At 38.6% G+C, this 72,089-nt stretch overlaps 1 pseudogene; it reads left to right on the top strand.

Moving 5' to 3' along the window:
- Positions 1–35,435: 35,435 nt before the first annotated feature.
- LOC105717749 (FAST kinase domain-containing protein 1, mitochondrial-like) lies at positions 35,436–41,669 on the top strand (annotated as a pseudogene).
- Positions 41,670–72,089: the final 30,420 nt, after the last annotated feature.

The raw sequence follows: 72,089 nt of genomic DNA, 5'->3' as shown, positions 1-72,089 counted from the left end.
TGACTAATTTATCATTTCCTACCCCAAATTAAGTGGCACAATTCAGTCTCCAGTTCTGCTGGTTTTAAATGTTCTATTTTGAGATTTGGTGAAAGCCAGGATTATGATGCTCTTTAAGTGTTTTATATTGCACCTAGCACATATTTTAATACTTAATAAACATTTAATAATCCATACAGAACCACATTTACTTCTCTGCATTTTGACACACAAGACACAGATACAGCCCCAGGGATTTTCAAGCAGTCAGTGGTTTTCATGAAAGTGTAAGAGTGAAAGGGAAGTTTTCCTTTCTAGGCAGTGAATCATTTAACTTCTGAGTTCAGGAAAATTTAAAGTTTAAGAAGGCTAGTCTAGAAATCCCTTCTTTGCATATCCAAGCTGTTCATCTCTCAAAAGTCAAAGTGGATGCCAGAATTCCATAGATTTCATTTTTCAAGATGAACAGTCATATTTGAACATATTTCAAGCCAGATGGTTTACAGTTCATGTATTTGTTGGCGTTTTCCTGCCACAACAACTAAATATTGAAGACACATATTTGTGATGAGGAGTGCACTTCCAACCATCTTTTTCTGTTGCTCTTTCAGGCTGCGTGCTCACCCCTCCCCCAGTGCCCCACCACTGCCTGCCACAGGGGAAGGCTCCCAGCACTCGGGATGAATTACATCCATTTGATTTAATAGACAGGGGATAGGCGAAATCACATAAAACAAGCCTTCTCCAAATACATATTTCTTGTAACAGCCATGAATTTTCCGGTGGCAAATAAGAAAGCAAATGAACAGCTATCGAAATATTCCATTTTCACTATCCATTTAGACAAGCTGGAAAGTTTACTTTTTATCCTCCTAGCGCTTGTAAGCCAGTTTGCCAAACTTTGGACTATTTGATGAGTTTCAGAAAAGAACAGGAACATCCAACAAAGGTTTAGTATTTTTCGTAAAAAAAGAATGCCATCAGATATGAATATATCAGCTGGAGAAAGCACTGCACATTTGTTCTGAAGGCTGCCAATGTCACTCAGCAGGTTCGGTGAGATCTCTCTTCCAGGATGATATGACTTGAGGTTCATTTGTCATCTTAGGCACAATTTGTTATTATTCTACTCAGTTGTCAATGTTCGCATTATTATAGTCTTAAAGATTCATTTTATTCACAAAGGGCCATTGGGAAGTTGGACCAAAGCAATACAGAAATTTAAAACATGGAAAATAGAAGAAAGAATGTAAGCACATAAAAGAGTTATGTTTGCTTAGTACCATAACAAGATTTCTATGAACATTCCAGAAGCACTTCACAAGAAACTGGCAAAATGGAATAAAGTAAACCTGTCCACTGCTGTCATTGTAACCATCACCCAATGATCCAAAACACATACACACAAAAAGACTCACTCAGTAATTTTTTTTGAGACAGAGTCTTACTCTGTTGCCCAGGCTGGAGTGCTATATTGTGACCTCTGCTCACTGCAACCTTCACCTCCCATGTCCAAGTGATTCTCCTGCCTCAGTCTCCCAAGTGAGGGATTACAGGCATGTGCCACTATGCCCGTCTAATTTTTTTTGTACTTTTAGTAAAAACTGGATTTTACCATCTTGGCCAGGCTGGTCTTGAACTCCTAACCTCAAATGATCAAGCTGCCTCGGCCTCCCAAAGTGCTGGGATTACAGGCATGAGCCACCATGCCCAGCCATCAGTAATATTTTTTTAGAGATGGTTGGCAGAGTCCCATATTTTAAATGAAAATTGCCCCTAGAATCATGATTCTCAAGAACAGGAGATTGCAGGGATCCTGCAATGATCACATGTTACAAAGGAGAAAATAGAGACCAAGAAGATAAGGGACTAGGTTTAGGTCCCATTGCTGGTCAGTGAAGAAATGAGACTAGAGCTGGTGTTCAGATCCACTGGCTATTTCATTTCATCACTCTCTCCATTTCTGTTTTCACGACTTTGCAGACTACGGTGGACAGGGATGAAAGAATTAACAAAAAGCATCTCCTGAGAGCTCACTCTGGGAGTCCGAGTCCTGGACAATGGAGCCTGGGAAGTGCTAATTGGAAAAATGTAACCACTCAAAAGCCTGGAGTCTGGCTGTTTCTAGAAGGCCACCCAGGTGCCAGGCACTTCATATGTTATAATACTTAATTCTTGCAGACCTATTAGGATGGTACAATACAACCTATTTCATAGATGAGAAGGATGTGGAGATGCAAAGAGGCTAAGCCCCTCTTCTAAGATCACCTAATTAGTGAAGGCCACTCTGAGTCACAAGCCCATTGTGTGTGATGCCCCTGTCCTGCGATCTTCCTGCTTGACCATTTTACTTTTAGACAGATGCACAGATATATGATGACAACTACAGATGGGAACTTCCTTTACCTGCATGACTGCTTCTGGTTGGATTGGCGTCCAGAGCTAGAGGTGTTTTATTGTGGCCTGGCTGATTAACTTGAACCAATAAAGAAAAAGTGTTATACAGAATGACTGGGGCCATGAAGCCGTGTTAAAGTTCCACATTAAGAGAGGATCGGTCATCTGGTACTGCTCTGCCTGCCTTCACTGATGACGTAACTCTTGACAGAGTGTAGGTTTTATGTCAAACATTTAAAATTTTTACTTAAAGTGTGAATTTTCCCAATGGAAGAATATAATTTAATAGGACAATTGTCCTGAAGAAATGCCTTATTACTGGTAGATAATTTAAAATTGAGATTAATTTTTCCCATTGCCCTATTTTTAGCAATTCTTTTGGCCGATGGGAGGAAGCAAATTAATTGCTCAGAACCCACATTAGAGTGCTTTTTATTTTTGTTTTTTAAATTTAGGTTTATTTTTAATGAATGGCTCATCATTAATTGTTTTTATTCAAAACATAGAAGAGTTTAACAAAATAAAGAGTTTGTTAGCACACACTGAGAAGGTGTTAATGGAAGAAATTTCTTTCTGCCACACACGCCTGTAGAGAAATCAAATCCTAAAAGTAAATAGAACTTAACTTAACATTAAGTCACTATTCTCTTTCAGTGAATGGAAGAATTGGACACAAAAAGGAATTTTTAAGCCTATATTGAGGAAAATGTATTGGAAGAAGATTCCTTTTTTCTACAACTTTTATTTTAGTTTTGGGGGTACATGTGCATGTTTGTTATGTGGGTAAATTGCATGTCGTGGAGGTTTATTGTGTGAATTATTTGGTCACCCAGATAATAAGCTTAGTAATGGATAGGTAGTTTTTTGATCCTCATCCTCTTCCACCTTCCATCCTCAAGTAGGCCTGGGTGTCTACTGCTCCCTTCTTTGTGTCTATGTGTACTCAATGTTTACTCCCACTTATAAGTGAGAACATGTGGTATTTGATTTTCTGTTCCTGCCTTAATTTGCTTAGAATAATGGCCTCCAGTGCCATCCATGTTGCTTCAAAGTGCTTGATTTGATTCTTTTTCATGGCTTTGTAGTAATCCATGGTGTAATATGTACCATTATCCAGTCCACTGTCGATGGGCATTTAGGTTGATTCCATGTCTTTATTATTGCGAATAGCACAGCAATGAACATATGAGTGCATGTGTTTTTTTTGGTAGAACGATTTATATTCTTTTGGGTACATACCCAGTAATAGGATTGCTGGATTGAATAGTAGCTCTGTTTTAAGTTCTTTGAGAAATCTTCAAAATGCTTTCCACAGTGGCTGATCTAATTTATATTCCCACCAACAGCATATAAACATTCCCTCCAACAGCATATTAATGTTCCCTTTTCTCTGCAACCTTGCCGCCTTATTTTTGACTTTTTAATAATAGCCATTCTGACTGGTGTGAGATGGTATCTCATTGTGCTTTAATTTGGAGGTCCCCAAGTATTTTGGCACCAAAAACTGGTATTGTAAAAGACAAGTTTTCCATGCACTGGGCTTAGGGGATGGTTTTGGGATGAAGCTCTTCCACTTCAGATCATCAGGCATTAGATTCTCATAAGGAACACACAACCTAGACCTCTCACACTCACAGTTCAAAATAGGGTTTATGCTCCTATGAGGATCTAATGCTGCCATTCAGCTGATAGGAGGTGGAGTTCAGATGGTAATGCTTGCTCACCTCCTGCTGCATGGCCTGCTTCCTTACAGGCTATGGATGGGTACTGGCCTGTGGCCTGAAGGGCAGGACCTCTGGTTTAATTTATATTTCTCTAATGATTAGTGATGTTTAGCTTTTTTTCAAATGCTTGTTGGTGATGTGTATGCCTCCCTTTTAGAAGTGTCTGTTCATTGGCTTTGCCCATTTTTAGTGGGGTTGTTTGTTTTTTGCTTGTAAATTTGTTTAAGTTCCTTATATATGCCATATATTAGAACTTTGTCAGATGCATAGTTTGCAAATATTTTGTCCCATTCTATTTTGTCTGTTTATACAGTGCTTTTTAGAAGATAGATCTTCAACAAGAGCAATGAAGTGCTGTGTGTAAAATCATGTTGATTTTACATACATGTAAAATCATCATCTAGTTGCTTTTGATGTTGTTGAAAAGCAACTAGATGTTGCTTTTGATGTTGTTTTGATGATGTTGAAAATCATCATCTAGTTGCTTTTGATGTCTAGTTCTACATTCCTCTCTATGTGGTCTCAACCTGTCTAACCAATTCGTGTTATTTGAAGCTCCAGGTGTTACAGTCTTTAACTGTATCTCTTACATATTTTAGTTCAAACTCTCTTCAAGGAGGGAAGGCCAGTGGACCCAATAGGTGAGGCATCATGGCTACACATCATTTGATTAATTGGTACTGGTTGTGAATTAACCAATCTATACTTGGCATTTCAGCATTTTATACTTAACTTTAATTTTACCTCCTTATGTAGTACTGTATTAGTGGTATGACATTCTGTCAGATACCTTCCTGCATGTTTCCCTGGGTGGAGCTAGCTTGACCATAAACTACTATACTACTCTGCCTATAATTAGTACTTAATTTGCAAGGGCTTTTTGTCTTGGTAAGGTATTATTGTCAAAAGTGAGAAGATTTCTTTTCAAGGTGATTGAGGTGGTGCAATGTACAATCTGGCTTTTGGCAAAACCATTTGGTCACACTATGGCTTGGTTCTTGCAATCATGTGATTTCAAAATACCCAAACAGTGCTCTTGCTATCTTTTTGTTTTCTGCCTCTCCACACTGTATAGGTAGGTCTTGCCTAAGAGGTGGAAAAAACTTGATCTCCTTGCTGTTGCTGAGGCAACCTGTCCTTGATTCATTGATCACATCTCATACATTCCTGGCTCAAAATGATACAAAGGAGAAGTGGAGGAAAGAATAAAGGAAGAGATCAGATGCACTATAAAATTGGAAGTTAGGCCAAGGGAGAATAAGTTTTCTGGGCAGCTAAACTCACATGGTTCCAGATTCTTTCTAGACTATCCAGATTTATGGATGGGCAAGGAGATATAGAACTTTAAAAAGCTACAGAAAGGAAGAAATGGCCATTCTGATGTAGAAGCATCAAGGTTGTGTTTTATCCTTTCTCTTTCTCCTCCTGTGTAGTCTTCCACTTATTCCTTCATTTAACAAACATCACTGAGTGCCATGTCCCAGGCATGCTAGGCCTTTGGGTGCCAGATGCATGAGACATAGGCTGACTTCAGCAGTGCAGCAAGCCAGCCATCATATCATGTTGCTTGATTCTGCCCTGTATCTCAACAGTTCCCCTCCCATCCATTCCAGGTGCCTCATTACATGCCCTTACTACATTTCACATGTATTTTTCTCAACTACCCCTAATTGACATATCTGCTCACAGTTATTTCAGTTTTACCCCAACTCTGCCACTGGAATAGTTACTCCAAAGCACAGAATGAATTATGCTGTAACTCTGCTTATATGTCCAAAAGGACTCCCATGAGAGGCTGGTTCTGAGCTCCCGCTCCAGCTTTGCTTTTTCATGTCCCAGTACATCCTGCAAGCCAGCTACTTCAGAGCCCACCAGAAGGTCTGTATTTTGTTCCTTCTTTATGAAATGCTCTTCCTTCTTTTTTCTGCCTTGTATTAGAGTTTTCCAGTGAAACAGAACTAACAGGACACACACACTCACATTTATTTGCTTATCATAAATAATTGTCACAAATTACTGTGGACTCTGGCAAGTTTGAAATTTGCAGGGCAGGCCAGCAGGCTGGAAAGTCAGGTGAGTTGATACCACCATCTTGAATCTGAATTCCTCTGGGCAGCAGGATGCAAGCATGGACAGGGTTTTTGCATTGCAGTCTTGAGGAGAATCCATATTTTTGGAGAGACCTCAGTCTTTGCTCTTAAGGCCTTCAACTGATTATGAGAATCACTCACATTATGGAGGGCATATCAGTCCATTTTCATGCTGTTGATAAATTCATACCCAAGATTGGGAAGAAAAAAGGATGTAATTGGACTTACAGTTCCACATGGCTGGGGAGGCCTCAGAATCATGGTGGGAGGTAAAAGGCACTTCTTACATGGTGGAGGCAAGAGAAAATGAGGAGGATGCAAAAGCAGAAACCCTGATAAAACCTTCAGATCTTGTGAGACTTATTCACTATCATGAGAAAAGCATGGGAAAGACTGGCTCCTATGATTCAATTGCCTCCTTCTGGGTCCCTCTCACAACACTTGGGAATTCTAGGAGATACAATTCAAGTTGAAATTTGGGTGAGTACACAGCCAAATCATATAATTCCACCCCTGGTCCCTCCAAATTTCATGTTCTCACATTTGAGAACCAATCATGCCTTCCCAATAGTCCCCCAAAGTCTTAACTCATTTCAACATTAACCCCAAAGTCCACAGTCCAAAGTCTCATCTGAGATAAGGCAAGTCTCTTCTGCCTATGAGCCTGTAAAATCAAAAGCAAGCTAGTTACTTCCTAGTTGTAATGCAAGCACAGATATTAGATAAATACAGCCCTTCCAAATGGGAGAAATTGACCAAAACAAAGGGGTTACAGGGCCAAGTCTGAAATCCAGAGGTGCAGTCAAATTTTAAAGCTCCAAAATGATCTCCTTTGGCTCCAGGTCTCACATCCAGGTCACACTGATGTAAGAGGTGGGTTCCTGTGGTTTTGGGCAGCTCTGCCCCTGTGGCTTTGCAGGGTACAGCCTCCCTCCCAGCTGCTTTCATGGGCTGGTATTGAGTGTCTGTGGCTTTTTCAGGTGCACGGTGCAAGCTCTAGGTGGATCTACGATTCTTGGGTCTGGAGGATGGCAGTCCTTTTCTCACAGCTCCACTAGTGGTACCCCAGTAGGGACTCTGTGTGGGACCTCCAGTCCCACATTTCCCTCTGCACAGCCCTAGCAGAGACTCTCTGTGAGGTCACTGCCCCTGCAGCAAATTTTGCCTGGTCATTCAGGCATTTCCACATATCTTCTGAAACTTAGGTGGAGGTTCTTAAACCTCAGTTCTTGGCTTTGGTGCACTCACAGGCTCAACACCGTGTGGAAGCTGCCAACGCTTGGAGCTTCCACCCTCTGAAGTCACAGCCTAAGATGTAAGTTGGCCCCTTTCATCCAAGGCTGGAGCGGCTGGGACACAGGGCACCAAGTTTCTAGGTGGCACTCAGTACAGGGACTCCTGGGCCTCTGGGCCTGTGATGGGAGGTGCTGACGTGAAGGTCTCTGACATGTCCTGGGGACATATTCCCCCTGGTCTTGAGGATTAACAGTAGGCTCCTTGCTACTTACGCAAATTTCTGCGCCAGCTTGCATTTCTGCCCAGAAAATGGGGATTTCTTTTCTGTCGCAGTGTCAGGCTGCAAATTTTCCAAACTTTATGCTCTGCTTCCCTTATAAAAAGGAATGCCTTTAACAGCACCCAAGTCAGCTCTTGAATGTTTTGCTGCTTGGAAATTTCTCCTGCCAGTTACCCTAAATCATCTTTCTCAAGTTCAAAGTTCCACAAATCTCTAGGGCAGGGGCAAAATGCTGCCAAATCTCTTTGCTAAAACAACAATAGTTACCTTTTACTCCAGTTCCCAACAAGTTTCTTATCTCCATCTGAGACCACCTCAGCCTGGATTATATTGTCCATGTTGCTATCAGCATTTTGGGCAAAGCATTCAGTAAGTCTATAGGGAGGTCCAAACTTTCCCACATTTTCCTGTCTTCTTCTGAGCCCTCCAAACTGTTCCAGCCTCTGCCTGTTACCCAGTTTCAAAGTCAGTTCCACAGTTTTTGGTATCTTTTCAGCAATGCCCCACTCTACTGGTACCAATTTACTGTTTCAATCTGTTTTCATGCTGCTGATAAAGACATACCCCAGACTGGGAAGAAAAAGAGATTTAATTGGAGTTATAGTTCCACATGTCTGGGAATGCTTCAGAATCATGGCAGGAGGCAAAAGGCACTTCTTACATGGCGGCAACAAGAGAAAATGAGAGAGAAGCAAAAGTGGAAACCCCTGATAAACCCATCAGATCTCGTGAGACTTATTCACTGTCACAAGAACAGCACAGAAAAGACTGGCCCCCATGATTCAATTAACTCCCCCTGGGTTCTTCCCATAACACATGGGAATTCTGGAAGATAAAATTCAAGTTGAGATTTGGGTGGGGACACAGCCAAACCATATCAGAGGGTAATCCACCTTACTCAAAATTGGCTGACTTAAATTTCAATCACATCTAAAAATACCTTCATGGTGGCATCCTGACTGTTGGTTGACCAAAGAACTGGGCAGCATAGGTTAGCCAAGTTGACACATGAAATTAACAATTTCATGCCTCATAGACATAATCCCCTTCAAGAATTGGATCAAATATGACGTCCTCTGCAAGCTGTCTTCCTCTGAAACAATTCAGCCTTATGTGGAAAGTGTTAAAAAGCTGTGTGGTAGTTCAAGGAACAGCAATGCCCCTAGGGAAGCAGTGTGCTCAGCCTGGGGATAAGGTGGATAGGATCTTAACAATTTGGAATTTCCCCAGGAAGAAAGAGGTGTGAAAAGTCTTCCAAGTCAACGTTGAAGACAGAGCAGGAAAGACAAGATGGGAATAGTAGCCCAGGCCGGGTCACCCAGGGTCCTATTTGTTTCCTCATGCTGCCATCACAAAATCCCACAACACTGGAGCTGCAAACAACAGATTTTATTCTCTTACATTTCTGGAGGTCAGAAGTTCAAAATAGAGGTATCTGCAGGGCTGGTTCCCTTGGGAGGCTCTGAGTGAGAATCCCCTCTGTGCCTGTCTGGTAGCTTCTGATGGCTGCTGGCAACCTCTGGCATTCCTTGGCTTGGGGCTGCATCCTCATTCCAGTCTCTGCCTCCATGTTCCATCTTCACATGAACTGCTTCTCTCTGTGTGTCTCTGAATCTCCTTTTCTGTCTCTCATAAGGACACTTGCCATCATATTTGAGTCCTGCCCCAATGCAGGATGATCTTACTTCAAGATACTTCCCTTAATTATAGCCACAAAGAACTTTATTCCAAATAAAGTCAGATTCTGGGGTTCCTGGTGAGCATATCTTTTGGGGGCCATGATTCAACTCACCACAGCCTTCTAGGAAAAATAATAAATTTGGATTTGAGCCTGCATTCTGGGACCACAGACTCAGATTCCAGGCAGCCTCTGTCAATGAGTCAAGAGGGCCAGAGGCGCCTGAAGCCCCCCAGTTGACCAGAGTGGTAACTTCATCTAAAGGGGGCAGTCTCTGCTTGGCTCTGGAAGGACTGTGGGCTAACATTATTACATCTTTCCAATTTTTAAAGGAAAGTCAGATTTCTAGAATTTTACATGAAAAACATGCTTTAATTTGGAGACAACTCCAAATTAAAACAAAAATAAGACTAAAATCACAGTGTGAACCCAAGAAACATATTTATTGGCTGGAAATGGCTCATGGAACCTCTTTCTCCCCTGCACCCCTGTTTGGGACTTCCACTAGAGGGGGTGATAAGCCCCAAAATAGCATGAAACACAGGGTACTGGCCCCAGACTGCTGTATCAGAGGATGACCTGGGTGTCATGGTGGAGGATAGACTGAAGGGAGTGAGCCGGGGAATTGGAAGGCAAAATAGGAACCCCTTGTGGCAGATGAGGGGAGGGCATGTGTATTAGTCCATTTTCATACTGCTATGAAGAAATATCCGAGACTAGGGAATTTGTAAACAATAAGAGGTTTAATGGACTCACAGTTCCACATGGCTGGGGAGGCCTCACAATCATGATGGAAGGTAAAGGAGCAAAGGCATGTCTTACATGACAGCAGGCAAGAGAGTGTGTGCAGGGAGTCTGCCCTTTATAAAACCACCAGATCTCATGAGACTTATTCACTATCATGAGAACAGTATGAGAAAACCCACCCACATGATTCAATTACCTCCCACTGGGTCCCTCCCATGACATATGGGGATTATGGGGGCAACAATTCAAGATGAGATTTGAGTGGGGACACAGTCAAACCATATCAGTGTGTGAAAGTTAACTTAGGAAGTGGTAGCCCCTAACACACTGTTGAGTCCCATATGAAGGCTTACAGAGTGAAATCATGAATTAAGGGAGGCTTAAAAAAATCTACTATATGAAACAATAAAATCTATGGAGGCAGAAGTTTTTTTCTTATAGAATTATTTCAAATATCAAAGAGTTCCTTTTTCTCTTTCAGGAACTACGTCTATCAACTTCCACTCTGCTTTCATTTTCAAATTAAAAAATATAACCATATACACAAATTATTAAATTAACATAGCTTATTATGACAAAAGTAATTTCTTTTGACTTTGTGGACAGCACCACATTTTATATTAAGCTGCTAATACTCATAACCATATGATTTCAAAATCAGCCAAGCTTGAAAAATTATTGTCTCTGACATTCCCAATGATCAAAGCAACCCCAATTATAATATTATATTAACCAAGCTAAAAAATAGTATTACAATTTCTAACCTTACTGCACTGTAATTAGTCATCCAACTATGTATCCAAATTTATTTGATATATTTGCATAGTTAATTATGATTTATTTAAAAGTATTTCATTTGCAAAACTTTGCTCTCCTTAGACTACAAATCAAATTGCCAAGTGATAAATTTAATTTTGAAATATCTTCTTTAAATTATGTTAAGTTATAACATAAGTCTTAAACAAGACATAGAAGACAGTGTTGAAAAAAACACAATTCTTTCTCTTTAAAAATCGAACTGTAGAGGAAGAGGGCACGCCAAGACAGCCCAGAGGAGGCAACACTGGAATGCAGCTCCCAGTGAATGAGACGCAGTGGGCTAGAGGACTTCACGATTCCAAGTGAGGTGCCGGGTTCATTTCCATGGGACTGGTAGGTCACTGAAAATAGCCCAGGGAAGGTGAGCTGAAGCTGAAGCAGGGTGAGAGCGGCCCAGGGCGGGCAAACTGAGACAGGGCAAGGCGCATCCCCATCTGGAACGTGCAGCCAGAATGGTGGGTCAGGGACTTCACCCCCTCGGTGCTCCGATTCAGATCCTGTGTTTCCTTCATCCCTCCTGCAACCCACAGTCCACAAGAGCCCCACCAGACTGAGGGGCACCATGGGTTGTCGATGCAAATCTGAGCAACAGCTCCCGCCTGGTGCCACAGGGTGTCGGCAGGGACCTGGACAGAAGTTTGGACTAATGCCAGTGGGATGGAACTATCTGTCCCACAGAAAGAGGCAGAGTTGAAAGCAGGGAAACAGGCCATAAGGCCTGGCAGGCCCCACCCCGACAAAACTCAAACTGAAGCCAGCAAGCTATAGAGCTTCACAGAGAATAAACCAGTTTGACCCCAACTGGGAAGATCGAGCTTGGAGATGGAGAGACGCCATTGGGAAGGCAGGGCTAGTCTCACTGCATAAACAAACTCCAGAGGGAGACCACCCACCCAGCGGCCTGACTGAATCCAAGGCAGCCCAGCAGTGCCTCTACAGGCCAGAAAAGATATAGCTCCAACCTCAACAGAAAGGATATCCACTCAGAGATTCCTCCCGAAATCACCAACTTCAAAGATTAAAGTAAGGTAAATCCACCAAGATGGGAAGAAACCAGTGCAAAAAGGATGAAACCATCAAAGACCAGAATACCTCTTCTCCTCCCAGGGATCACAACTCCTCACCATCAACAGAACAAAACAAGACAGAGAATGAGTTTGACGAATTGACAGAAGCAGGCTTCAGAATGTGGGTAATAACAAACTTCTCTGAGTTAGATCATGTTCTAACCCAATACAAAGAAACTAAGAACCTTGAAAAAACGTTAGTTGAAATGCTGACTAGAGTAACCAGCTTAGAGAAGAATATAAATGACCTGTGGAGCTGAAAAACAGAGCATGAGAACTTCTCAAGGCATACACAAGTTTCAACAGCTGAATCAATCAAGCAGAAGAAAGGATATCCGAGATTGAATATCAAATCAATGAAATAATATGAGAAGGCAAGATTAGAGAAAAAAGAGTGAAAGGAAATAAACAAAGCCTCCAAGAACTATGTGATTATGTGAAAAGACCTAATATATGCTTGATCGGCACACCTGAATGTGATGAGGAGAATGAATACAAGCTGGAAAACACTCTTCAGGATATTTTTAAAGAGAATTTCCCCAACCGAACAAGACAGACCAACATTAAATCCAGGAAATACAGAGAGCACCACAAAGATACTCCTCAAGAAGAGCAACCACAAGCACATAATCATCAGATTCACCAGGGTTGAAACAAAGGAAAAAATCCTAAGGGCAACCAGGGAGAAAAGTCGAGTCACCCACAAAGGAAAGACCATCAGACTCACAGCAGATCTCTCAGCAGAAACTCTATAAGCTAGAGGAGAGTGGGGGCCAATATTCAACATCCTTAAAGAAAAGAACTTTCAACCCAGAATTTCATATCCAGCCAAACTAAGCTTTATAAGTGAAGGAGAAATAAAATCCTTTATGGACAAGTAGTTGCTGAGAGATTTCATCGCTGCAAGACCTGCCTTACAAGAGCTCCTGAAGGAAGTACTAAACATGGAAAGGAACAACCAGTACCAGCCACTGCAAAAACATACCAAATGGTAAAGAACAATGATACAATGGAGAAACTGTGTCAACTAATGGGCAACAACCAGCCAGTAACTAAATGGCAGGATCAAATTCAAACATAACAATATTGACATTGAATATAAATGGCCTAAATGCCCCAATCAAAAGACACAGACTGGCAAACTGGATAAAAAGTCAAGACCCATTGGTGTGCTGTATTCAGGAGACCTATCTTACGTGCAAAGACTCACATAGACTCAAAATAAAGGGATGGAAGAAGATTTACCAAGCAAATGGAGAGCAAAAAAAAGCAGGGGTAGCAATCCTAGTCTCTGATAAAATGGACTTTAAACCAACAAAGATCAAAAGAGACAAAGAAGGGCATTACTTAATAGTAAAAGCATCAATGCAACAAGAAGAGCTAACTATCCTAATTATATATGTACCCAATGCAGGAGCACCCAGATACATAAAGCAAGTTTAATGACCTACAAAGAGACTTAGACTCCAGCACAATAATAGCGAGAGACTTTAACACTCCACTGTGAATGTTAGACAGATCAACGAGACAGAAAATTAACAAGGATACCCAGGACTTGAACACAGATCTGGACCAAGCAGACCTAATAGATATTTACAGAACACTCCAGCCCAAATCCACAGAATACATATTCTTCTCAGCACCACATCACACCTACTCTAAAATTGACCACATAATTGGAAGTAAATCACTCCTCAGCAAATGCAAAAGAACAGAAATCATAATAAACAGTCTCTCAGACCACAGCACAATCAAATTAGAACTCAGGATTAAGAAAAACACTCAAAACTGCACAATCACATGGAAATGGAACAACTTGCTCCTGAATGACGAATGGATAAACAATGAAATGAAGGCAGAAATAAAGATGTTCTTTGAAACCAACAAGAATGAAGACAAAACGTACCAGAATCTATGGAACACATTTAAAGTAATGTCTAGAGGGAAATTTATAGCAATAAATGCCTACATGAGATACAAGGAAAGATCTAAAAGCAGCACTCTGTCATCAAAATTGAAAGAGCTAGAGGAACAAGATAAAAAAAAACCTCAAAAGCAAGCAGAAGACAAGAAATAACTAAGACAAGAGCAGAACTGAAGGAGATAGAGACACCAAAAAACCCTTCAAAAAATCAATAAATTCAGGAGCTGGTTTTTTGAAAAGATCAACAAAATAGACAGACTGCTAGCTAGACTAATAAAAAAGAAAAGAGAGAAGAATTATAGATACAATAAAAAACAATAAAGGGGATATCACCACCAATTCTTCAGAAATACTAACTACTATCAGAGATTACTACAAACAGCTCTATGCCCATAAACCAGTAAATCTGGAAGAAATGGATAAATTCCTGGACACTTGCACCCTCCCAAGACTAAACCAGGAAGAAATTGAAACCCTGAATAGACCAATAACAAGGTCTGAAGTCGAGGCAGCAATTAATAGCCTACCAACCAAAAAAAGTCCTCCAAGTACAGACAGGTTCACAGCTGAATTGTACCAGATGTACAAAGAGGAGCTGGTACCATTCCTGTTGAAACTATTCCAAACAATCCAAAAAGAGGAAATCCTCCCTAACTCTTTCTATGAGACCAACATCTTACTGATACCAAAACCTGGCAGAGACACTACTAAAAAAGAAAACCACAGGCCAATATCCATGAACAACATTGGTGCAAAAATCTTCAATAAAATACTGGCAAACTGAATCCAACAGCACATCAAAAAGTTTATTCATCACGATCAAGTAGGCTTCATCCCAGAGATGCAAGACTGGTTCAACATACACAAATCTATAAACGTCATCAAGCACATAAACAGAACCAAAGACAAAAACCACATGATTATCTCAACAGATGCTGAGAAGGCCTTTGACAAAATTCAACAGCCCTTTATGCTAAAAACTCTCAATAAACTAGATATCAATGGAACGTATCTCAAAATAATAAAAGCTACTTATGGCAAACCCACAGTCAATATCATACTGAACGGGCAAAAACTAGAAGCATTCCATTTAAACACTGGCTCTAGACAAGGATGCCCTCTCTCACCATTCCTATTCAATATAGTATTGGAAATTCTAGCCAGAGCAATTAGGCAAGGAAAAGAAATAAAGGGCATTCTATTAGGAAAAGAAGATGTCATACTGTCCCTATTTGCAGATGACATGATCATATATTTAGAAGACCCCATCTTCTCAGCCCAAAACCTCCTTAAGCTGATAAACAACTTTGGCAAAGTCTCAGGATACAAAATCAATGTGCAGAAATCACAAGCATTCCTTACACCAACAACAGAAAAACAGAGAGCCAAATCATGAGTGAACTCCCATTTAAAATTGCTACAAAGAGAATAAAACACCCAGTAATACAACTAGCAAATGGGGTAAAATATCTCTTCAAGGAGAACTACAAACCACTGATTAAGGAAATAAGAGAGGACACAAAGAGACGGAAAAGCATTCCATGCTCATGCTTAGGAAGAATGAATATTGTGAAAATGGCCATACTGCTCAAAGTAATTTATAGATTCAATGCTATCCCCATCAAGCCACCATTGATCTTCTTCACAGAACTGGAAAAACCCACCTTAAACTTCATATGGAACCAAAAGAGAGCCCGCATAGCCAAGACAATCCTAAGCAGAAAGAACAAAACTGGAGGCATCATGCTACCTGACTTCAAACTATGCTACAAGGCTACAGTAATCAAAACAACATGGTACTGGTACCAAAACAGAGATGTAGACCATGGAACAGAACAGAGGCCTCAGAAGCAACACCACACATCTACAACCATCTGATCTTTGACAAACCTGACAAAAACAAGCAATGAGGAAAGGATTCCCTATTTAATAAATGGTGTTGGGAAAACTGGCTAGCCATATGCAGGAAGCTGAAACTGGACCCGTTCCTGACACCTTACATTAAAATTAACTCCAGATGGATTAAAGACTTAAACATAAGACCCAACACCATAAAAAACCTGGAAGAAAACCTAGGCACCACCATTCAAGACATGGGCACAGACAAGGACTTCATGACTAAAACATCAAAAGCAACAGCAACAAAAGCCAAAATAGACAACTGGGATCTAATTAAACTTAGGAGCTTCTGTACAGCAAAAGAAACAGTCATTAGAGTGAACCAGCGACCAACAGAATGGGAAAAAATTTTTGCAATCTACCCATCTGACAAAGGGCTAATATCCAGAATCTACAAAGAACTAAAGCAGATTTACAAGAAAAAAACAAACAAACCTTTTCAAAAGTGGGCGAAGGATACGAGCAGATGCTTTTCAAAAGAAGACATTGATGTGGCCAACAAACATATGAAAAAATGCTCATAATCACTGGTCATTAGAGAAATGCAAATCAAAACCACATTGAGATACCATCTCACACCAGTTAGAATGGTGGTCATTAAAAAATCTGGAGACAACAGATGCTGGAGAGGATGTGGAGAAAAAGGGACACTTTTACACTGTTGGTGGGAGTGTAAATTAGTTCAACTATTATGGAAGACAGTGTGATGATTCCTCAAGGGTCTTGAAATAGAAATTCCATTTGACCCAGCAATCTCATTACTGGGTATATACCCAAAGGATTATACATCGTTCTATTATAAAGACACATGCACACGTATGTTCATTGTGGAATTGTTTATGATAGCAAAGACCTGAAACCAACCCAAATGCCCATCAGTGATAGATTGGATAAAGAAAATGTGGTAAATATATACTACGGAATACTATGCAGCCATAAAAAACGATGAGTTCGTGTCCTTTGTAGAGACATGGATGAATCTAGAAACTATCATTCTCAGCAAACTGACACAAGAACAGAAAACCAAACACCATATGTTTTCACTCATAGGTGGGTGATGAACAATGAGAACACTTGGGCACAAGGAAGGGAACAACACTCACTGGGCTAGGTTGGGGGATGGAAGGGAGAGGTGGGGATGGACAGCAGAAGGCGGGGAAGATGGAGAGGGATAACACTGGGAGAAATGCCTCATGTAGGCAACGGGGCCCGAGGTGGCGATGGAGACAGAAACCACCATGGCATGCATGTACCTATGCAACAATCTTGCAGGATGCAGGATGTGCACATGTACCCCAGAGCCCAAAGTACAATAAAAAAAAATTGAACTTTAAAAACGGGATGGGGCTTAAATTTGAGGAACGTGGTAACTTAAATGCAAAGGCACTTGAAGAGATTCAAAGTCTCCTTCAGAACAATTGACTAAATAATGAACCAGCAAGACAGTGCCCCTAAGAAGTGCTTGATGCACACCTAGAGAAAAAGCTTTCAAACCTGTAGGTTCTGGTAGGCTTTAAAGTGCTTGATGCACACCTAGAGAAAAAGCTTTCAAAGCTGTAGGTTCTGGTAGGCTTTAAAGGGTGTATTTATGCATTAGGCAAAGTCACATTATACAGAATGCAATAGAGCATTCTCACTGGATCATTGAGAATTTAAGTATCATGTTAAAGGTCAAAATATTACAGAACATAGATTAAATGTTTAAAAATAATTTGAAATCATGACCAAAAATTATATATATGTATATGTATATTTGAAATCATGACCAAAAATTATATATATCCATGACTGGATATACATCTACATGAACCCAGGTTCTTGGTGAAAAATTGTGGCAAGTATTCAGATGTCTACACATACCAAAATATCTGAATGAAGAAAGCTTCCTGATGTTACCTGGATTTTCTGACCTGTGTGAATCTACCTGTGGAAGCTTACTTTTTGAGACTTCTGGTCATGGCTGTGACATTTGTGGGTACAAGGAGCTCCACTACTACTTAAAATACATAGAAATGCCAGCCATGACATTTTTAAATATCAAGAAATACATAACCAGGTTTATGACAAAAATGGAAAACTCTAGGTTCCCAAATGCAGAGTGTACACAAAACAGTAGGGATGCTTGGGGGTTCCAGGGTGGAAATTCACCTTAGAAATCACAGGTTAGAAAACATGTCCCATGCATACCCGAGATATGGTACCAGGTTTCCAGCCTCATGGAAGAAGCTGTGAAATCACTGCCCTTTCTATTATTAGAAACAGAAAAATCTTTGCTTGTAAGCCTGGGAGAGAATGGTTCATTCTTTATTGTGGGAGGAAACAGAATTACCTTGAGAGCTGTAACCCTAGACTTATCTAAAAGGTGATGAAACATAGAGCCACAAATTTATGTAAAAATGGTTCATGACCAGTGAAAGATTTAGGGGTCTGGCAGAAGCACTGGTAAATATCTCATACAACGCAGAACTCCACTGTTGTTTCCTTAACACAGAGATGACCTTACATAGAGAAATTTTAATACATACAAGGTTCAGTACAAAGCAAAACAGTCCGTAGACAATACGTTGGGTATTGCCTAAATGATCAGGAATAATGGAGCGGTAACTACACAGAGAGGAATTATTACACGTTATTTTTGAAAAAGTAACTTGCCTACATTTTGAGGCATATGCTATAAGAATAAAAAAAGTAAAATATACTTTTAGTGGAAATATTTTTTTCGAAACTGTTGTATGTACTGAAGGGTAAAGAAAAATGAATATTTACACTGGTGTCATTGAGAACCAAGGTTTTCTGTGTTGGGGAAAAAAAGATACAGATGTGAAATCAATGACGCTAAATAGAAATTCTATAATTATGGGTTTGAATGAGAAGTATTGGCAAAAAATTCATGATATATTTTATTTAAATATTATTTTCTTTTTTAAAATTTAATTTAAGTTCCGTGACATATGTGCAGGATGTGCAGGTTTGTTACACAGGTAAATATGTGCCATGGTGGTTTGCTGCACCTATCAACCCGTCACCTAGGCATTAAGCCCCATATGCATTAGCTATTTATCCCGATGCTCTCCCTCCCCTCTAAGATTATTTTCTATCTATGTTCACTGAAAACATCCAGAAAAAATAAGAACAACCAAGTGCTGAAGAGCATCCCTTGGCTCAAGTTGTGGTTTCTAAATACCATTTATCGGTAAAAGAAACCACAAATCCATGGAGAAATGGCTGAGTCTAAGATTGCAGCAGGAAGTTTATAAGAGCCTAGAATATTTAGTCACATCAGAAAGCAACGAAGCTGGCAAAGACTCCAAGTAACATGTCAAGGAGCCTGAAGATCAAATTGAAAAAGTTACAGATGGCCAGATATAGGATAATTTGAGGACCAATAAAGAGTAACATATCAAATAAGTTTAAATGCATGAGTTCATAAAGATACTTTAAAAAGAGCACTTCATTTGTCACTTTTGGAAGCTATTGGGGCATCAACTGATTTTGGGAACTGATAAATATGAGAAAAAATCAAACATTTTAACATTTTTGTGTTGTCTTTCTGTTTAAACTGTACCTGGGGTGAGCAGATAATTGGCAAAGAGAATTTCTCTTTTTAGGTGTACTGTAGTCAAACTTATGATCTCAAAAGAAATAATTAAGAGTGATCACTCTGCAACCCCTAACCCTAACCCTAACACTAATCCCAACCTCAGTGGACCTAGGAAATTTATCGTGATTGGCTGCTAACACCACAAACAGAAATTCAATCAGACATTATGAATTTTTCATTGTGCATACTATTTTGAAGTATTTTGCTAAATAAAATATTAAACTTTCATTTGATTGAGCTTCTATATCTAACCATCCATTTGCAGAAAATATTCAGTATAAAGAATATTTAAAATAATATCCAGATGCACTTACTAAGTTCAAGTCTACGACATGCTTTATAGGACAGCCAACTTAGTTTCTTCAAACAACAAAACATGATTGAATAGTTGGAAGAAATCTCTAGATTAAAAAAACAAGAGGTATTAAGTAGTTTCAGGGTATGGATTTAATAAAAATCTAACTGGAAAATAAAATCATAAAAATTATGAGAGAATAAAGAAAATTGGACACAGTGAATCTGGTAATATTAAATGATTTAAAAAACATCTTCAGGGGTGACAAAGTGAGTGAGGTTATATTTTAAAAAGAGTCCTTATCTCTTAGAGACGTGTATGGAAATATGCATAGTCACAATGACGCAGTGTCTGAGATTTACAAAATAACCAAAGGGGAAGGAGGAAACAGGTAGAGGTAACAGATGAGTACAGATTAAAGCAGAATTTATTACTTTCGAATATGGGACAGGCACGTCGGGGTTCATAATATCCTCTCTAACATTTTCCACAATAAAAAGTTCTAGAAAAAGAAATAATAGAAAGATGTGAAAGAGTCTTTAAGATAAACATGTTTAAAATAGAGTTATAAGAGGAAGATAGTCATTAAATAAGAACATGAAATAATTAAAGATAAGTAAGACAAAATAATAAAGATAAATCAAAAGCAACTAACCCAAAAACATAGATATTTTTAAAGCATTAGAGTACACTATAAACAACTCTATAAAATTTAGAGCACTAGATAAAATATGTTATTTTCCAGAAAAATAGGGATTAGTGCAGTGTATTCAAGGATAAATAGAAAAGGTAAGTAGAACAGTAATGAATACAGACATGCATTGATAATCAAAAGTCTACCCTGTTCTCCACTAATTCAGTGATCAGACAACAGGTCCAGGAAGTTTTACAAGAGCTTTATGGAACCTTTTGAAGAGATCTACCTCATAAAAATAATTCTGTGTTAGTATAATCTTGATATCAAACTAGATAGGGAAAATACAAGAAAAGAAAATCAGAGATAATTTCATTTTGAAACTTGATGTAAAATTCCTAATGAAGATATTAACAAACTGAATACAGGGTATGTGGCAAAATGTATTAGGGCCAGTTAGTGTTTATTCGAGGAATGCAATGATTTTTGCAGCCATAAAAAAGGAACAAGATCATGTCCTTTGTGGGGATATGTAAGAGGCTGGAAGCCATTATCCTCAATAAACTAACTCAGGAACAGAAAATCAAACACCGCATGTTCTCACTTATAAATGGGAGCTGAAGAATGAGAACCCGTGGACACAGGGAGGGGAACATCACATGCTGGGGCCTGTCAGGGAGGGTTGGGGGGTGGTAGGGAGAGCATCAGAAAAAAATAGCTAATGCATGCTGGGCTTAATACCTAGGTGTTTGATTGACAGGTGCAGCAAACCACCACGGCATGTGTTTACCTATGTAACAAACCTGCACATCCTGCACACTTACCATGAAACTTAAAATTCACTTAAAAAAGTGAACAAACCAACAAAAAAAGAAAACTCTCTAATATTATGCATTACATTAGTAAATTGAGATCAAAATCCTTATGTTCATCTCAATAAGTGGAGAAAAATCATTTTATGAAACCAATATTATTTAAAATAAAAATTCTTAATAAAATAGGAACAGAGTCAAACCCTCAAACTAAAGAAAAGCATCTAACAAAAAGCTGCATTAAACCATATACTTGATGATAAAATTTAAAAACATTACCACGAAAAATTTAAAAACATTACCATACCATAAGGCATGGATGTTCACTGTAATCATTCAAACTTACTCTCATGAACCTAACCAACAAGGTGAGACAAGAAATAAAACTGCAATGTATAGAATTGTAAAGAAAAAGATAGACTGCAGATGATTATCTCAATATATGATCCAAGAGAATCAATTGACAAAATATTATAACAACCACAAAATTTTAGGAAAGTTACTACATAAAAGAATAATGCAGACAAATTAATAGGTTTTGTATTTCTAAAATATATTCAATTAGTATATCCCATTTACAATGGCATTAAAATTTCTGACGTACCCAGGAACAAAATTAAAAGATGAAGCCAGTTATGGTGGCTCACCCCCATAATACCAATGCCTTTGAAAGGCTGATGCAGAAGGATCACTTGAGGCCAACAGTTGGACACTGGTCTGGGCAACATAGGGAGACCTTGTCTCTAAAAAATCAAAACAAAAAAAAACAAAAAGATGTGTTAGACTCTCATGGAAAACTTTGTTGAAGAACATTGAGGTAGAAATAAAGTAATCAAGAGATAAAGCATTTTTATGAATGGGAAGACTAACAACAATAAAAAACAATTTTCCCCAAATGAATCTTTAGATTCAATACAATTGCTATCAAAATCTCACCACTATGTTTTAAAATTTGAGAAATAGACCAAAAATTAGTATGAAAAAGTAAAAAGTCCAAAAATATCTGAGGCAATTCCAAAAACAAAATTAAACAAAAGAAATAGACAAAAGCAAAGAAGGGACAATTGTTGGATCAGGTACCAAGACTTGATATAAAGCTTTATACAAAAAATACATATATAAAATAAAACTATGTGGTTTTGGGCTATGAATAAATTGCTGAATAGTACAGAATATAATGTCTAGAAGCAGATTCATTGTATGCGAGAACTTACATTATATAAGAGATTGCAGCACAAAGGGCAGAAGAGGGAGTGGTCAATCCATGTTAAAAATGGCCTTCATTTTGGGAAAAAAAATCATTAGGTCCCTTCCTCACACTATGTACAAATAAATTCTGTGGGATTAAATGCCTTAAGTTAAAAACCAAAATTTTGTAATTATTGGATTAAAATACAGAAGATAGATTTATCTGGAAATAGAAAAAGGTGTCTTAAACAAGATAAAAGAAGCATAATTCTAAAGAAGATTTATAATATAAATAAGATATATAAATTTGACCATATGGAAATTAAAGTTCCAATATATACACCAATAAATACCATATGTAGATAAAATAATGTGAAAATTTAAAGAAAAAAATTTTAACATAGTTAACTGGCATAGGATTAGTATCTTTAATATAAGAAAGATATAAAGAAATTCTAGAAATCTATAAAAAGATACAAAGAATCTTCTAGAAAACTAGACAAAGCTAGGCAACTTTGAGAAGAGAAAATCAAATTGGTCAACACATGTAAAAGGAAATTTAACTTTATTAATAATCAGCTGAATAACAGAGTACCACTTTTTTTTTTTTTTTTTTGACTAATTTGGCAAAAATTAAAATGCCAGACTACACTGAGTTGTCAGGCAGAAAGGAAAAGAACCTCTTATTATCTGCTGGTGGGAGGGTTGCTATAATCATTTTGGAAAGCCATTTAGTAGTATGCAGTTGATTGGGATATTTGTGAACCCCAGCCCCTAGCAGTTCTGCTAGGTACCTGCTTTAATGAAACTCACACATGTATCCAAGGAGATATACACAAAAACTATATCACAGCTTTTAAAAACAGTAATAAATTTTAAAGCACTTCATGTTCATTAATAGGAGTATGTATAAAAGGCACTTAATTCTGAGCTATGTTTTCTACTATAATTCTTAATATTATCTTCACGATTCTTAATCGAATACATCTCTTTTTTTCTTTTTAAGTCAGGGTCTCACTCTGTCACCCAGGCTGAAGTGCAGTGGTGTGATCTCAGCTCCCTGCAACCTCTACCTCTGAGGTTCAAGTGATTCTCGTACCTTGGCCTTCTGAGTAGCTGGGACTACAGGCGTGTAGTATCACACCAGGCTAATTTTCAAATTCATCTGTTAACCCGGGTTTTGCCATTGATTTTTATGTACAAAATAATGTTCTCTCCATTTCCCCCGTGATTTTCTATGAGTATATTTCTATATGTTCCTATGGATTCTTAAAAAGGAAAAAATTAATCAGAAATTAAAAATAACAGAGACTTGATTTTGGAGGACAGCCCTAAATAGGAGTCCAGGACTCAGTCGAAAGAAGAAATGCATGGAGTAGATGAAGGAGGATGTGAATGGAGAAATATTGAGCTGGAGAGTAATGAGAGGCTGTCAGGAGCTGGGGAGGTAGAGGGGTACATGAATTGATTTGAAGACCAGAGGCAGTAGCCCTTTAGTAGGAACTTTTAGGCCAGGTTTTATTTTCTATTTGAAATGTAAGAATGATTGAGCAAACACTTTATAAACGGACATGTCATCTCCATTAAAAATATTTTATAAGCATATATAGCCTTTTAAATAGGGTCCTGTTGTTGACTTTTGGGCACAAATGCTAGGAGGCTATTTTTTTCTTTGATGATGACATGTTAATTAAATATTCTGATTACATTACATTGTGATTACATATTCCCTTGCTTCAGTCTTTCCAAAGGCAGTGTTTTAGACAATCTTGAGGTAGTCTTTCATAAATTATCACTTAATAAAAGAAAAGAAGCATAGCCAATTATAATTAAGTGTTCAAGAGCTAACAATTTTTTTTCTCTTTTCAAAAATAAGTACGAGGAAATCTGTGCAGCCTTGTATTCTGAGAGGCTAAAAAAAACCCTATAGCAACTGAAAAACGACATTGTTAAATAAATGAGGTGCAAAATTTGATTTACCTTAATATTGTTACAGTCTGGTGGGGAAAATCCACAATATTCTTCATCCTGTCACTTACAAATTAAAAAAGTATCCATTGTTTATTCCCTTCCTGTGATACCATGGCTATCGGTGCAACCACAGATGCAATGACTGATCTAAACTCTTCAATGTTAAGGAGCATGATATGGTTTGGGTGTGTCCCCACCCAAATCACCTCTTGAATTGTAATCCCCACTTGCTGAGGGAGGGAGGTGATTGGATCATGGGGGTGGGTTTCCCTCATGCTTTTCTTGTGATACTGAATGAGTTCCCATGAGATCTGATGGTTTTATAAGAGGCTGGAATTTCCCCTGCTTGCACCTAAGGTCCTTGCTTCCTCTTCACCTTCCACCATGATTGCAAGTTTCCTGAGGCCTCCCCAGCCACGTGAAACTGTGAGTCAAATAAACCATGGACGTGATAGTGACATCTACTGACATGTTCAGTAAAACAAAATGTTTTCTTACTTTTTAGAATAAACAATACCTAAATATAAATTACCAAGTTATTACAACCAATGTCCTTATGGAAAAAGTAGTTGCATTGACAAATTAGAATAAAATGTGTTGATTAACCCAATCCTAAGAGGCAAAATGTAAATTTGGATTTAAGATAAATAAAAATGCTTCAGGTTGAGCTACAAGACATGTTCCCCATCTCTCACCTCACAGTAATTACTGAGACCATTTTTAATCTGAGGGAACCCTCTTTTGATCACAAATTTATTTTATACTTCTGGGTCACTTAAAAACTATCTGGAAAATATTTTTATATCACCAAAGTATGATATCCCTCATTTTTTGCCCTAATAGTATTTAAATTTTGGTATGTAAAAAAAAATTTTATAAATCACTCTCCCATGTGTCCTTTGAATTATTTCTTTTCAACTCAAGTTGGTACAATTTTAGTTCTTAACAGTCAACTAACTTAAGCTACCCTACTGGAATGCAATAATTGCTCAAGCCAATTAAGGGCAGCAGCATCTAGCTGGGGCAGTATGCCCTGGACCTTTAGATCACACACTGGAGCCTGTCGGGGAGAGGGGAGTTAGGGGAGGGATAGTGGTGGGGGGATAGGGGAGTGGCATTAGGAAAAATACCTAATGTAGATGACAGGGGGATGGATGCAGCAAACCACCATGACATGTGTATACCTATGTAACAAACTTGCACATTCTGCACATGTACCCCCAAACTTAAAGTATAATAAAAAAATAAAGGAAGTGGTAATGGGGCAATGGTGAGGCTGGGGATTGATACGGTGGTTCAGGAGCTTGAGGTTGTCATCCCAAGCACGTCCCTTCATCTTGGTAGATTTAACAACTGAAAGCTTCGGTCCCGCTAAATTATCTACTTCTAGATAGAACTCATCATTTTACGTAAGTTTCCATTGACATTTCCGGACTTAATGTTCCCTGCCTTCACCTTGATATTATCACTGTTTTCTTCCATCTGTTCACATTATGTAAATTGTGTCACTTCAAGACCTGTATTTCAAGTATTATCTCTTCCATGAAACTTTTCTTATAATTTTAGTCAATACAGACTTTCTCTTTCTTAGGATGTATTACATACATCCCCAAATTTAGGCAGGTGATCAGAAGTTGTAGCTCATAGTGTTTAAGCACATAAACTTCAGAACCAGAAAGACCATTGGCTCAACTTGTTACCTCATGACTTGGGCAATGCTACGTTTGGAATGTTTATGTATCCCTCAAATTCACATGTTAAAATTCACTGCAATTAGGAGGTGGTATTAGGAAGTGGAGACGTTAGATGGTAATTAGATCACAGGGGTGGAGCCTGAACCCTCATGCATGGGATTAATGCCCTCATAAAGAAGACTCTAGAGAGACCCCTTCCCCCTTCTGCCATGTGAAGTTAGTGTAAGAAGATGACTGTTTGTAAGGAAGTGGACCCTCACCAGATTCTGAATCTGTTTGTATGTGATCTTGGACTTCCCAGCCTCCGGACCTGTGAGAAATACATTTCTGTTATCTATAAGCTACTCCATCTATGGTATTTTGTTATAGTCTTGAGTGGACTAACCCAGGCAAGGTAACTAACTGCTTTGAGCTGAGCTTTTCTTAGCTGTGCAATGGGGATATCAATGACAATGAGTATGAAGTATAGTGAACATTAAATAAAATGAAGGATATAAAATGCTTAGTACCTTACCTGACACAGTAAGCACTTACTAACTGTTGGCTAGTACTACCTGTCTTATGAAATGCTGATGTGTATCCCAGCGTTCTCACAGTGTTCTGTTTTGTATTTGCATGCTTTGGCTTCCCAGGAACAATGTAATTATCTCAAGGGCAGGGAAAGTGCTCAGCACATCTGGCAAATGACTAAACACTCAATAAGTGCTGAATGAATGGATGGTTGCACAACTTTTGCTTTTCATTCAGGGGCTAGGATAATATTGGACTCATACTAGACACTTAATATACACTACTTGAGTGTTTCAAAATTATTATTAAAAAACAATGATGAACATGATCTTATGCCTGATTAACCTAATTAAATGGAACTCCAAATATATTGTAACCAGAGAAATTTTCTCTAAATTTCACAGCAGCAGAACATTTTGCTGATGGCTTTTCTTGGTATCACAATTATCTGTGTGAATATCTTCATCTAGAAAGTAATATTTATTTCATATATATGCCATTGCTAGGATTTGAAGGATGGAGTTTCCTGGTTTGCCAAGAGGCAGCAACAGAATTTCTCCCTTCCTTCCTCCCTCTGATTCCTACTTCTCTCTCTCCCTTTTGTCCTTTCTTCTCCGTTCCACAAATGCATAACACAGGCCTACCACGTGCAAAGCACTGTACCAGCATTGAGGACCCAAAAAGAATATGTTAAAAGGAGCAAGAAACAATCACCAGCTCAAGAAGCTTATAATCGGGGTAGGGTACAGACCAGTAGATAGACAATTACAGAGCAATACAACAGAAGAAAACACGGTGTTATGAGGCAAACATAATGACCACTAACTGAAGATTCATTACATAATTTTCTGTCATCTTAGATGTATTCAAGATGTAATTCTCTTAGAGTACTAAGTTAACGTAAAAAATGCATCATTGTGACCTTCAATTTAGAAGATGTAGGGCAAAATTAGGCTGAAGCATCTTTTTTTCCTGTGACATTATACATCTGATTTCAGTGAAATATAGTACACAATTACTGGAAACGAGTGCCTATAAAAGTCCATAAAACCAAGTGACTTTTCAAGATATAACAAAGGTAAAAGGTTACTGTTATCACTATCTACGAATCATCTCATTATCAATATTCTAGACTTTGAAGTGAAATTATAAAAAGTTTACTTAAAGCAACAGCATCAGATAATTAAGCAATTCTTTGGTATTTAATACTAATATTTCAGAAACAGGACTCCAGAGTATTCCCAGATGTGCACATGCTGATCGATCTTCAGGTTTGTCATCCTTCGTTTTACAACGGAAGTGATTTCTTATACGTTGATAGAATGCAGTGTGATTGTAGTGACACTTTTCACTCTGACATGAACTAAAACCATGGTGTAAGTTGATAATTATAGAGGTAGCAAGGCAAAAATTACAAAATGTGTGAAAGCATTTTTGTTTCTTTGTATGCTGCATTTCAATGTCTGCTATGTTTATTTCTTTTTTAATGTGTTCGTTCATATCATTAAGTAAATGTCTCCACATATTCATAAATGTATTTCATATTCCTAATGCTAGAGAATATCATCAATGTATCTGACTTATTAAAAGTCAACAGCTATGTATGTGCTTGTGCTGGCATCCCTGTGACAAACTATAAACTTGGTATTATTACAGTAGCCATTTATGGAAAATGGACCAATTACACCGCTGCTTTAAATTATAAGCAGAATTCTCATTGGAACCATAAACTGTTAATAAGGGTTACATTCATTAAGCACTTACCAGATTTTTCTTTCTGCAATGAGTTGACATTTCCATATCTGTAACTTTATTTACATAAGAAATTGAAAGCAATTGATAAAGCCTACTGGAACAAGGACCTTCAAATCTCTTGAAGTTGTTATCTGCATCATTGAATATGGCATGGTCCTAAATCTGCTCCAAGTGAGGTTCTTAATGAGTTGCCCTTGGATCCTGACTTGGCCTCACGATCAGTGAAACCAAGTTCGTTTTTTTTTGCTTTAAGCTATTTTCTGAGTCAGATTTTCTAGGCTCCTATTTTGATCTGGCTTGTCGAGCCAATTAAGGGCAGCAGCATCTAGCTGAGGCAGTATGCCCTGGCCCTTTAGATCACAGAGGTCAGTGGTAAGAGCTCTGGAGTCAGATTACCAGGGATCAGAACCCACTTGCCAGCAATATGATCTTGAACAAGTTCTCTCTGAACTTCTCTTTCTTCAACACTAGAGCAATAATTCAATCTACCTTTTAGTTCTGTGCTGAGGATAAAATTGAGAAAGTATGTGTATGTATGTGACACTTGGCAAGGGTCTAGAACACAGTAAGTGCTCAACAAATGTCAGCCATTGCAAGACTACACATTTCAATTTTTAAGATTGATGTAAACATGTCAATTAGATTTGTCATCTCAGATTCTTATTCTGGTGATCTTAGTCACATTCTTAGACAGTGTGAAAATGTGCACATCTAATAGATTAATTGGTGGTAGAGATATAGTAGCTCTGAATAGCGTTAGCAAAATGACACAGATATTCCTTTTCAAATGTTAACAAAGTATTCACAATAATTGCCCCTTAGGGGAAAACAAGAGGCAAAGGTTAGAAAACATCGCTTTCAAAAGGGCAGTTTCAAGGTTAGAGATGCAATAAAAACAAGTCTCAAGAACCACCAATAAAAAGGAAACAATGAACAGGAAATATAAAGTAGCTAGTATTCTTTGTAACGGACAAAAAAAAAAATGGGTTTTACCTAGTTTCATTTTATAAAATATCAACATTAGATTCCTTTGTATCGATCAAGAGGTCCTTCCCATTTTCATTCAAGGTTGGCAAATAATTTCATGTATACATGACTGCTTTGGCTTTCTGAGGTCACAGACGTGATACGGTCTGGTGGAGAGAGCACTAGAGTGGAAGACAGCAGCTCTGCACTCTTACCTAATCTTTTCCTCTAAATAGCCATGCGATAATCTACTGACCCACTCAGGTTGTCCAATGTACAATAAGGGTGCTGTACTAAATTCTCTTTGAAGGTCCTTGCTCTGTAAGCAAGGAAATTAGTAGGATGTCGATACAGATTTGCAGTTGCAAAAAACCTGTATCTATTTAAGATCCACACCTCTCTTCGGTGGCATAGTGGTGTGTGTTTACACTGACTTGTTCTTGTTCTCACATTTGCAGCACGGCTTATTGCAGAGGAGTTGGGGAAAACTGTCATACTAGAAATATTCAAAATTACAGTCTATTTAAAACAATTAAATACTAGCTCTGTATTTTGCTATTGTGTTTGCATTGAGAATAAAATAGCTATTTAATCTGTATAACAATTTGAAACTACTGATGGTTAAATCACCTAATACTGCTTGATACGAACACAAATTCATATGAAATTTAACTTCATTTGCAGGAAACTTAGCGTCTCAAGGCACTTGTATTAGATCTCCTCTAAAAAATGATTTAAAAACATTCTGACACCAAATCCTTCTTGACTTTAGGGACTGAATTTCAACATACAAGGATTTTTTAATATTGGATCATAAATCTGCTCCATAGGAAGTTTTGTTTCCTTAAGATTCTAGCTTTTGGCTTATGCTTCCAAAAAAATTATACTAATAAAAATGTCTAAGCAGAGAAGAAGCCAGAGGAGCAAGTATATTAGAAGCCAAAACAGGACCTTTTTTTTTTTTTTTTTGTAACAGAGAGGAATAGACACCTCTTTGGCATTCAACATTATAAAACACAAGATTAATGCAGTTCTCAGTAAGAAGGCTAAGTGCATAAAATAAAAGAGCACAACCATTATCCATCTCAATGGATATGCCTCCAACTTACGAATCCCAACAATACATAAAAAATACATGATGTTATTAGGTGGTGGAAGCTGGCAATATATTGTCCATAACTTATTTATATAAGGCTGTCTGGAGAAGCAGTGTTTAACTCTGCTGGGTAGGCAGATAGGAGGTGGGGCTTGAGTCGTTGTTTGATAAGTCAGAGGGTAATCCACAAATACTCCTTGAAAAGAGATGAAACTTGGAACATCTTAACCTGTCTGTCATTACATTCCGGACCAATTCTCAGTTTTCTTAAACGCTTATACTGAGCTAACAAAACACGAATTGTCTCATTGTTTTGTCTAAATTTTGCACTCAGTTGTTCACCTTGTTGATGGGTTTATTATTAATTAATTAATTACTTTATTTTTTGAGAAGTGTATCACTCTTGTCACTCAGGCCGGAGTGCAGTGGCATGATCTCAGCTCACTGCAGCCTCTACCTCCTGGGCTCAGGTGATCCTCCCAACTCAGCCTCCTGAGCTGCGAGGACCACAGGTGCACATCACCACACCAGGCTAATTTTTTGTAAAGGCAGGGTTTCGCCATGTTTCCCAGGCTGGTCTCAAGCTTCTGAGCCCAAACAATTGCCCTCATTGGCCTCTCAACGTGCTGAGATTACAGGCATGAGATACCATGCCAGGCCTCATAGATAGATTTATTAATTGATAAATGTCACCAAAATTAAGAACTGGTGGTTGAAGTCAATCCTAGAGCTGTCTGAAAAGACTGCTGCTATCTCTTTAGCTAAGATATTGGGGCCTATTTGGGACTTCCCCAGGACTAGGTATGCTTGGGATGTCAGTAGTCCCAACAGAGGGAGGTTGTATGCCATTTGGGAAGGTCCTCTGGCATTGGTAAGAAAAGTAAGGGAAACAAAGTTCAGACACAGGGAATCCTGAATCTGGATGTTTAGGGGTCCTGGCCCTGATAGAGAGAGCACACAGTCAGACTAAGGTCACTCATGGGAGCTGTATTCATTGGACAGTTATGAGAATTCATGGTGATGTCCACTATTTTCTGCATTTTCATTCTGAAAATTGTATTTGTATGCCTATCTCTGAAGTTTTGTTTACATGTAAACTACTTTCATTTAACAAGAAAATTCGCTAGTTTTAAAGATTTTAACAAAAAGAGATTTTAATTTTTATTTAAGTAGTCAAAATAATGAGTGGGTAAGGCCCCCAAAATGCCCATAAAAATTACTAAGTGTTTCTGCAAAAAGTACCCAATTCAGAGCTGCCTCTCACTGTTCATCCCTTCACTGTCTCTTATTGTGGGGACTGAAAGTTTCCTGTTAGGACATAACAGACTGTCACGAAACCTTAAACATGAAAGCGCTCTCCCAATCTATTTGGTAGGAATAGCACATGTCTTTACAGGTCATCAATTTACAGGGAAGTTAGATCATCTTTTTTTCTGGGATACTATGCAATTGATTTCTCAAAGGTCACCAATGAACTCCTTCAAGTGAATTGAATTTAAAATTTAACTTAGCCTTAAAGGGCATTGCAGTTCAATGGTCTAAATCAGGGATTAACAATTAAATGTCTGTTTTTGTGGCATACTGGTGACATGAGAGATTTCATGGATGTCCAGGGTCAGCAAGGGGTACCAGCTTTTGCTTCTGCTTATGCATACACTTTTTGCGCATGATGTGAGATATATATGTAGCGTTAAAAAAAATGTATCTTGAGAATTTTACGAGTATTGAACTTTACAATTTAATATGGTTTATTCTACTTAGTTAGCTAGAACCCCGTTTCCCTGCTGAGTTGAGTTGCACCAGCGTGGCAATCTTAACCAGTAGTACTCGTTAGAATCTATTTATGAATCCATAGGTATAACCTCCGTGCAGGGACATTTTGATTTTTTAGGTTATGGTCAGCGCTCTGGATAGCATATTTTGACAATGTTCTCTGGTGATTAAAATAAACAATGGCAGAATACACATATGTGTATATATGTATGTATATGTATTTACACTCATAGATAAATACATGTTTTTCACTTTACAGTGTACAGTGGAAATCTTACAACATCAGTGCACATGGTAAGCTCATTCTTTTTAATGGCTGCACTGACTCATTAACTTGATGGGCATTTTAAGAAGACTTTTTTTACTTCTCTATGCCTAATTTATTTTTCATCTATAAGGTGATGTTATTATCAATACCTACCTTATATGGTTCTTGTGAGGATTCAATGTATTCATCTATGTAAAGGACTCAGAAATAGATCTAGAAACTAATAGGCATTATAAAAGCTTTGATGAAATTATCATCACCATTATTATTTTCACCCACAATCTAACATTACTCCTAGGAGATATGAAAATGCTCAGGCAGAGTTTGTTGTGTCTTCAGGTAGTGGCAATTGCATGAGAATTTGGATAAATTTTTTCAAAATTCTATCAGGTGCAATTCAATTGTAAGTGGATTCAAGAATGAGGTAGGTAGAGTGTGAAGTTCCCTAGGAAGGAGAGAATTTAGTTCTTACTTTAATCTGCCACTGGAAGTATGTGACTTTGGACAAGTCATATATCAATTCTGAGACTAAAATTCTCCATGTCTGAAACGAGGGTGTTGGAAGAAATGGTCTCTAAAGTGTCAATAGCTTTAACTTCCAGTTTGCATTGTAGAAACAAAAAGAAGACAAATACAAAGTTTTCCCCAGAGTGTAGCCTTTAAGAGAGAGGACACCTTGGTGTCTTCTTTAGAACTGAAGTAGCAACGTCTAGAGTCTGCCTTTTTCTCGTAGTAGGCACTCAGCAAATTCTGTTGAAGGAATATTAAAGAAAAAGATACTCAAAATGCAAAGGGAATATCAGGTACACAATGGGTCTTCATACCTTTTTTGTTTTTTTTAACTGATTACATGAGTTCTCTCCAGAAATCTTTCTAGGAATTAGACCTAAATACCTATCTTATCTTTGAACATCAGAAAAAACATAAATAGATAATATAATTTTGCTGTTAGTACATCAACACATACCTATTTCTGTTGTTATATTAAAATACTCCAATTGAATCACTTCAACAGTTACAAATTCCTCTGTCTAGGTTACTTTATTAAACTAAAGTAATGGAAGATGCATAAAAAATTCCATTTGTACTTGGTGTGTACTAAGTGAGCATCATGGAAAAGTCTAATTCCTCTCAGGAAAACTACTTAAATGTAGTAGTCAGTTGGCAGAAACTACTGGACTATTATTTAGAGCAATCCTTTCACCTTAATCAATGAGGATTAATTTTTGTAGAGCAGCACAATCAGAGGTAGCTACATTATGCTTTCATGACATTAGCATTTGTTATATGATTGGAGAAGAGCCCAGAGATCTTGGAAGGGGAAAGGATGGGCCCCCTTGAATCTGTTAGCCCTACCTTCCATTTGACCATTCAAAGTTACTGCTTCCAGAGATCCTGCGGCATGTTAAGCATCCTTGTGCTTTGAGGCCACTGAAATAGAATTAATTTCTTCATGCTGGAGTATGGATTTTTAAAATGCCAAGTCTCATTTAATTACACAGTGACACCAAACCACACTTCTTCTTAATCAGAAATACTGTGAGGGAAAAGTATGGAAAGCCAATGAATTACAATAAATAATAGTGGGTTTTAATATAAAACTCACTGAGAGATGCAACAGGTCAACCAATCTATGAACCTCTGGAGGGTAACAAGACAGTAAACTTGACATTGCACAGTATTTGACATACTGTGGTATTTGACATACAGTGAATCATTATTTACATTTTATCCAAAAACATTTACCTGAGAAAAGGTCATGACGTTAAATTTGGAGACATTTACGGCAATTGCCAAATGTTTACTATCTACATGAATGTCATGCTTCTCAGTCAAAAGCAGGTTGATGTGCTAAATGTCAATTATTTCAGCTTGTTTGATGGTAGCACAGATTGCCAGGCAACATAAAAAGAGGTTTAATAAATATTATATACACTGCTAACCATTAATCTCGTGTAGCAGAGGCTTGAGTTTTACATATAGAGGATTTATGACAAGCAACAGCTCAGGACATTAAAACTCAATTATTGCAGTCCTGGATGGTGGCACTATCATTAGCTCCTGGAAGCTCACCTTGTTTCTTCTGCTTCTGCTGCCACTTTTTGAGGAGGCATCGGGGAGAACGGAATTATTGCAGGAAATAGCACTTGGATGTTTCCTTTGTGTTTTCCAGTCCTTTTTAGAATTAGCAGCAAAGGAGGATTACCCAGAGTTATGTTGGTGGGAAATTGAATTGTTCCGTTTTTCTCACTGATTATAAGGCATAATGATATTCTGCGAGAACTCCAAAGATTTCGAGAGAACAGCACAGAAATGTTAAGAGGGACGCGATAGCACCAATGAATAAAGTGAGGGAGCCAGCAGCAAGGAAATAGTTTCTAGCATGGTTTATCAGCACTAAAACTTGATGAACGCAAGTTGGCCTTTTTTCCCTTTTCTTCTAATTGCCAAATACCTACATAACAAAGGACTCAGTGATACAACCACAAATCTCCCTTGAATTAAGTGCCCAAGGTCAATATTCTGAAAAGCTAAAATGAACATAACATACACATATGCCATTTAGTCTTTCTTGATTTCTTTTTCTTTGGTGTTTGAGTTTGTGAATAAGCTCAGGTTACTGGCAAATGTTTGATGCTATCTGATAAGCATTTATTGAGCACTACTGGATGTAAGGCATAGTACTAGGCTCTGGTATAGGAGAGCATATAGTCAGGTAGGAAGATGCTAAAACAGTGCAAGTTAGACCATGTGCATATCAAAAGAAAGAAAAAAAACACAATTCTCCAGGGGTTTAGGAGGAGAAATAATGAGCAGTAGCAAATAAATCCTCATGGAAGCATTTGTGCTAAAGGCAGGTAGAGCACACTCGTGAGGAAGCAAGTGGCGAAGAGCACTCCAGGCAGCCAGGACACCAAGAGCTGGTGTGAAAAGGTTTGTGCGTACCGGGGGCAGGCACAATGGTTAGCTTTGCCAAAGTCAGAGGGTTTCTGAAGAGAGTTGGGAGGTCAGCCTAAAGAGGTAGGATTAAGATGGCTGATGAAGAATCTGGAGTACCAGGTATGTTTGGTTTTTGTTCTGGAAGCAAACAGAGTCACTGGAATTCTCTGAGCAGACCAGAGCTTGCTTGGTGATATGGTTTGGCTGTGTCCCCACCCAGATCTCATATTTAATTGTATTAAGTAGCCCCCATAATTCCCACATATCATAGGAGGGACCGGTGGAAGGTAATTGAATCATGGGGGCAGGTTTTTCCCATGCTGTACTCGTGATAGTGAGTAAGTCTCAAAGATCTTATGGTTTCATAAAGGGCAGTTTCCCTGCACAAGCTCTCTTGCCTGCCACCATGTAAGACGTGCCTTTGCTTCTCCTTTGCCGTCCACCATGATTGTGAGGCCTCCTCTCTGTGAGTCCATTAAACCTCTTTTCTTTGAAAATTACCCAGTCTTGGGTATTTCTTCATAGTAGTACGAAAATGGACTAACGCACTTGGCAAAGATGAATCCTGAGTGGGAGGTGGGGAGTGGTGGGTGTAGGGGGTGGGTTGGGGAGAGAGGGTCAGCAGTGTGAAAATGCCATTCTGAAAAGAAGAGAAAAAGTCAGGGAGACTCAGAGGGGTTGGATTCAGGGCAAGAGGGGCAGGGAGACATACAGTCTTATTTTTAATGGCACATTGGCAAAGACAATCACAGGAAGCAGTGGCATTTCTTTCCTGGGAGATCCTTAACCTCTCACCAGTCAAGGGAAGTTTAAGTGTCCTCCCTTGAAACACAGACAACTGAGCTAATGGGTCTCTCCATCCTTATAATAAAGGGATTTCTAGAAATGAATGCAAAAATTTAGTCAGAAGTTTTCTTCCCTTGACTATGTGAGTAATCACAGAAGAATGCTTATGGTAAGCCTCTTACTTCCCAGATGCAAATTCAATTCGGCTGAGCTGTTTTGCGGCTTATGCCAGACGTCTTGAGTCATCTCCCCAGGCAAATAATGTAAGCAGTTCTTTCAACATTGAAATGTGGATTTATTCTAGGACCGGAGACATATTACTAGTATTTTCCAGCATTGGCCCTAGGCTAGACAAATAAAGTTTACTTTTGAAAAGGTCAAAAGCACTTTCCAGACTCAAAGTCTCACTCCTTTCAAACTTCTAGGTCACCTGATGTTTGCAGCATCATGTACTTATGTTAAATATTGAAGGTCTCTGATAAAATATGACAGTATCAGAAAAGGCTGAGTCACTGTTATATTCACTTGTTAGTCCAAATTAGTCCATATTCACTTGTTAGTCAAAATTCACATTATATTTCTTAACAACCACCTAGTAGGGATTTAAAAGAATATTACAGGTAAATAATAGAGAAAGCAACGGCTCTCTTAGAACAAGTAAGGCAGTGACCAAAAGAAGGCATTGGGGAGAATGGAATAATTTCAGGAAACAACATTTTGATGTTTTCTTTGTGTTTCCCAGTCAAGCTGATGAGCAGATAGGCAAACAAATGGCTTAATTCATAGTCAAAACTAATGTACATACTTCCTACCTGATTTTAGTCTTGGGATAGTCAATGAGCTTGCATGCTGTTTTAAATATTTGATCGACTATGTCTGTAAACGGTAGACTTCTGTTTCACCTTCAGAGCATGGCACAATGGTCGGAAGTAACAGATGTTTTTTTCCTTAGCAGAAGAAAAAAGTGCAAGAAAATACATCTCCGCTGTTCAAATAAATAACGGGTCAGTTGACAAAGTATTGAGTTACCTGAAGGTTGAGTAACCATTTGGAGTTCGTTTCATTGGTCTGCTGGGTAGATGGGATTTAGATATCAATTGGGTGGCTGGACTAAAGCGATCTTTAAAATTCCTCCCAATGTTGAGATCGTTTGCCAGAAGAGTGCTGAGGACGATAAAGTGATCATATTAAGAACTTAAGCCTGAAGAAAGTGGCTAAAATAACTCAATATGCTTTACATGTCTTAGCTAAGTGATGAATTGGATAGATGCAATACCTCTTGACTGCCAGCTGAAGGGTAAAAAGAAGGGTAGGATTATATATAGTGCCAAGAGGAGGTATAATGAGAAATAATACTATGAAATTTACTAAAGGAAACTGAGTTCTGAATTAGAAACATTTTTTCAAATTAGAGCTTCAAAATCTAATGTGTTCTGGCACTGTCTCCCAAGGGCAGCCACAGAAGGCCTTTGAAGAGCTCTGTGCAGCCTTGGTTGGAGCGATTTAAGCAACATGCCCTTTAGAAAATAAAAAGCCTTTCTGGAGGAAAGAGGGAAGGGTTGTACAATTTCTTTCAACACAAAATATTTTGATGTGAGGATTTCTCCTTAGGTTTATCTTCCACAGACCATTTCTTCCATAAACAGGGTTGTAGGCAGACCCAGGCTTGACACACATAGGCTGCATATTAAGAGGAATCCTGTGGGAACGCCTGAAACAGCGCTCCAAGCCTGCTCCCTTGTGGTCATGGGATATGCAAAACAGCAGCCATGTCTTTGGGTAGTCTCTGCCCTCTTTCCTCTTGGAAACTGGTTTGGAGGATGCCTAGGCACCTCTGCGCGCCGTTCCCCTCTCCTTTCCCCTTAAACTAGTACTTCCAAGTTTGTCTGGTGACCCTCAGGCCAGCAAAGGTGGGGAGAGGAGAAGCTCGCCTTTCCCCCTCCTGGCTGGAGCTTGGTGCTTCCTGATTATTGCAGCCCACTTGCTTTCTTTTCCCTCCCTTTTCTCGGGACCAGATCTGCTCTTCACTCCTCTAGCAAGTACACCTGCCAGGCTCACTTGCTTTTTCTGGATCAGAAATGCCACATCTTCACTTTTGTTTAAAATAGGGAGGCAGCAGCTCAAAATATCTGAGCAATATTAGGAGCCAAGAACCCCTGGGTCTGAGTCAGAGCCCTGGATCTTTCTCATTGTATAACCTAGTCGTACATCCATGGGCAAATCATAGAAACACTCTAAAGCTCAGATTCTTTATTTGTAATTTGCAAAGGTCGTATTTTTCTCACAGACTACCATGGGGATCAAAAGTGATGCTAATGGGGAAAGGATTCCCTGTTTAATAAGTGGTGTTGGGAAAACTGGCTAGCCATATGCAGAAAGCAGAAACTGGACCCCTTCCTGACACCTTAGACTAAAATTAACTCCGGATGGATTAAATACTTAAACATAAGACCTAATACCATAAAAACTATAGAAGAAAATCTAGGCAAAACCATTCAGGACATAGGCATAGGCAAGGACTTCATGACCAAAACACCAAAAGCATTGGCAACAAAAGTCAAAATAGACAAATGGGACCTAATCAAACTCCACAGCTTCTGCATGGCAAAAGAAACAGTCATTAGAGTGAATCGGCAACCAACAGAATGGGAAAAAATTTTTGCAGCTTACCCATCTGACAAAGGGCTGATATCCAGAATTTACAAAGAACTAAAACAGATTTACAAGAAAAAAACAAACAAGCCCATTCAAAAGTGGGCAAAGGATATGAACAGATACTTTACATGTATGTCTTTACAAAAGAAGACATACATGAGGCCAAAAAACATATGAAAAAATGCTCATCATCACTGGTCATTAGAGAAATGCAAATCAAAACTACACTGAGATACCATCTCATGCCAGTTAGAATGGCGATCATTAAAAAATCTGGAGACAACAGATGCTGGAGAGGATGTGGAGAAATAGGAACACTTTTACACTGTTGGTGGGAGTGTAAATTAGTTCAACCATCATGGAGGACAGTGTGGCGATTCCTCAAGGACCTAGAAATAGAAATTCCATTTGACCCAGCAATCCCATTACTGGGTATATATCCAAAGGATTATAAATCGTTCTACTATAAGGACACATGCACACACATGTTCATTGCAGCACAGTTTACAATAGCAAAGACCTGGAACCAACCCAAATGCCCATCGACTGGACAGGGAAAATGTGGCACATATACACCACGGAATATTATGCAGCCATCAAAAACGATGAGTTTGAGTTCTTTGTAGGGACATGGATGAACCTGGAAACCATCATTCTCAGCAAACTGACACAAGAACACAAAATCAAACACTGCATGTTCTCACTCATAGGTGGGTGTTGAACAATGAGAACACATGGACACAGGGAGGGGAGCACTACACACTGGGGTCTGTTGGGAAATAGGGGAGGGACAGTGGGGGGTGGGGAGTTGGGGAGAGATAGCATGGGGAGAAATGCCACATATAGGTGAAGGGGAGGAAGGCAGCAAATCACACTGCCACGTATGCACCTATGCAACAATCTTGCATGTTCTTCACATGTACCCCAAAACCTAAAATGCAATAAAAAACAAAGTGATGCTAAATGTATATGTGGTTTTGGTGGTAAAGTTCTATGTTACTGTTAGTTACTGTTGTTTCCAATAAACGAGGCAAGTCTGTCTTTGGTCTGTTGTATATACAATAAGTTCTTCTAGCGGGACTTTGCCTCTCCTAACAAGATCTAAGTTCTAAAAGAGGGAAAGGATGTTTACTGCCTATACTTTAAACGTATACACGTGTTGAGAAGGCCATGAGCATCCTTTGAGGGCTAAAGAAATCTGAGAGAGGCTAGAAGATTTATCTATTCTTTGATAGACCAGGGGTGGAATAAATCCAGGTTGTATGGCCATGGAAAGCAAAGCAGGCATACAAGATCAGGACAGGTGGATGAAAGGAAAAAGGGGACGTAGGGCTAGTTTTAGACTTAAGTGCTTCTGGATTTTCTCTGATAGTAGGTATTATGCACTGAACTGGCGTCCTCTTTCCCAAATTGATGTTGAAGGCCTAAACCCTGGTACCTCAGACTGTGATTGTATTTGAAAATAGGGCTTTTAAAGAGGTAATGAAGTTAAAATGAGATCATTAGGGTGGGCATTTCCAAAGTAAGGAGTTTTTTGTGAAACTTAGAGAATTACTGCTTAGTTATTTGAAAATTAGTTTCATACCAACTGAGATGTCCTTTCTGGTCTGTGCTATTTCCATGCTTCCTTCTCCTCACTTGGACAAAGTGGGGATATCCCGAACTGAAGCAGTTTTACCACAATGTGACCTAAATAAGCTGACTAGTTTTTCTGCATCTGTTTTAAGATGGATTCAGTATGACCACATGCATTTGGACAGTAATACTGGGAAACAACTGAAACTACTTCAAAAATTAGATCACTATAGTCATCAGAGACTACAGCGCATCAACAGTTTTGATCTGTTATAGAAGGAACTGAAATCTCTCAAAGGAGACCTGTTTCCTGAGTCACTTATTGAAGAAATGATTGCTGCTTTACAGCGTTTCAGGGATGAAATTAATTACATAAATGTTGCAGAGATTGCATATTTTATTTCTAAAACTAATTACCTCAGTACTTTGCTACTTGATAGGATAGCCTTGGTGGCTGTTCAGCAGGTTGAAAAGATCCATCCTTTTACAGTTTTTGCTGTTATTCTTCCATTCAGCGTTTTGAATTATGATCCACCTCAAAGGGATGAATTTTTAGAAACTTGCGTGCAACATCTTAATTCTTACTTAGGTATATTCGATCCTCTTATGTTAGTGTTTCTTGGTTTCTCTTTGGCCACACTTGAATATTTTCCAGAAGATCTGCTAAAGGCAATTTTTAACATCAAATTCTTAGCTAGATTGGATTCTCAACTTGAAGTTTTACCTTCATCTCTAAGTACAAGAGTCCAGTTTCGTCTTATGGAGTTAAATAGATCAGTCTGCTTGGAATGCCCTGAGTTTCAGATTCCATAGTTTCATGACCGCTTCTGCCAACAATATAATAAAGGTATTGGTGGCATGAACAGAGCACAACAGCAGATTTGTAAAATGTTAGCAGAGGTACTAGGAAGAATCAATTGTGTAAAAGCCTCGGTTCTTACGCCTTATTACCACACAGTAGATTTTGAGTGTGTCTTGGATAAAAGAAAAAAACCTCTTCCTTATGGAAGCCATAATATAACATTGGGACAACGACGGAAATGCCCTGGGAATCAAATACCGAAATGGTTGGATCAAAGCTGCCACCAGGAGCTGAAAGGATTGCTTTGGAATTTTTGGATTCGAAAGCATTTTGTAGAAATATTCCTCACATAAAAGGAAAATCTGCTATGAAAAAATGACATTTGGAAATTTTGGGCTATCGTATAATTCAGATTTCTCAGTTTGAATGGAACTCTATGGCACTGTCAACAAGGGATGCTAGGATGGACTACCTGAGAGAACGTATATTTGGAGAAGTCCAATCATGATTGTAGTTATTTAAAATGAATGTTATCATGTGTCACATTTGGACTTATTTTAAGTAAGTGGCCTGACTCAATATAAAATAAGAGGTACAAATATCCTAAGGTGAGAAGATGCCTGGCATGTTTGAGAATAACAAAGGATCCAGTGTGGCTGGAGCAGAACAAGTGGGGAGTGGGATGGGAGTACATAAGAGGAAAGGAAAGGGATAACAGAGTCAAATACAACCTCTTGGCTACTTGGCGTGAGGTGAGAAGCCATTGGAGGGATTCAAGCAAGGAATGATATGAACTCACATTTTAACTGCATTACTTTGGCTACCTTGTTGAGATAAGAAAAGACTATGATGAGGCAAATGTGTAAGCAAGAAAACCCTCTATGAGGTCATTGCAATAATCCAGGCAAGAAATGAATGGTGGCTTGGAGAGAGTGGTAGCAGTGGAGGTAATGAGAAGTAGTCAGATTTTTGGATGTATTTTGAAGATAAAGGCAACAGAATTTGCTCACTGAGTGGATATGAGGTATGAGAGAAATAGGAGTCAAGGATAATTCTAAGTTTTTGTCCTAAGCAACTAAAAGGATGTCATTAGCATTAACTGAGATGGGGATAGTCTACAGGACGAGCAAGATGGGGCAGGTGGTGGGGTTGATCACGAGTTTGTTTTAGATATGTTGAGTTTGTGATGTCTTTTAAACATCTAAGTGGATATACCAAATAGAGAATTCAGTAAATGAGCTTGGAGGTCAGGGAAGAGATCCAGGCCCCAGATACAATGTATAAGTTGTCAGCAGCATTCAATGCCCTGAGATGAAATCACTTAAAATGAGATAAGAGTGTGAATGGAGGAGAGGGCTGCGGACTGAGTTCTCAGGTGCTCCAATATTGAAAGATTAATAGGAAGAAGAGGAATCAGGAAAGGAGACTGAGCAGGGATGGCCAATGAGATAGGAGGAAAGAAGGTAGTAATCCTTCCTAGAAGCCAAGTGGATAAAGCATTTCAAGGAGGTGAGTAGTTGTATCAGATGCTGCTGATAGGTCAGGTAAGATGAGAAATGGGAAATGGCTATTAAATTTAGCAACATGGAAATCATTAGTACTTTGAAAAGAGTCATTTCGAAGTGGCGCGTTTGAAAGCCTGACTAGTTCAAGAGAAAATGGGAGGATATACGTTTTCTCCTAAATGGAAGCAAAGAAATGGGGTCGCAGCTGAGTGGACCAATCTTGACCTGGTCTGAGCCTACACATGTTGAGGGAATAATGGTATTTTCCCTGTCTTACAACACATTTATTCAATAAAATGGTTACTAAGGGCCTACTATGAGATATAATCCCCAACCCTTCCTCTAAGAGTGATGGTTTTGTGCTGAGCAGGCCACAGACTAACTACCCTCACTCAGGCCACCTGGTGATGGTGGTGGTAATTGGCCATCTGAAATGTGGCTATCTTCTGACTCCATGCCCTTTCACTTCAATCATAAGCATAGCTTTAAAATATGTGTCTTGCATGTAATTTGCTTCACTGATATTTGGCTTAGACTTAGTTGAAATACATGTTTAAAATATCCAATGACTTTGCATGATTTGAACTCCAATACTTAATGATTTTGTGGAATATTAACTTCACAAAACGTTTTTTGAAAAACAATCAGAATAGTAAGTGAAAGATGTCTCATTGTCTCTTCCTCTTTCTGAATTTCCTCATATTGATTTATATTAGTGGAAATGCTAAATTCAGAGTGTTTAATTTCCATGATTGTGTTCTATTTCTCAAGCAAATGATAACAAGAACTAAACTCTTGGTTAGGTTAAAATATTTTACTATGCAATTTTAGAATAAAATGATTAGGCTGAAAAAGAAAAGGATAACTGGTGTCCTTCTAAGAACAAGAAATTTGGACACAAACATGTACAGAGGGAAGACCATGTGAAGACACGGAGAGGCGTAAAAAAGGAATGAAGTACTGATGCCTACTGCAATCTACAAGCCACCTAGAAATGGGGGAAATGGATTTCTGTTGTTTCAGTCGTTCAGCCTATGGTTCATTGTTATGGTAGAACAAGCAACTAATATAAAGGGCTTGGCTTGGTGTAGCTCCATGCTCTCTGGCTGAATAAACCCCACCCTGCCTTCCTAAGGCCTTCTTTCCTCTGGAGTCGGGCATCACCAAAGGTATAGACTTGGCTGTTTTCCTCTTGGCCAAGTGAATACCTGGCAGAGATGTGTTTCTGATACTCCAAGTTGTAGTCATGGAAAATATTTCTCTTTGCAACCTCGCCCTCTGCCCATGGTATTTAGTTCTACAGTCTGTAAGGGCACCATTGTGTTCTAGGTACATCATGGTACACCAGGGGCTGTAGAACTGCAGACATTTAGATTGTTTCCTGCTGTGTGGCTGGACCTATGGGTGTGTATCACCGTGCTTGGCTATTTTATTTTTTGATTTTTAGTACAGATGAGATCTTGCTATGTTGTGCAGGTAGGAGAACTTCTTGGGGCCAAGAGTTCAAGACCAGCCTGGGTAACATAGCCAAACCCTATCTCTACAAAAAAAAAAAATAATAATAAAATATTAGCTGGTGTGTTGGCATGCACCTATAGTCCTAGCTACGTAGGAGGCTGAGGTGGGAGGATCACTTGAGCCAGAGAGATAGAGGCTGTGATGACACCACTGCACTCCAGCCTGGGTGACAGAGTGAGACCCTGTCTCAGAAAAAAAAAAAAAAAAAAAAGGCAGTGAGACCCTGTCTCAGAAAAAAAAAAAAAAAAAAGGCAGAATCTTCTGCTTCTGAAATATGTGCATTTGGAAGGCTACAATTGGTGATTTATATCGCTAGCCACTGTCCTGTGATATTAACGGGTCTTAACTTTTCACATGGATGATGATAATAATAATAATCCAGAGATGTTAATAATCCTGAGATGAGGTTTTTCCTCTGGATTATTAACTCAGAGCTAGCAATTAACTCAGAGCTAGTAATTGTGATCATTCCAAATCACTCACTGTACCTTAGAGAGATGTTTCCTCTTTTTGCAGTTCTTTTTTTTTTTTTTTTTGAGACGGAGTTTCGCTCTTGTTACCCAGGCTGGAGTGCAATGGCGCGATCTCGGCTCACCGCAATCTCCGCCTCCTGGGTTCAGGCAATTCTCCTGCCTCAGCCTCCTGAGTAGCTGGGATTACAGGCACGCGCCACCATGCCCAGCTAATTTTTTGTAGTTTTAGCAGAGACGGGGTTTCACCATGTTGACCAGGATGGTCTCGATCTCTTGACCTCGTGATCCACCCGCCTCGGCCTCCCAAAGTGCTGGGATTACAGGCGTGAGCCACCGCGCCCGGCCTCTTTTTGCAGTTCTTTAGTATCATTCTTAAAGTTTGTTACTAACCTGCTATGCATTAACTAATAATCAATTATGTTATCATCTCCCCAAAGTACAGATTATAATACTTCAATCCTGCTGTTTAGACTTTTCAAAACATTTTCTTCTTGAAGAAAAGTTAGCTAGGAAGCTAGCTGGGAAGGATAGTTCAAAAGTAACCAGAAAGACCGTTTTAGAAGGATGAGGTTATTTACTGGGCAGGATGCAAATACTAACCTGTGTGCTCCACTGGTCCACAGTAGACCTCATGTTCAGTGCCTAAAAGAACAAGTCAAAAGAAGTTTTCCAATCTTCACAGTCGGTTGTGATATCCTTGACATTGTAGTCATAGTATAAGAGTTAAATAAGTACAAGACAGAAATATTTATCTAAACTCTCTGGCAATGGTACTGTTATTCTCTTTTGTTATTGAATAATTGAAAAGGTATCAAATAGCAAAGTTTCAATTATTCATCAAGTTACTTCATTTACTAGACAAATGTCTACAGGCAAATAACTGACACTTGAATGAAAAACTGGCAGCACCTGCACAGGTTTGCTTAGTGGGTCATCATTGTTTGAATCCTCAAATATAAAAGCTTCATACGAATGTCTATCAATGGTTATAGAGGGAGTTTGGTATTTATATTAATTTTCTATTTCTGCTATAACAAATTACCATGAAGTTAGCACTTAAACAATGTGCATGTATGGTCTCACAGCTCTGAAGGTCTAAAGTCTGGGTACAGTTTAGCCCAACTAGATCCTCTGCTTAGAGTCCAGAAGGCTGATTCTTTCTGAGACTGAGAGATGAATCCACTTCTAGGCTCATATAGGTTGTTGGCTGAACTCAGTTCTCTGTGGTTATAGAACTGAGGTCTCTATTTTCTTGCTGACTGTCGCTTGGGAGCCAGTCTTTGCTCCTAGTCTGCCTATATTGCTTCCTATGCATTCACGTGGGGCCCCTCCAGGATGACAATGGGTTGTCATCCTTGTGCTTCAAATCTCTCTGGCTTCTTTTCTGATACACCTTTGCTGCCTCCAGCTGGAAAAATGTCCTCTACTCAATTTTTTTGAGACAGTCTTGCTTTGTCACCCAGGCTGGAGGGCAGTGGCACAATCCTGGCTCACTGCAACCTCTGCCTCCTGGGTTCAAGCAATTCTCCTGCCTCAGCTTCCCAAGTAGCTAGGATTACAGGTGCCTGCCACCACGCCCAGCTAATTTTTGTGTTTTTAGTAGAGACAGGGTTTCACTATATCGGCCAAGCTGGTCTCGAACTCCTGATCTCATGATCCACCCACCTTGGCCTCCCAAGTGCTGGAATTACAGGTGTAAGCCACTGCGCCCAGTCTCTCTGCTCAATTTTAAGGGTTTATGTGATTAGATTAGCTCTACTCAGATAATCCAAAATAATCACCCCATTTTACAGTTTGTAACCTAATTACATCGAGGAGTCCCTTTTGCCATGTTTTGCAACATATTTCAGGTTCTGGGGATTATACATGAGCATTTTATGGGGCTACCAATCTACCTACCATGGTATTAAATGACAAGACAGTTTTTATAATCCAAAGCCTTGGGACTGTTTTTTGTGTAAGAAGAATAAAACAAATAAAAAGAAGAAAATGATGTATGAATATCCTCTGTTAGGTGATAAACATGAATGTAGACAGTACAATCTTATTTCTGTGATTCCAGAACATTTATTTTTCTGGAATGTTGTGATCTGTAGTTTGTTCCTATAACGTACCTTTCCAATCCTTCCCTCCATCTAGAATTGCAAGCATGTAGTGTATATTACGATTATGCCAGGAGGTCCAAAAGAAAGAGGTACTATAGAACTATTTTATTTTTCCGAATATTAATCTTTTTTTTGCAGACTTATAGAACATACTTGTCCGGACTCTCCCAGATTCTGGCTTCCTGTCACCCTCTTCTGTTTGTACAAATTATGTAGAGGATATAGCTGGATCATGAAATCAAACCACTGTGTTCTGAAATTCTGCCTCTATCATATTCTTTCTGATGTTTTCATTGTACTTTACATTGGCAACCCCTGGGAACCAATATTATGTATTTGGTTCTTTCAACAAGACAAAGCCTCTTTATAACTTCCCCATCTGGTATCATTTAATTCTTCACTAACATCTTCAAAACTTTCCTGTTATTACATGAAAAGATATTCACCTGGAAATGTCACCTCAATGTAAATGTTACAGCTGTCAAAACTGAAGTGGTTGAGATTTTATCCTATTTGCAAGCTAATAAGTTTACCTGTCACAGTTTCACGGATGCTTGCAGAAGATACGAGACTCCTGGGTTAGAGACAAAGGATATTATTACTCATGGCACTCAGGAAGCATGAACGTCATGATGTTCACAATGTTTCCCTTGCACCCTATACCCAGGGACATGATGTGGAGTAGCCTAGGTGGATACTCCATATGCCGTGGGTTTGCCTCATGCTAAGAAACTCTGAGCTTTTAAATGGAGCTCAGAAACCACTCTTTTAAAGGGGGCTGCCAGAAAATCTACCCAAAAAAGACACATTTTATTATCCTGATTGCAGACAAATCAGCCTTGTGCCCTGGAGAGAGGTACTATGTCTTCCAAGGCTGTTGCTATACAAATGTCCTCCAAAAGACTCTGCTGTAAAAAGCTGCCAATTCCTCTAGTCAAAAGACATGTAGAAATGCAAGAGATCCATGAGGAATTGTCTTCCAACTTTCTTGTTTAAAAAGTGTCCCTTTGCAGATAAGCAGGCATGCCTATCTGATATAAACCAGATTAGCTTTGCCTAGATTTAAATAATGTTAGAACCATTTAAAATTAGCTAAATTATATACACATACTTTATAATTAATAATTTATTGAAAAAAATTGCATATACATCCACATATACAAATAAACACTTTCCAAGAGACTATTATTAAACAAGCAACAAAATATTTGTTTCTAACATTTCCTAAGCAAACAAATGAAACAACATAGCAGTGAAAAGATTGAGACATGGTTTAAAGAACTGTGCTTACATATTTAAGAAAGGGCTTCTCTGGGAAAAGAAACACTGCTCTAAGCTAGCTTTCTAAAAGTTTGTTATTCAAATATAATTTCCCGTAGCTGATCCTTGAGAAAAGGATTCATAGTCTGATAATTCGGGGACATGCTTTATAACATAGCCTTTTCTCCAAAAAGAGTCACAATGCGATTTAGCGTATTAAAGATTCTGAGAAGTCTTGACAAGAGGAAATTAGTTTTATTTTGTTTAATTCACTATTGTTCTAATTGATTTGATAATGAACTCCTCTCTCTCTCTCCCTCCCTCTCTCTCTCTCTCTCTCTGTGTGTGTGTGTGTGTGTGTGTGTGTGTATGTGTGCGTCTAGTACTTAAGGAGTTACCACCTTAAGGTGATCAAGATTTAGATTTACCAGGTTATTCTTTTCTTATTTAGCATGGGCTATTTAAAGTCTTGGAATATACTTTGGGTATGATTTATTTTGCACATTTCATATTCAAATACTACATTTTTATTGGGCTTGACTATCTGGAAATGTCGTTAACTTATTCTCACTGTCCTTCTGCTTCCTCTGATCTATTTATAAGGTCAGTTCCTGAAGCTTAATTTTTTATATTGATGAGGAAATGTGCAGGAATGTCAAACCTTTTAATAATTCACAATAAGGATAAGCATCCACGTGTACTCTTTGTACTTCTAAAATATACCTTAAAAAGTGATCGGTTACTAAAAAGTACTCTTATTTTAATATAAATGAATTTTATACTGTTTGTAGGTCTTTCCATGTATTTAACCTCAGCCTTAAATAGTTGGATTTTTTCCCTGCCTGATAAGATATAAAATGCACAAACAGGACACACAGTAATAGGAAACAAGAGCAATTTCTTTTAATAGAGATGTTTTTCTTTAAGCCTCATTTAGAGGAACAGATGTTCTAATAAATGATGACAGTGTCTTTTTTATTGTATTTTCTTCCAATCTTTAAAAAAATCAGCTTCATTGAGGTATAATTAATTATATAATAAATCAATTTAAATTGAATTGCATAATTCAGTTAGTTTCGACAAATGTATAAAGTTGTGTAAGCATCACCACAATCAAAATATAAAACATTTTTATCATCTCTAAAAGCTTCCTTGTGCTTTTCTGCATTCAGTTCTTCTCTCTGTCCCCCAGCCTCTGACAACTACTGATCTTTTAGTCACTGTAGTGTTGTTTTTATCACAGTGCATGTAATTCTCTGTGTCTGGCTTCTTGCACTTAAGTAACTCATTAGAGAATCCTCTATGCTGTTGGCACTATCAGTACTGCATTTCTTCTCATGACTAAGTAGTATCCCCTCTCACAGATGTACCATTTGTTGATTCATGTACCACTTTAGGCATATTTGCCTTGTTTCCATTTTGAGCTATTCTGAATAAAATGACTATGAACTTTCAGTCTTTACATGACATATAGTCTCATTGTTTCTTGTGTAACTATGGAGAAGTGAGATTTCTGGGTACTGTGATAAGTGTCCTTTAAGTCTAAGAAGCAGCTGGCAAACAGTTTCCCAAAGTGGCTGTATCGATTTTTATTTTATTTGTATATTGCCACAACATATGCAACTTCAGTTAATCCTTCTCTTCAGCAACACTTGGTAGAGTTAGTCTTTTTAATTATAGTCAGTTTAGTGGGTATGTAGTAGCATTTGTATTTCCTTAATGACTAATGATATTGAGCACCTATTATGTGCCTACATGCCATTTATATATTTTAAGCAGTGTTCACATATTTTTGCCCACTTTTTATTGAATTGTCTTATTATCAAATTATAAGTTCTTCAGATATTCTGGGTACAAATACTTTATCAGTTATATGTTTTTGAAATGTTTCTTCCAAGTCTGTGGCTTATCTTTTTATTCTCTTGACAGTATTTTCTGAAGAGCAGTTTAAAAAATATTATGAAGTCTAATTTATCATTTTTTCCCTTAGTTTGTGCTTTTGGTGTCCTAGGAAATATTGGTCACAAAAATTTTCTTCTGTTCTTTCTTTGCAATTCCTGCTAATATTCCTTATTCTGCAGTCTATATAATTTCTGGTGTTAATATAGCCACACCAGCTTCCTTTTGATTGTTTTTCATGGTATATATATGTAGTCTATATTTTTTCCATTCTTTTATATTTAACTTATCTTTTTTTTTTTTGAGACAGGGTCTGGATCTGTCATCCAGGCTGGAGTGTAGTGGCACAATCTCTGCTCACTCCAACCTCTGTTTCCTGGGTTCAAGCAATTCTTCTGCCTCAGACTCCTGAATAGCTGGGATTACAGGCACCTACCACCATGCCTGACTAATTTTTGTATTTTCAGCAAAAGTGGGGTTTCACCATATTGATCAACCTGGTCTCTAACTCCTGACCTCAAGTGATAAGGAGGTTGCCTCGGCCTTCCAAAGTGCTGGGATTACAGGTGGGAGCCACTTTGCCAGGCCTATATTTAACTTATCTTAAAAGTATTTATATTTAAAGTTGGTTTTCTGGAGACAGCATATCGCTGGGTTATTTTTTATTAAATCTGACTATTTCAGATTCAATAAAATCAAAACTTGTAGAGTTTAGACTATTTATATCAAATGTAATTATCGATATGCTTTGATTTAAATCTACCATCTTTCTAGTTATTATCTCTTGGTTTTATCTGTGTCCCTCCTCTTGCCCCACTTTCCTTGCTTCTCTTAGTTTTTTTTTTTTAAATACATATTTTATTGCATTTTAGGTTTTGGGGTACATGTGAAGAAATGCAAGATTGTTGCATAGGTACATACATGGCAATGTGGTTTGCTGCCTTCCTCCCCATCACTTATATCTGGCATTTCTCCCCATGTTATCTCTCCCCAACTCCCCACCTCCCAGTTTGTTTTTTATCTGACTGCTTTCTGGTCTTTTCCCCAGAATTTTAGAGTTTTTCTTCATGCATGTGCAGATCAGCATTTAAGCAATGATTTGAGTGGCAACTTCTGCAGCTCTCTGGAGCTGTCTCTCTGTGCGGCTCCCTCTTCTCCACTGTTCTATCCCACAAATTTTAGACACTCTGGTTTCTTCAAACTCTAAACCTTACCTCTTCAACTCATTGGGATCACTAGCCCCTCTTAGTCTTTTGCTCACTTCTTTTGATCCTAAAAACTGTGGCTGGGCATGGTGGCTCAGCCTGTAATCCCAGCACTTTGGGAGGCAGAGGTGGGTGGATCACCTGAGGTCAGGAGTTCAAGACCAGCTTGACCAACAAGGTGAAACTCTGTCTCTACTAAAAATACAGTATTAGCTGAGTGTGGTAGTGGGTGCCTCTAATCTTAGAGGTTGGGCATGGTGGCTCAGGTATGTAATCCCAGCACTTTGGGAGGCCGAGGCAGGCAGACCACAAAGTCAAGAGATCGAGACCATACTGGCCAATGTGGTGAAACCCCATCTCTACTGAAAATACAAAAATTAGCTGGGCGTGGTGGCCCACGCCTGTAGTCCCAGCTGCTAGGGAGTTGAGGGAGGAGAATCGCTTGAACCTAGGAGGTGGAGGTTGCAGTGAGCTGAGATTGCGCCACTGCACCTCAGCCTGGTGACAGAGTGAGACTCCGTCTCAAAACCCAACAAACAAACTGTTTCCAGGCAGTAAACTGGGATAATCACAGGGTTTATCTCATTTTTCCCCTTCTAGCAGGGATAACTGACATATATCACCTATGTCCACTGTCTACAATCATTTGTTTCACATATTTTTTCTAGGTTTCTAGTTGTGTATAGCAGATGGCAATTTCTATAGCATTAATTTTTCATGGGTGGAGTATTTGATAATGCTTTCTTTATTCTATGTATGTGGAAATTGTCTGAAAATTATTAGCATCATGTTGTATGTGAGTGAAGGATGTTCAATCTAAAAATTAGTCCCCACTAATTTGGAAAAATGCCTCCTCTTCCTTTTGAAACTTCACTCTCCAACCCTTTATTACTTTTAATGAGAAACTGTCGTAGGCTAAATGACCTGAATAAACTATAGACTTGAATTTATATTTTTCTTAGCTAAAGCTGTTTAAAAAATAGAAAAAGCTTTTCTGAATTTTCATTAATGTATTTACTGAGTTGATTTCGCTATCTAAAATGGACTTTCATCGTTTGGTCCTGCCCATTTCAGAATAAACTTTAAAACCATTTATTTTTCTTTTTTTATTTACAAAATATGGCTTTATAACTAAAAATGCTTTTTTTTTTTTGGTCCTTTATAGAAACTGCAAAGTATGTAAAATAGAGTGGGAGTGTGAAAAGGGGAAAATTATGAAATCATCAATGTCACCCTTTAATGGAAGCAGCTTACGCTTCTCTTTGGCCTTGAAAATGAATCTGTGACATGCTGTGAGAAGAGTTGGCAATCCAAACAGAAACAAGAACAGAAACACTGCTAGAGAAATCTAGAACAGACACAGAGAGTCTGTCCTCATCTGTGGCAGAAGACAGAAGTCAGGGCTAAAAGTACTGGGAGCGTGACACTTGAGCTGAACCCAACCAACACGCCCAAGGCCGCTGGGAGGGATGGAGACTTGAACTTCTCATATTGCTGCTGCTTAACTCTCGGCCCATGAGCTTTGTCCAACCTTCTAAATATTTTGTTTCTGACATGGGCAGAAGGAAAGCTTAAGAGAATTGAATTTTCTTTCCTTTTCACTTGGGGAGAGAGCCTTAATGATGAGAGAAAAGTGGTCACGATGCAAGCCCAGCATGTTGAATACAGCATTCTCTCTAGAAAAATAACCAGCTGGTCTGATCAGATTCCTGCTTTGAAGAGCATAAATAGCCTTTTCAGCGGTGCTTCCACTACTCCCACTTTATAAATCAAAATTTGTAGTTTTGCTTGAGGAAACAAGCTACTTAAACAGGCTCATTTTAGAAAAACCTTTTCTGAGGCTCTTACTTTTCACTCAGTCATTTCAGGTCTGAAGCTTAGTAATTTTGGCATCATAGGTATTTATTCAATTTCTTTTCATACTGTACTGTAAGAAACCAGAGTAATTGTGCTCATTTTTCTGTTTTTTTTTTTTTAACTAGGTGATAAACTGTTCCCATTTCCGTGTCTCACAGAGATGCATTTAGATTGCCCTTAGGCATTGCTGGGTAGAGCTGTAGCTGCCTGCTCAAACCTTCTATTGCGATGTTTTTCCCTGTCACATGAGATCAAAAAAATCTTATGAGCTGTTGCCAAGGGGTTGGTTATGCTTCCTAGGGCTTCCGATGAGGAAAAATGCGGAAGAGCGAGTTGTTAGAAACTGAACTTAGCTGATGCCTGGTTGCTTCATTATTGAACTTAAATAGTAAACTCGGGCTGTGTGACCTTCTGTGTGCCCTACTGCTTGAGGTTGGGACATGAAGATGAACAACAGAAAGCCCTGTTCTGGAGGAGCTGGTAGTCTAGCGACAAGACACCCAGATAAGATCAGTGGGTTACTTGCCAAGATGAAGGTGCAGGGAACTGCAGGAACGCAGAGGAAAGGTGGAGTCTCACTGAACTAGGAGATGTGCTGGACAGCTACTAATACCCAGAAAAATAGCTTTCACATTCTTTGATATCACTGCAACTGAGTGAAAGCTGTAAAAATCAGGAGTAGACCGTGCCACGTACTTCTGCAGTCCTTCAGTGTGGAAATTGTGGTGTTTAAAGAAGGCACCCAGTGTTGGCCCTGCAGCGGCACTGTTACTAGAGGGTGAGAGGTAGACAAGCACCAGTTTCATAGGGGAGGTCCCTGAAGGACATCGGATTCAGATACTTGTATAATTACACCCGTATTTTTTGAAGTTATCAAGGTGCCACTCTTAATTTGATTGTAATACAAATGCTTTCCCTTGGTTTTTGTATTAAATGTCACCAACGATCTTCTGAATTACATCACAGGTATAAATCATTTGTGAAAGCGGACAACTGTTTCTAATATAAATGCCCATAAGGTTTTGCACAGTAATAAAATAAATTTGACCAGCCACATTTACAGGTGACTTTCCTTAAAACCTGGGGTCTGTAGTAATGTGTCATTTGTCTAGAGGAGCAGTTTGAATTCCATCCTTAGTAAGAGTGCTGTGCAGGGCAGATAATCTTGCTTGGGAGTGAGTCCAGCTGGCCACCCTGAACCTGAATCCTGCTTTGCTTTTCTTCACTGGTTCCCATAGTCAAAGCAGTTCTCTTTGAAGGGACTGAAAAAGCCATTTGAGTTTATTTTCTCAGCTATAATTCACTTCACTATGTAGAATAATTTATAATCTGTAGTGGTGCATATAAATTTGTAGATTAGAATTTAGTTCTCTCTGAATATAAAGAGTTTCTATATTATTTAGAACAATTTGTTTTTTCAGCATTAGGTAACCAATTGCTTAATTTTTTTTTTTTTGATTGAGACAGGGTTTTCCTTTATTACCCAGGCTGGAGTGCAATGGTGGGATCATAACTCCCTGCAGCCTGAAACTTCTGGGCTCAAGGGATCCTCTTGCCTCAGCCTCCCTAGTTGCTGAGACTACAGGCATGCATCACCACACCTAGCTAATATTTAAAAATTTTTTTTGAAGAAAAAAATTCTTTCACTTTGTTACCTAGGCTGGTCTTGAAATCCCAGTCTCAAGCGATCTATCCATCTTGGCCTCCCAAAGTGCTGTGATTACAGGCATGAGCCACCATGTCTGGCCCAATTGCTTAATTTTTTTTTTTTTGAGACGGAGTTTCACTCTTGTTACCCAGGTTGGAGTGCAATGGCACGATCTTGGCTCACCGCAGCCTCCGCCTCCTGGGTTCAGGCAATTCTCCTGCCTCAGCCTCCTGAGTAGCTGGGATTACAGGCACACACCACCATGCCCAGCTAATTTTTTGTATTTTTAGTATAGACGGGGTTTCACCATGTTGACCAGGATGGTCTCGATCTCTTGACCTCGTGATACACATGCCTTGGCCTCCCAAAGTGCTGGGATTACAGATGTGAGCCACCGAATTGCTTAAATTTTTAATTGTCTCCTCTTAAAGTTTGTGTACCCCAAATCTTAAATTCACTGAGACATGTCTGCATCAACAACGTATATGTGGCCGGGCGTGGTGGCTCAGGCCTGTAATCCCAGTGCTTTGGGAGGCTGAGATGAGTGGATCATCAGATCAGGAGTTCAAGACCAGCCTGGCCAAGATGGTGGAACCTGGTCTCTGCTGAAAATACAAAGATTAGCCAGGTGTGGCGGCGGGTGCCTGTAGTCTCAGCTACTTGAGAGGCAGAGGCAGGAGAATTGCTTGAACCTGGGAGGCGGAGGTTGCAGTGAGCTGAGATTGTGCCCCTGCACTCCAGCATGGGTAGCAGAGCTCACTCCTGTAATCCCAGCACCTTGGGAGGCTGAGACAGGTGGATAGCAAGATCAAGAGATGGAGACCATCCTGGCCAACGTGGCAAAACCCTGTCTCTACTAAAAATACAAAAATTAGCCAGGGGTGCTGGCACATGCCTGTAGTCCCAGCTACTTGGGAGGCAGAGGCAGGAGAATTGCTTGAACCCAGGAGGTGGAGGTTGCAGTGATCAGAGATCATGCCACTGGACTCCAGCCTTGTGATGTGATAGAGTGAGACTCTGTCTCAAGAAAAACAAAAACAAAAACAAAAACACACAATGTACATGTGAGGAATGATGCTTGGAGTACGAGCAGTGTGCTGAAATCACTGGTGCCAGGGGTGGGTCGCATTGCAAGTACCCATGAGTTGAGTGCCAGCTGGAAGCTGGTCAAGGGAGGCTTTAAAGTGGATGAAGACTTCCCAGAGAAACATTGTATGGAAACCTGAATGATCTGGATAATTGTGTAGCCTAGTCTAGAAATTCATGAGGATGGTAAATATTTTCTCCAGTTTTGCATAGACCTGGAATTGTTATTAAAACATGGCTGATTCTGCAATGAGAACTTTCACACAGTTCTCTACCAGAACAGTTCTACTGCTAATACAAGTATTTCCTTTTCTTTTAATGCTATGTTCCTGGTCTCAGGAAGATGTGTATTAGGTCTCAGATTATGGGCTCAGGTTGATTAGTATTATTACTATTGGGGAATAAAAATTACAGCAGTAAGAGGAGGAATTGCTGACAGGGAAGCAGAAGGTTGTTCTAGAGGGTACTTTATTGTTACGTGTGCATGACGATATCCAAGCCTCCAAACTGAAGCATAAATTTGGAATTTAGTTGCTTGATGTAAGATGTTCTTCCTCTTTAAAATGTTTACAAGGGTGATTGAAACAGCTCGCTCGTGCATGTGAATTTTGACATTCCCTGAGATGCTCAGTTACCCGGTGGTGTGGCATTATGGAAATCTAATGCGCCAGCCAGCAGTCACTTGCATCTCCCAAAAGTTAATGCCTTTAGTAAGACGTTTTGCTATTAGAGAGGGCTTAAAGTTATGCGATCAGACTCCACACACCAATGTCTAATCTATCTTGCAGTTAAGTTTATAGCAACGAGATGGTACTGCCTGGATATGCTAAATTCCTTGCATAGGTGGTGTTACAGTTCTACTCTAAATAAAGCAATCAATCAATATTTCTTCTCTGCTTACACTCCAATCTTCAGAACTGCTTGTTACGCTAGCTAGATGGATTTACTTAGGGCAGTGAAAGACATTCAGCAAGTCCATCCAATTTCTTGATTTATTTGCTATTGATGCATAAAATAAGCTTGTCTGTGAAATAACCAGGTTGAAATTGCTGTTCTCCTGCATTTTCATTGTTATTATTTGGCTAGACTGACTCCTGAGGGTCAAATTAAAACTCATTCATCCAGAGCTACATGAGTGACAATGGATAGCTTCTTCAGTTAAAATCAGTACCAGTATTGTATTTAAATAAGACCACTGAAGAATCTTAGATAATATCTAGATCTACCAATTTTTCTAAAAGTAAAGAGGAACAACATCCATGTGAACTGTTCATCTTCAAAACATGCCGGAATTTAACATCTCGATTTTATTGTCACTCAAAATGAAGAGAAATACATCATCTGCCTAAGAACTCATGATGGCATATGTGAGCTTTTCTAATACAAGAAATAATAATGGTGATATTTACATTTTGTATTGTCTTATAGTTGACAAAAGATTTTTCACAGGTGTTATGTCTTCTGATACAACATCTGAAGATATTTTTGAAATAAATTATTGTTACCTTATTTGAAGATGGGATAATTTTTAAAAATTCTTAAAGATAGTCATTATTCAGAGACACTTAAAGTCCTGCCTGTCTTCCCTAATTTTAATAATGCAAAATCCTTCAGAAAAAAATCACAGATGTTACAAAAATTATTTTTGTAAAATATTTAATGCAAAAAATATATTTCCGAAGGCAACAATATTTAGTCAATGTCCTACTTTTTTCAAAAAATATATTTTAAAATATTTGACTTCTACTTAAAATGCATGTTTTCTATTTTATAGAGCTTAGAAATAATTCTAGTCCATGGCCTTTATTGTATAGATGAGGAAATGAAGACATACAAAGCTAAGTGATTTGCCCACGGTCACTCAGTGTTAGCTGACACTGGCAGCTTCACCTATTACTCTCAGGCAACTCTTTGTTTTTTACAAAACAAAATCTCCATAATATAGTACCATAGTTTCTAAACAAGACTGTATGGTAAACAGCCAGTCTTGTTAGGTAAAGTATTTCCATGCCAAATGTCAGTCATATATGGCATTTTGTTCTTGGAAGTTTAAACAGTATGACCCACAAAAGTTGAAGGATTATTCCCAGTGGACTCTTGCATCTATTTTGATACAGGAACGTAAACATGGGTCAAGAAGATGGCTGTCACTTAAAACAAATTGCTGCATTGGCCAGGAGTTTTGGCTTTTCTGGTTGAGGGCCAAGTGGAGTACTGTGCTCTTGGCTTCCAGAAAATTCCATGGATCCCAAGCCTGCTGGTCCATGGTACTGTAAGACCTAGTCTGCTTTTTCTCTCTATTAGACATGCAGAGGCTGTAAGTCCTTCATCCAGGATGGAATGATAATCTGACAACTGTGTCAGTTGATTGTAGAGAACCCCACTTTATCTCAGTGTACTGATCTACACACCTTAACTAGCTGCAGAAATCAGATGAATTTCACTTAATAATGCGGCAGATGGAATCCAGTATGGTGCCCACTGTTGTAATTTCTTCACTATTTTGCCACTGCTAAGGCCACTTGGAAAAGAGACCAGGAAACAGGGATAGTGAATGGGTCCATATCAACTAGGTTTTTTTTTTTTTGATGTTTTTCTTATCATGGCTCCCATTTAATCTAAATATCATTTCTGTTTCTCCAAATATCATTCCTTTGCTAGTTCTGAATCATCCTTAACAAGTGTATTTTTTGGTACTGTTGTATTTTTCAGGGGAAAAGGAAAAAAAAACTTTTTGAAACTAGTATCTTTTACCTGGAGTTTCTCTTTTTATTTAAGTTTGGACCAGGAACTTGAAACATTATACATTTTCCGTTACCTTTGGCAATAAAATTAAATCTGAAGTGAAAGAACTGAGTAACCTACAGCATATCCATTTGTCAATGTAACGTCCTGAGTAGCACACTTTAAACTTTTAAGCATATACATTTTTAAAAGATCTCCCTATAAATAGATAATGGGAAAATCTTAATGTATGAAAGCTCTGAGTCATCTATCTCACCCACTGCTACTGTCAAGAAAGGGGGAACAGAATTTGTCACTGATGGTTCAACTCATGGGGAAGTCCCTTTCTGAATTTGAAAATGGCTATAGATGTAAATAATGGTCCAGTGCTGTTAAGTATCTTGTATCTAAGAAACATAATTTTTAAAATTATAATTTAGAAACAGAAGTTAAATAATTGAAATAATAAAACTTGTCAATGGGCATTATCACAGAAAGTTTTTGAAACTCTGTAATTTTGGACTAATCAGTCAACTCTGTTTTAGGGATGAAAGCGGCATAGACGAAGATGTAGGTCAGGATGGTGTAACCTAGTGGTCAGTTAAGGAATGCTGATCTATGAGATTGAAATGAAATTAGTTTGCACTACCACGTGTGGCCATGCAGAAGTCCAATGTCCTTATCCAGAGTTCTGTGACTCTGGGATGGGGAGGCCAAGGCTTATATTTTCATGATCACCTTTGGCTCTGTGTGTGCATCTGATGAAGTAGTCTTCATTCTTCACCTTGTGGCTTTCCCTACATCTCAATCCTGGTGTTCACACAAAGGGGAAACAGAGATTGTTTTTTCTGATGCTCCTTCCACCCTAGAGCAACATTAATGCAGGTTGATTGCATAATGTTTCACTAGTGAGGGGGCCCATCATTGTACAACAATTGTTGTAAGCAGCATGGAATTGCACATTAGAAAATCCTTGCTATTTTATAAACCAAAGTTTTTTCCTTCAGTCTGTTTTATATAAAATTAAAAAAAACCCTAATTAGTACATGTGTTAAAAATTGTAAACAACATGGAAGGATACTCTTGCATACAAAAAAATATTCTTACATGAGATCCCCAATTAGCCTGCTCAGAGGTAACTACTGTTAATAATGATTTGTATGCTCCTATAATATTTTTAAATGTATATGTCTCAGTCCTTCTTTGTAAACAAAATGATATCATACTATACTTAATATTCTGTACCACTTTGCATTTTACATGAAAAAAATATTTTTGAGTAATCTGATATCAGTGTCTAAAGACCTGTTTTATTCCTTGAGTAGCTGCATAGTATTCATTGTATGAGACGTACAATACTTTATTTCTTTTTTCCTTTTGTTTTCAAACACCAGCTATTAATAGAACCAGATATACCATAATTTATTAACCAGCCAGCTCTTTACCGATATTCATGATGTTTCCAGTTTGTTGCTATTTTAATATGCTTACATGTGCACATAATTGAAGATTCAGTAGGATAAATTTATGTATTTTTTTGAGACAGGGTCCTGTTCTGTCACCCAGGCTGGCGTGCAGTGGTGTGATCATAGCTCACTGCAGCCTCAACCTCCCAGGCTCAGGATCTCCTTCTGCCTCAACCTCTCTGGTGGCTGTGACTACAGGTTCACACTACCATGCCAGGCTAAGTTTTAAATATTTTGCAGAGATAAAGTCTCACTTTGTTGCTTAGGCTGGTCTGGAACTCCTGGGCTCAAGTGATCCTCCCACCTCAGCCTCTGCAAGTTCTGGGATTACAGGCATGATCCGCTGCATCCAGGCCTGGATAAATTTTTATAAGTGAATTTTTTTGGATTAACAGGTATTTGGATATTTAATATAACAAATATGACTAAATTGCTCTATTTTAGAATCAACTTGTCTAGTTCTGCCCCAAGATCTCATTTGTAGTTTCATTTGGATCACATTGAATGTATTAAATGTTAGGGAAAATAGTATTTTATGATTGTTTCGTACTGTGCAAACCAGAATGCCTTTCAATATGTTTGTCTTGTTTTATGCCTTTTAGTCGATTTTAAATTTTCTGTGTTGTTAACACTGTTCATTTCTTGTTAGACTTTTTAAAATTAAAATTTAAATTTGGACATAATTTGTAGATTCATTCAGTTTTAAGAAATAATCCTGTGAGATCTCAAACTTCACTCAGTATTCCCCCAGTGTCAACATCTTGTGAAATTACAGTACAGTATTGCAACCAGGATAATCAAACTGATGCAGTCAAGATTTAGAACATTTTCATCGCCACAGGATGGCGATGAAAGACCCTTTTGTAGCCACACCCCCCACCCTATTTCTATTTCTACTCCCCAAGAAGCACTAATTGTTGTTCCACCTCTAGAATTTTATCATTTCAAGAATGCTATATAAATAGACTCAAACATGATGTAACTATTGAGGAACAGCTTTTTTTCTTTTTTTTTATTATTATACTTTAAGTTCTGGGGTACATGTGCAAAACGTGCAGGTTTGTAACATAGGTATACACGTGCCATGTTGGTTTGCTGCACCCATCAAGCCATCATCCACATTAGGTATCTCTCCTAATGCTATCCCTCTCCTAGGCCCCCACCCCCTGACAGGCCCCAGTGTGTGATGTTCCCCTCCCTGTGCTCATGTGTTCTCTTTGTTCAACTCCCACTTACGAGTAAGAACATGCAGTGTTTGGTTTTCTGTTCCTGTGATAGTTTGCTGAGAATGATGGTTTCCAGCTTTGTCTATGTCCCCACAAAGGACATGAACTCATTCTTTTTTATGGCTGCATAGTATTCCATGGTGTATATGTGCCGCATTTTCTTTATCCAGTCTATCCTTGATGGGCATTTGGGTTGTTTCCAAGAGAACAGCTTTTTTCACTCAGCCTAATTTCCTAGAGTTCCATCCAAGCTGCTGTATACATGAATAGTTGGTTCCTTGCTATTACTGAGTAGCATTCAATGGTATGGGAGTACCAAAGTTTGTTGAACCATTCCCTACTTAAAAAACATCTGAGCTGCTTCCAGTTTTTAAAATTTTATTAATAAAGTTTTTATAAAAATTTATGTGCACATTTTTGTGTAAACATGTCTTTATTTCTCTGGGATAAATGCCAAAAAGTACAATTACTGGGTCATAGAAAGTTAAATATTCTGTTTTTTGAGTCAAAAAACTTTTTGCCTAGCCTTATAGCCTAGATACATATTTCCTCCTATGTTTTATTCTAAAAGATTTATAAATCTATGGTTTATATTCAAGTCTGTGGTTAATTTTAAAATAAATTTTATATGAAGAGTGAGTTTTAGGTTAAAGTTATTTCTTTCTTTCTTTTCTTGTAGATGGTCAATTGCTCCATCACTATTTGTTAAAAATATTAGCTGTCCTCCATGAATTGACTTTGCACCTTTGTCAATAAGCATCTGAGCATGCCTGTTGGGCCTATTTCTGAATTAGTTTGTCCTTTATTTTCCCTAAATTACTAAAAGGTTTTTTAAAATCATAAATGAGTTTTTGACTTTTTAAAAAAATACTTTTTCTGCATAATTGATATGATTTTACAAATTTTCTTCTTTTTAAAAAAATTTGTTACTATGCTAGATTAGGTTGATTGATTATCAAAGGAACTGCCTCACATTACTGAAATAAATTCTAATTAGATATAATCTATAATTCTTACCCACTTTAGTGTCTGATTTGTTATTCTGTTGAGGATTTTTTGCACGTAGGTTTTAAGAGATATTGGTCTGTAAATTTCTCCTTTTTGTGTGTATTGTCTTTGTTTTTGGTATTATAGTAATGATATTCTTTGGGAAATATTCCCTACTCCTCTATTTTCTGGAAGACACTGTATAAAGTTTGTATTAATTCTTTTAATATTCATAAGAATTCTCCTGTGAACCAATCCAGGCCTGAAGATTTCTTTATTGGATGTTTTTCAATTGCACATTCCATTTCTTTAATGGTTTATAGAACTATAATATGGTATCTGTTTTATTTGATTGAGCTGGTAGTTTGTGGTTTTTGAGGAATTGGTCCATGTCTTCTAAGCTACTGAATTTATGAGTATGTGAACAGAAGTTTTCTGAAAAGGAATTTGGAGAGATGAGACTTTACTCCAGTGAACGGTTTGCAAATGAAGGAGAAGCGGCCCTTAGTGTAAAACAAAGGAGCAGTCTAGAGAACAAAGAAAAGGCTCATGTATTTATAAAGGTACCATCCAGGTTCCTGATCAGGTCTATTTATGCAGATGAAGGATTGAAACTTGATTAGTGCTGATTGGTCAATGCAGCTAAGTTCTGATTGGTTGGTTCAGGTGAGCTCTTAAAGTTCCAATAATAAAAAGGTTGAGTTTTGGGGAGAAATCAGGGTATTTGTGTGACCTCCAGTCAGCAAATGGCTGCTTGGCTCTATTTTAAGTTTATATCCAGTAAGCCACTTGGGATCCATCTTGAAGAATTGGCTCTTTCAGATTTATATTTTTTCACAAGTATATTGTTTTGCAGTATTTCCCTTATATCTTTTTAAGAAGTATAGTGTCTATATTGTTATCTCCTCTTTCATTCTTAATATTGGAGATTTTTGTCTTCTCTCTTCTTATTTTTTTCTTCTCTCTTCCTATTTTTGTCAATCTTGCTAGAGATTTATTAATTTTCTTTTTGAAGAACAAGCTTTTTGTTTTATTGTTTTCCTTTTTCCAATTTCCTGACTTTTTCTCTTATTTTTATGATTTCTTTTCTTCTGCTGGATTTGAGTTTATTTTGCTCTTTTTTTTTTCTAGTTTCTGGAGGTCGAACTTACTGATTTGAGATCTTCTTCTTTTCTAACATAAGTATTCAGTGCTATAAATTTTCCTCTCAGTACTGTGTTAGGTGCATTCTACATATTTTGAAATGTTGTTTTTTCATTTTCATTTAGTTTTATGTGTTTTTCAAATTTGCATTTGATACTCTTTGACCCATGTTATTTATAATGTATTATTAAATTCCAAGTGTTTAAAAATTTTTTAATTTAAAACAATTTATTAAAATTATTTATTTACTTATTTATTGAGACAGGGCCTCACTCTGTTGCCCAGGCTGGAGTGCAGTGGCATGGCCTTGGCTCACTGCAACTTCCAACACCTGGGCTCAGATGATACTCCCACCTCAGCCTCCCAAGTAACTGGTACCACAGGCATGCACCACCACACCTGGCTACTTTTTTTTGTATTTTTTGTAGAGAGGGGGTTTTGCCATGTTGCCTAGGCTGGTCTTGAACTTCTGAATTCAAGCAATCCGCCTGCCTTGGCCTCCCAAAGTGCTGAGATTACAGGTGTAAGCCACCATGCCTAGCCAAAACAATTTTTTTTTAAGAGACAGGATCTTGCTATGTTGCACATACTGGCCTTGAACTCCTAGACTCAAATGATCTTTTTGCCTCAGCCTCCTAAGTAGCTGGGACTACATGCATGTGCCAAGTGTTTAGAGATTTTTTTCCATTACTAATTTTTGGTATTGATTTTCAGCTTGATTATATGATGATTAGAAAATATACTCTGCATAATTTTAATATGTTTGTGTAACTTTTGTAGCTCAAGATGTAGTCTATCTTAGTGAACATTCCACTGGCACATAAAAAGGTGTGTGTTATTGCATAGGGTGTTCTAAATAGACCACTTAGATTGTATCGTTTAGGTATTCTACATCCTTTTTGATTTGCTGTCCAGTAGTTCCATCAATTGCTGAGAGGGGGATGTTTATGGCTCCAAGTGTGATTGTGAATTTATGTATTTTTCTTTTCAGTTTTATCAGTTTTGTTTCATTTATTTAGACGTTGTGTTGTCTAGTGTGTTCATATTTAGGATCATTATGTCTTCTTAATGCATTTCTCCTTTTATTATAATGTAATGTCTTTGTCTACATAATTTTCTTTGCTCTTAAATCTACCTTGTCTGAAATTAATATAGCCACTCCTTTTTTGTTTTTTTAAAATAACATTTTATGGTTTATCTTTTTTTCCATATATTTGCTTTCATTCTACTTATGCCATTAAATTTTAAGTGTATTTATTGTGAATAGTGTATAGTTGGGTCATTTTTTCTTTTATCCACTTTACCAATTTCTTCCTTTTAATTGTTGTATTTAAACCATTTATCCTTAACTGTTGTATTTAAACCATTTACCCTTAAGCTAATTTTTGACATGTTAGTGCTTACGTGTGACATTTTATTTTTTGATTTCTGTTTGTTTCCTTTGTTCTTGTTCTTCCTTTTTTCTTGCCTTCCCCTGAGTTATTGAACATTTTTTAAAAAATTCCACCTGATGCATTTTTGAGATAGGAATAGCAAGGAGTGGTTGCAGGAGGATGAAAAAAACCCAAACAACAGCTCAAACAAGAATTAGGCAAAGCAACCACATGATAACAGAAAATCAAAATAAGGAAAAGAAAATGGCCAAAACCCTGGTCAAGGTGACTTGTCTATGACTGTTCCAGGTAAATCCAAATGAGGGAGGGGGCGGTGGCAACTGGGGGAGGGGGTCCCTAAAATCCCTTCCATTTCCAGAATACCTAGTGATTACTATACTCCCTAATTAAAGAAACATCCATAAAATAGGAATGCTGGGTGACCACGGGAAAAATGGAAAAATATCAAGTAACAATGTCACATAACAGCAAAAAAGGAGCTGTTGAAATTAGCTACCAGGATAAGGGCAAGCCTGGGCTGAGAAGACCCTAACAAACAGGACAGAGGCTAAGCTGGTTGAGACCAGCTGGATCCAGCAAGGCATTGGATTTGACCCATGCCCTTCCACTGTCCTAATTATATGTTCATTACCACACTAAGTTACACACCCACCAGTGCCGTGATAGATGCGAGCATGGCCATATTTAGCGTATAAATGGGTGGCCCCTCAGTTCCCAGAAATCTCTGCCTTTTTCCTAGAAAATCTCAAGATTATTCCATCCCCTTATTAGAAGAGCCTATAAAATTAGAAACCCAAACTCCGTCGTGCATGGCTCTCTCTTGAGTGCGCCTGCAGCCCCGCTCTTGAGTGTGTACTTCACTTTGCAATCGAAGCTTCTTGTCTTTTCATTTTATTCTGACTCGTCCCTGAATTCTTTGTCACAATGGTATGTCAATAACCTGGACACCAACTAGGATTGGAGTCTCACTGGCATCTGGAGACTCACCTCAGCCCTTCGGCAACATCTCTAGGACTTTTGAGTGCATCACTCTGTATACTTTTCTTACTGGTTGCTCTGGGTATGACAATTTACATCTATGATTTATCACAGACTACTGGTATCAACATTTTGCCCCTTCAAGTTAAGTATGGAAGCTTTTCTGCCCATTTACCCTCTACTTTCCCATTTTTAAATATCATTGTCTTAAGTATTAATGGGGTTATAATTTTTATTTCAATCATAGCATGGATGTTAGGAATTTCTGCTCATGAGGACAGCCTATGGCATTCCATTCCTCACTGTGTTTTCTTCCTTCTTAATGCTCAGAAATGCCTTCATTTGTGGACACGGTGGCTTACACCTGTAATCCCAGCACTTTGGGAGGTCAGGAGTTTAAGACCAGCCTGGCCAACATGGTGAAACCCTGTCTCTACTAAAAATACACAAATTAGCTGGGTGTGATGGTGCACAACTATAATCCCAGCTACCTGGGAGGCTGAAGCACAAGAATTGCTTGAATCCAGGAGGCGAAGGTTGCAGTGAGCCAAGACTGCACCACTAAACTCCAGCTGGGTGACAGAGTGAGACTCTGTCCAAAAAAACCCCGAAAACTGAAACCAAAACAAACAAAAACAACCTTCATTTTTATTGCATTTCTGTCTGAAAAACATCCTTTAGCCATCTTTAAGGTAGGCTGCTGGAGTACGGCTCCCTGTTGGTACTGCCTGAGGTAGTTGAAGGAAGGTCACCAGGACTGTCACCTCACATTGCCTCTAGGTGAGGGAATGAAGCCTCCGGCTAGGGAGACAAAGAGAGCTCCTGGGCTGGGTGCTGTGGTGGAGGCCTCCTTGACAGTGCCCGATGACCCCACCAGACAGTGTCTCCAGGTGAAATAGGGAAGAATGACAGGGAGGGAGAGCTTATTTTGGCACCTATTAGCCCTGGGGCTTCAGCTCCATTCCCCGTGGTCCTATGATATTGTGTACAAAACTTCCATTAGATTCCAATGTTGTTAGAACTACCTGGGCCACCTTCTGTCATGCTTTGGGAGTGGGAAATGCTCGGCCTGGGTTGCCTTCTGTTGCAAGATACCCTGAAGTTGTGTTGTTCACAATATAATTCTTCAGTCCTCCTGACGTCCCAAATCAGTTTGCCTGCCTCTTACCGCTTCCCCTTTGATTTTCTCCTACCTTCTATCCGGGGTTTATCATTGACTTAGTAGGGAGAATCCAGGAGAGCAGAGCCGTGGTGGTAGTGCCTTCCCACACCGACTCTGGGCGTAACCACGTGACTTGCTTTGGTCAATGGGACAACTGCAAATCAGCCATCTTGTTTGGATAGAATTCCCTCTTGTTATAATTTTTAAAGTTTAGATTGTTCAATTCTTAAATGTCCTTTAGCCACCACAAAACAAAGGCTTTCTCACTGGCTAAATGATCCCATATAATGCCTGTGTTCTTGCCTTTCCAATTTCATCTCTAATTCTCCCCTATTCTCACCAAGGTTTTCTAGAAAGCCAGAAATTCACACTTGATCAGGCACAGAACTCTGCTCTCTCCAGCCCCTAACCTATAGCTTTGCTCTAAGCCCTTTGAGCTGTCTCAAACCATCAATGGGCTTAGTTGAACAAGAGTCTTCTGTTCCTCTGGCCAGCACAAAAGATAGGCAGAGACCCAGGGTAAGACATTTTCCTTTCACAGTATCCTTTGTCCTTTGAAGACATTCACTGTTTTAAATAGTATCTTCTATCACCTCTTTGTGTTAACACTAATGTAGACAGAGCATTTTTGCTCCACCTTTTGACCAAAGCCTATGATCTCCTTACAGGTTGGGATTACATCCCTAACACCAAGCAAAGTGCCAAGCACAGAGAGGATCTGTAATAAATGTGTGTTAAGTGGTAGGAATAAAAGGCAGGCTGTTAAACTCTTTCTTCCACTGTGTGAATAGGTTCAGCATGACAATAATAGGTCTGGAGGGAGACTGAAAGGTCAATTAGTTCATCTTTTTGCTTCTGTCCAAGAACACAAACCAGATAACTAGGTAGCTAGTCTGATTTTAAGTACTTGAAAAGAAAAGAAAATTACAGTTTCCTTTAGCAATCCATTCCAGTGTTTAACAACTCTCATTGTCACCAAGATTTTCTTTATATGTAGCCTAAATGTCTCATGTTGCATTTTTAAACCTTAGCAGGTAGAAATGTGCAGCCAGGATTTGAATGGTCTTTATTTCTTTAATTCCTTTTGAGCAAGTGAACAAGTATTTATGAGCTAAATACTTTCTTTCCTTGCATCAGGTCCCAAACTATCCTTTATCTGAAAGTATATGCATTTACCTGTCCTCATCATTTGGGTCTGAACCACCAGTGCCCTGATATTAGCTCCTTCCTGTGGAATATTGATTGCGTTAATGGTTTCAGTTTGCACTAGCATTCTTTGGTAGTGCCTTCCCACACTGACGCTGGGCTTAACCATGTGACTTGCTTTGGTCGATGGGACAATTGCAAATTAGAGGCAAGCAAAGGCTTGAAGAAATTCTTGAATATTTCTGCCTCTTTTCTTTACCTTGCCATGCTAACATGCCTCAGCTAATCTGCTGAAAGGATAAGAGAGCCACCTGGAGAAAAACTGAGTCTTTCACCGTGAGGCCATCTAGACCAGACAGCTCCTGACCAACATACCAGTGGACCACAGACAGACACATAAGGAGAGCTTAGCCAAGATCAGCTCAGCTCATCAGCGATAACTGCCCAATGGATCCATAGACTCATGATAAATAATGAGTGGATGTTGTTTTAAGCCACTAATTTCTAGTGTGTTGGGTTTACAACAAAAACGGATCCTCTCCCTAGGAGGAGCTTCACTGGTGGAGCTTGACCTCAGCAAGAGGTTCTCCTTGCTGCTTCTCTAACTCTTGTCTTACCTTCTTGCCTGTGTATCTCCTTGCTTTGCTCTGAGTGGTTGATCAGCATAAATTACCTTGGACTGCTCCCCCAGCTTTTGACCCTCAGCTCTATGAGAAGCAGCCAACATTCTGGTTGCTTACCGCTGCACACGTTTGGTGCATGCTAGTATGTCCCTCTGTTTTGCAATCCCTGCTCCTGTTTCCTTGCTTTATAACAGACTGCCAGAGCATTTTACATTCCAACAATACTAATATATTATTATGAGATTGTATTCTGAGTTATAACCAAGTGTATTTCAGGGTAATAATGCCCCTGGGAGTTACTAAGACAGTTTGAATGTGATAGTAATGAGTCCAAAGTTATAGGCTTAATCCCATTATCAGCAACTAGCTTTATACAAAAGAAATAATGGTTTCATTTAGACTATACTTTTAAATAGGTCAAACATTGCATGAATTCACACCCTATCACAAGGAACTAGGCAAGAGTGTTGGTGGCCCAGTGCCAACAGTAGCTAAGATTCACACACACACAACACACACACACAAACAACACACACACACACACACACACACCCCTTGGTGACTACAGGGCAGTAAGAAATCTTTATATGAAGATAATATAAACACATAGGTAACTTATCTATGAAGAAAAACCAAGAATTAGCTAGTGAATACTTTGATCTGAATGTTTCTGTTCACTCTTTTTCCTAATTCATATGTTGAAATCTTAAACCCAAAGGTGATGGTATTAGGAGATGGGGCCTTTGAGAGGTGATAAGGACATGGCAATGGAGCCTCATGAATGGGATTAGTGCCCTTAGGGAAGAGGCCCCTCGCCCTTTCCACCATTTGAGGACACGGCAAGAAGGCACCATTTGTAAGCCAGAAAGAGGATCCTCACCAGATACCGATTCTACTTTGACCTTGAAGTTCTAGTTCTCTAGAACTGCGAGAAATAAATTTCTGTTATTTGTAAGTCACCTAGTCTACGGTATTTTATTATAGCAGCCAAAATGGACTAAGACAGTGTAGAGCTGGTAATCAGAGAGTCCACTTGGAATAACTATAGCTCATCAAATAATCAGTAGAATCATTTTTGAGAGTTATTTTGCGTAGCACAACTGTGGAATAGACTAAACATTTAAAAATGATGACACATCCCTTTGGTAAATCCTACTAGATTTAACTATTAAGTTGACCAATTACCAAATAGATCAAATGTTGGGTGAACTCCGGTCTATGTTGAGAGTTCTAGCTAAAAAGAGAGATATGCTTGAGTCAAGGACTGGGCCTCAAAACAAGAGATCTGGGAATTTTGATCTATTGTTGATTGGTTATATAATGTTAAGAGGATTGCAGGATCTTTATGTAATTTTTTGTTCTCTGAACAGTGGAGTAGGGAAGCTAGTGGGTTATGACCGGGAATGATAATTATGGTGTTGCATATTCAATGAGTCAAGGAATGGGCTCCTTGGCTGGAGCAGAACTTCAGGTCTCTTTCCTGCCATGTCTTCTTCTGTGTTTACTGTTCTGATTTTGGCTAAGTAGAGCTATGTACAGAGAGATGAATATAATAAATTTGTTTAGGAAGGGTTTTCTATAAAAATTATTTTCTAAAGATATACTTCAAGGGATAAAACTAAAGGAATAAGGAAACTGACAGTGTTTTTAAATGAAATATGTTTTTAAGATAATTTCAGTACTAAATTATATCACCTCCAAGTGTACCTATGTTTTTGCTCAGCAGTCTTTGTATACCTCTCTTGCTAATTTCCCAACTGTTTCAGCACTCCAGCGCTATCCCACCTTTCTGTCTCAGAAATGGCACTGCCACCATCTACTGTGAGGAGGAGACAGAAGCCACCTGGCGTGGATCCACTCCATGTCAGGTTGACACAAATCTATTCTCTCTATTCGGCTCTCAAAAACCCTAATTTTGTTGTTTCTGCTTAATCTTCTTTCATACAAAGCCAAACTTCTCCATTTCCTCGCCAACAAATTATCCTTTCAGTTTAACCCTTTTGCATTAGTCTATTCTTGCATTGCTATAAAGAAATACCTGAGATTGGATAATTCATAAATAAAAGAGGTTTAATTGGCTCACAATTCTTCAGGCTGTACAGGAAGCATGGCAGCATCTGCTCAGCTTCTGGGGAGGCCTCAGGAAATTTACAATCATGGTGGAAGGTGAAGGGGAAGCAGGCACTTCTCATGGCTAGAGCAGCAGCAGGGGTTGGAGGGGAGGTGCCACACACTTTTAAACAAAAAGTTCTCATGAGAACTCTGCCACTAGAACAGCACCAAGGGGATGGTGCTAAACCATTCATGAATGATCCATACCCATGATCTAACCACCTCCCACATGCCTTATCTGTAACACTGGGGATTACAATTAGACATGCAATTTGAATGGGAGCACAGATCCAAATCATAGTACCTTTCTAATCTCATTTTCATTGGATCTAATAAAGCTCACGCTCAAGGTAAAGTAATGACCAGCCACTGTGAAATCTGATAAGCTTTATCAGTGCTCATACTTCTTGAGCTTTATTGAATATTTAACACTGTTGGACACCTCTCTTCCTTTCTTGAGCTGTTCTTTTGTTTTGACTTCTGTTCGCATGTATTCTACTCATTCCTCTATTTTTTCTGACCACTCCTTTTCTAGATCTTGCGTGATTCTTTTCTCTCCACCTGCCCCTAAGTGTAAAATTTCCTAAAGCTAAATCCTTGGCCCTCTGTCTTATTTCTTTATACTTTCTTCCATAACTGCATTACTTTGGTCTTCATTTCCCCCACCCATTTTGCTCCAATACTCACAGGACTCCAGCCCAACCCATGTCTACCCTGCCCATAGAACATTTTCTGCAATATTCAGGCAAGTCGCACTGACTTCAACACTTGTTGAATAAAGAATAAATCATTTTTTTCAACTTAGTATTCCATTTGACATATCATGACAAAAATAAATGTGTCTAGAATTATATTATGGGTCATAGTATTTATGTGTTGTTAAACACACTGTTCATATTTTATTATTTCAAAGCTTCAACCCCTGAAGCCACCAGATTCAAAGGTCTATGAGTCTTCTTACTGTAGGTGGGTGAATTTGCTGTTTATGGATAGACTCACATTTTTTCCAACTTATACTTCTATTCAGTCTGCGGTGAGGAAAATAACTCTGACTTTGCTTTATTTTTTGCTGCAGCACAACAGGGCATGCCAGGAGAACTCTGCAGGGAAGGCTCAACATTAAATGAATTTTATTCAACTACTGAATTTCCAGCAAGCCAAAGAACTCCTTTTCAGTGGTTTTATTTGGTATTTTCACCAGAGCTTTCTTGCATAATTGTCTCCTTTCTTTTGTTCCCTGTTGTCAAACGCATGGCCTCTGATGCCGAACATGCCCTAGGGAGAGACATGGATGATCACAATGGCCCAGCATGGGTCTTGGCACTTGATGTGAGAGGCACGTTAGCATCCAGCTATAGGGCTGCAAGTGGGCAGAGCTTCTCCAGGCCTTCCTATCGGGCTTCATCACACT

Source organism: Aotus nancymaae, unplaced genomic scaffold (genome assembly GCF_030222135.1).
Source record: "Aotus nancymaae isolate 86718 unplaced genomic scaffold, 86718_ANA_hifiasm-v0.15.2.pri h1tg000040l, whole genome shotgun sequence".
In the NCBI taxonomy this organism is placed as follows: domain Eukaryota; kingdom Metazoa; phylum Chordata; class Mammalia; order Primates; family Aotidae; genus Aotus; species Aotus nancymaae.
The sequence above is the reverse complement of the archived record's forward strand: the minus strand, read 5'-3'. Positions and strand labels throughout refer to the sequence as shown.